Source organism: Parasteatoda tepidariorum, chromosome 2 (genome assembly GCF_982258835.1).
Source record: "Parasteatoda tepidariorum strain Cologne lab strain chromosome 2, Ptep-v5.0, whole genome shotgun sequence".
NCBI classification, from domain to species: Eukaryota; Metazoa; Arthropoda; class Arachnida; order Araneae; family Theridiidae; genus Parasteatoda; species Parasteatoda tepidariorum.
In genome coordinates this window covers 63225136-63284983 of record NC_141756.1, presented here as the reverse complement: position 1 = coordinate 63284983, position 59848 = coordinate 63225136, and the positions used below count along the sequence as shown (strand labels likewise).

The window sequence follows — 59848 nt, the reverse complement described above, 5'->3', positions numbered from 1 at the left end:
TAAAAACCTGCATTATAATTATCTTAATACAATGAAATTGACCTTGAATATATGCTTTTTATATTAGTTAACACTTACACAATATGTAAATTGATTAAAAATTCGACTGTTAACACTTACATAGTGTGTATATTGATAAATTCGACTGTTAACACTTACATAGTGTGTGTGTTGATAACAAATATGACTGTTAACACTCATCCAGTGTGTATATTGATGACAAATTTGACTGTTAAACTTACATAGTATGTATATTGATAATGAATTCGACTGTTAATACTCACAATAATTGCATGATTCTGGAGGAAATATTCATTCCAAGTTACTGGGCCATGAGATAAATCTGTATGTTTGAAATACTTTTTGAAATCATAAAAATTTTAAAAATTGTAACAAAGATTAACTATATGAAATATTTTTTTTGCTATTTCTAAGTTGAAATAAATTAAATGAAACAATTTGAAAAAAATTAACGTAATAATTATGTACAAAAGAAAGCGATGTCTTTAAAGGAAATCTTTACTTTTTTCTTTTTCAATCTTATATTTTTTTTCTCCTTTAAGATAGGATTTTCCCTCTGACTTGTGATAAAATAATTACAATGCAAAAAGTGTTCAGTATTATATTGTTTCTTTTTATATTTTTAATTTCAGGATTCTACTCTTGCAATATTTACTTTAATGACTTTGAAGAAAACTATATATGTTATATTTGATTTTCAGTGAAAAAAAGAGTACATTAGTTTTCACCTTAAGATTATCACCATAAGTAGGCACAGGGCTTCCAAATAACATGGCTAAAATGAATAAAAAATATAGATTGGATGTTATAGGGTTGCAAATACTATCTGCGGCTGCTATAGGGTTTCAAAAATATTGATGCAAAATTAATAATAATATATCTAAGAACATGGTATCACAACCACTGTCCGTAGTTGCTAGAAAGGGTTGCAAAAAAATTACAAAATTAAAAAAATGCAAAATGAATAAATAAATATAAAGGAACAAAGGTTTGCAAAGGTTACTCACTTCTGCAAATTATACATAGTATACAAGGATTTTTCTATTTTTACTTATTTCCATACATGCTAAATATTTATAATCTATGCTACAGGAGATGCCTGGAGAATTGCATTTTTCAAAAACAGTGGTGGTTTGTGAGAAATTTAAGTAAAATTTTGCCCAGGGTCTCAATATTTGAAGGTTTTAAATCGAATAGAGTTTGTTAAAATATAGCATCAACCAATTTTAATGAAGCACTTTTTAAGAGGGTTTCCATGCAATTTCAGAAAAAAATTCTGACTTTTCCAGATATATCAGGAATATTTCAATTATAATCCAGACCATATTTTATCTATACCATGCTTTTTTTCATCAGACTTTGATATTACTTGCAATGTCACATATTAGATTTTGTGAGCAAAACAATATCATTGAATTAGGAGGGAAATCCAGAAGTTGCTAAACGAGAAATTTTACCAACAAATAATAAATATTAGAATTATTTAACTTGAATTTCAATACTGTTACTGACAATTCTTAGACTGGTTATTTTCCAGGTATGGTGTAGGAATTTTCCAGGTTTTTTGGGAAAAATTGCCACTCTCCTTGCTTTTAGAGTAAAAATATAATTCCCTGCTAATTCCAGGTTTTACCTGTTTTAACTTGATCTTACATGCAATACATATTTTTTCAAAACCCTAAAACTATCAACGTATTTTTATGGCATTAAACTATTACAATTTTAATATTTTAAAAAGAAACAGCAAGAATTTGAAGAGTTGGTTGCAAGTTCATAACTGCTATATTTTGGGTTGCTAGGTTACATTTTGTATAATCACTAGCCATCAACCTCTATGATTATAATAAAAATGACACATAATTGCCCTTTAAAGAATATTGAGAATTATTCTGATATAAAAAGTGTTAATTATATTTTGTAATTTTTTTTTCTTCATAGAGGCATCATAAAGCATTTAAATATTTAGAATTATTAAGTTTTTTTTTTTTACCATTTAGATGAAAAAATTACTTCAAATTGTCAATTTCTTAACAAATTATGATTTTTTCCACTATTTAAATTTTTTTTTCTATTACAAAGTTAATTATTTTTACTTATTTGAATACCCTCAAATTCAAATTATTGGCTTTTTAATTTCTGAGGAAAGAAAAAAACCCATCTAAATTTCAAATTACACAATACATTTTCTTTTAAAAAACAACTAAAAAAAATTTTGTGACCGCACCTTATATGCATATTGATTAATTTCATAGAAAGGTAAGAATCACTAAATGTTGCGTTTATATTTGACTAAGTTAATTCAAGTACACATAATCAAAATTTAATTTTTTATTGAGAATTGTTAAATTCTTCAAAATTTTAAATCATTAGTGTGGTTCAAATCACTATTTTATAGAAAAATAAATTGCAGCACATAAATATTGTCATTCCCTTTTTGAAATTGCAATGAATCTTTATATAGGTTTTTTAAGAAAGAGCAAATATCTACATTTTTCGATGTGAACATAGCATAGTTGTCTAGCTAAGTATATTATGTTCTTTTTGAAGAGTATTCTATGAACAAACTAAAAGATTCTTTACAATTTTGACAGTTAAGAGTTGTCAGACTTTTTGAATTTAATTAAACATCATATAAAATTAACAGGAACACTTCATATGCTAATGGATGTTTACCTCTTTAACAGTTAACTATGTTTAGCGCAGTTTTGTCACAATGAACATTATTTTTTCTTTGTTTCTTGGTGGTACAAGAATACTAACATGACAGGTTTTAGCACACTAAGCACCATATCCAAAAGATCACTTTGGTGTTGTACCATATCATATGTAAAAGCACATGAGAGTAGATACTTTTAAAACTGATAAGGATAATAAAGTGTGTAAACAATTATAGTTAATACAGCAATAGTATAAACAATTTTTTTTTAAATAATAAGATTCCATTCCTTAAAGGTTGTAATCAAAAATCCTATTTTTGAATTACTATAACACAAATTTTTTTCCAGTATGTAAATTTAATTAAATATTTCATAGAGTTAAGTATGTGGATTGATAAAATTAAGAGCATACTACTTAATATTTCTTGTGTAGCAATTTGCTTGATGTCATTTGTGTGGTATTAATTATCTGATTTTAATACAAGTTTCTTACAAAGAATCATTTCTATATCATTCTAAACACCTAAGTAAGTGTTTTTGACTGATCTGTTTATACATTTTTGATATTCTGCACACTGTGTGTGTCCTCTCATCAGATTTACAAATCATTATCAATCTGTATATACTTCCAATTTTGATACTCTGTTTTTCTGAAATGTCATCATGTCAAATAAACTTTGCTTTTCAGTAATTTTGTTGAATTTTTTTTACGCTTGCTACCAATCTCTGTTTCCAAGTACAATAATTACTCATCTATTTATGTCACATATATTTTGATCATATAATTAATCTCCATAAATTCTAATAGTTACAATAATATACAGCACAAAGTAAAAAAAGTTTTTCATTAATTTTTTTTATTAATCTTTCGATGTTATGAATGTAATAACAAAGTTTCCAATAAAATCAAGTGTATGCATGTTATAAATCTACTGTAATATTTTAACTATGTATGTTATGGTTTTGTTTATAACCTAGTAAAATAACCTTACATTCAGTCAAATTCAATATTAATTGAAGTTTAATGGTCTATAAGTTTGGTGGTTGGAAGTAGTACTGGAATATCACATAAAAATACATAGTTATATAATATTTAAGGAAACACAATTAAATACTGTTAGAACTTTTGTGTGTCAACAAAGATAAACACTGAGTCAGAAATATTGAATTATAAAATACTAAAAATTTGTGGCATGCAGAGAGAACCAAATAAGGGTATGGCCACAGGCATCAAACTAAAGGGAGCATCCAATTAATGACAAATGACACTAGCAGGGTGCGTACAGACTCCTTAGAAATAAAAAGTCTCCAAGGAGTACTTGGAACTACTTAGATTTCCAAATTAGTCCTTAGAAACTCCTTAGATTGCTGCGTTGCATAGGTGAACTTACTAAGTCCACTGATGAATTTGTTGTACAAGCAGGGAAACTAAATAATATGACTTAGCTCTCAAAATGTAATATTTTAAGAAAAATTTTTAAAGAAGAAAAAATTTAAATTGCAAGAGTTAGAAGAAAAAAAATAACAGCAAATAATTTTAATTTTACATGTTACAAGTAAACTTAATTAATAATTTACTGTGATTTTTTTTTTGTGTGTGTATAAAATGCCTTAGATTTTCTTATGTATTCAAATTTAAAAATATAAGATTGGTAGGTTATTATGTTAATCTTTAACAAGATTTACTAAAATATTTGATACTGGAAAATGTAGTTATGTGTAAAAGTGATTACTTTACTTATTTTTCTTGATGAAGTTTGACAAAGTCAAAATTTATTTCAAAAGGGCTAGAAAAACTTATGCAAAATATACATTTTTGCAAGTTTCTTACAATAACTGCTTTTTAATTTAAAAAAGAAAAAAAAACTGTCTAGTTATCTTTTACTCATAGTCCTTAAAATTTTGAACTCCTTGGATTACTTCTGATCTCTGTATGAACCCTGCACTAGTATTCTAAATTAATTACTAGTTTAATATGAAATGAATTTTAACTAATAAATATTTAGCAGAATATTTCATGAAGGATAACATGGTTTTCAAACATAGTTAATATTGAAGTAATACTTAATTAAATAATTAGTTGGCCTACTTTATATCACTACATTTTACAATCAGAGATTAATGTGATAATCGGGACTATTTTCATTATACATGTTAATCAATATCTATTGTAAGACAATGTTTCAGGCTCGATTCCAATTAAGCACTTCTAATTTGATTTCTCGCTTTTGATTTAATTAGTTTGAGAGCAGAAAAGGCACATAAGCGTTAGGACTTGAAAATTATATTGTCCGACAAGCCTTAGGCTTGTAAAAACTCCCATCGGTCATGCATTTTTTACCCTTACTTGCCCGGACAGGCAAATAATTTTTCAAACTGGAGGGTACTGGGAAATACCAATTGAATAGCCTTCAAATTCTGAAGAAAATGGAAAAAGTCGGGTTGAATAAATGACATTAAAAGGGATAAAGAAAAGGAATTCAATATAATTATCTAATAAGCATGATTATTATTGAATATAATTATATAAATAAAATTTTATTAATTTAAGTTACCTTGCTATTTTTTATTCCCCTAGTCCCTTCATTCCCCCCTACTTTTTTTATATAAAAGTGTATAATATTTTTTTAAATAACACATAGAAGGGCATATATGTATAATATTTAATAATTTTGATAAAATAACTTAGGTAATATTACTGTTTTACATTAACTCCGTCAATGCTTATTTATGGTTAATTAATACAACCTTGTAAATAATATGTAATACTAATTTCTTAATAAAGCTTCTTCTAATTCATACATTAAAATAAAAGTGAAGTAAATATGTTTTTTTTCAATAGATTGATAAAAATTACCCTTTTTTTTAAAACTGATTTATAAATTATTTGCAAAAAATCATTTTATAAATTTGTTTGAAATATCCAAATTCCTATTTATGAATGCTTAATTTATCGCTGAACAGAAAATTAGTTTAAAACATAAGTTATTATGATTTTAAGTTGACATACTAACCTTGTGCTGCTGATGTAAACTTTAAAAAAAAACCTAAAACTTAAAGCAGTAAAAAAGGTAAACTTGTTTTTCAGTTAGAAGGGTGGGTCCATTGGTTAGACCACACTGTTTCAGATCATTAAAATTTATATATTCATTGCATTCAAGAAAAATTTTAACCTATCTAATTTAAAACAATAAATTTATGTAAATAATTAAAAGGATAAATGAAGAATATTAAGTATTTACAATTGGGACTTTCCCCTATCAGCAATTACACATCTCTTTTTAGGAGTATCTAATGGAAAAGTTTACCCCATGCATCAACATACCCGGGGAAGATATAGCAAAAGATTTAAAATGCTAATTCTATGAAAATAATACCAAAATCAAAATCAAGTACTGTGTAAATAAATATGCATAAAAGCATCATTAATATAGTTTAATGGTATAAATATATAAGATTTATTGTAACAATGTAATGTACAGGTTAAAGATGAGAAGAAAAACCTTCTCATTTCACTCCTAAATGCAGAACTACATCTTTTCTAAAAGCTTCCCTCATGGCTTTTCTTGATTTATCTGCACATGCAGCTATGTGCTTCCCATTTGGTCCAATAATGAAACGCTATGAATATGGGAAAAAATAGATTATAAAATGTTATGTATATCAGAATTATTTTATTTTCAGTGAAAAAGTTAAAACTGAGTTAGTTAACGCTTTACCTTGTGTCGAGGTGTTGTACAATGTATTTTAATATCAATTTTTGGGCAACCAGATGGTAGTAATTCCCACTTTGAAATAGTCTGGAAAAGAAAGAAATTTATTAGGTCATTCTTAAAATTAAATTAATTTTAAAATTAGACTATCATTTGCTCAAATTTTGTAAAGTTTAACTTTTCAGTTATAAACTAGAGTAAGATTTAGTTTAGTTTGTGCACTCAGTTCATTACACCCAGTAGTTTGTGAGCATAAAAAGGGCAAACAACGTTCACTAAAAAAAATATTTGGACCAAACTTGAGTATTTAGATTTTTAATCGTTTGCAGTTAATTGGCAGATTTCTGCCAATAATCTTTATTGAGCCATGATGGCTGAGGGGACAGAGCGTTGGCCTTCAAATGAGGTGAGTCCGGTTCGAACCCCAGCTATTGCTTGCACTGACCACAGTACTGACGTAAAATATCCTCACTGGTAGATTGGTCATGGGTTAAAGTCTTTTTGCCGCCAGGGTAACTGTGGGAGGTTTTTCTCTCTATGTAAAGCAAATGGAGGATAGTTTCATCAAAAAAGTTCTCCATAAAGGTAAATTTCTCCCAATGCTTGATCTACGAGTTCCGTTGTCTTTGGAATTTAGTTCAAAATTACGAGGTTACAGAGTTGAATATTAGAAGTCGTAAACCCAAAATTGGGTTGGCTGTTCAACGACGGTAATAAATTAAGGTAAAATAATCCTTATTGAGCGTTATCAAAATATGTCTGCAAAGAAAAAAAAAAAGTATTTTCATGCAATTTGTAAACAAATATGAAGTTTTTTCCCTTTGAAATTTTTTTCAAGATTGCCAAAACATAATAGAATAATATTCTCTAAAGTGCATTTTTTTTTAATGTAAGAAAATAAGTTTAAAATCTATCTATATTGTCAGTTAAGATTTTTCGAAGTATTTGATGATCATTATCTAATTAAATTTTTGTTAAGTTGCCAATTGGAATGATTATTGTACTGTCACTTTAATGATCAGTTATTAAAAATTAATAAAAGAAAAATTATTTTAATTGTTTATAATATTCAGTAGCTAATATGAATTTTAGACGACGAAGCAATAAAAAATGAACACTGAACCAGCAAAACAACTAAAAATTTTATATTCAGCATCTTTTAAAATGCATAAATATGCACATGCATAACTTAATGTGATTATAAAAATGTATTTAAGTATAACTTTTAATAAGAAAAACATAACAAGATGTACAAATTAAATTATAAACTTCATTTATCCTCTTAAGCAGGAATCAGTACATGATTTCTTGTTCAGGTCCCATTTTAGGAATTTTGTGAAAATTAATTGACAAAAACTAAGGTTTTATTTCTGAAAAAATGACTATATAATGAAACTATTACGATATTATTATTAGCCAAATTATTGAATTAAATCACCTTTCATAAGTTATATTGTGTGAAAAAAACAAAAAATTAAGGCTCTATTATTAATAACAATAATAAAAATTATAAATTTAAAAAAGGAAATACCCATGAAATTTTTACAGTTTTTAAGATATTATTATTAGCCATATTATTGAAATCTATTCACCCTTTGTAAATTCTATTAAATGCTTTAACTAATTTTTTCATTGATTTCTCATCTCCTTCAGTGTGTTTTTCTTGTCTTCAAGTGTGTTTTTGTCAACGATTCACACAAAAATGCACAATTTTTAGAGCATATATATATATTTTTTAGATGCAAATATAAATATACAAACATAAAGGAATAATGTTAATCAGTAATTTTCGAAGAAAAAAAAAGATTTTGGGCAAGGATAATTTTTCAAGTTTAAAACTTTGTTAAATCTATTTAATAGTTTAGATTTTTGTGAAGGTTCCTTTTTTGAGATTTTGTGTTTACTAAAGGGCATTTTTTTGAATTAGGCTTTTTCAAGTTTGGATTTTTTTTATTAAGATTCCCTTAAGAAACCTAATTTCTTTCTAGATTGGCGCATTCGTTTAGTTATAAAAATACATAATTGCTTAATAATTTGTAAAAAGTAATTACAGGTGAATTTGCGATGATAGTGATTTCAGTAGGAATTGCTAAAAATGAATTATTTTGTATTTGGCCAATTCTTTTTAAAAAAATATTTACACTAATTTCTAATAAAGCATGGATAAATTTTAAAAAAATTGTGTAAATATCTACTAATTACCATTTGCACTTGATAAGGTATTTCTTGTGGCAAGTACTCTAATAATTTTTCTCTGACAATCATTAGAGCTATATCATGTGGATGTTGGTCTGTCACTAGGCTGTCAGGATACATCCAGTCATGGGGTATTGCTTGACTGAACAAATAGTTCTAAAAATATAGAGATATACAAGAATATTTAAATATTATTTAAACATACAAAATACAAGATACAAATTAAAATGTTAATGTTTTTAAAAGTTTCATATTTAATTATTTTATCTTTAAAAGTTTATTTTTATCCTTAAACGTTTTTATTTTTTATCATTAAATGTTTTATTTTTAATTAAATAAGGAACCTTTATTTATTTAAAAGAAATATTAAGAAGGAGAAACCTAAACATTAAGAAATATACCCTATTAAACTGAAACCTGATTTTAATTTATAAGTAAAACGTTTAAGTGTTTATCTGATGTGATTTTGAGATCACACAGCACAACTAAATTATTTCTAATTTAATGAGAACACAACTAATCAAATATATAACTTAAATGAAGAATTCCAGAAAAAAATTGCTGGTACATTTTTAAAGTAACTAAAACCTCGTCTTTCAGGTCAGTAGTATTAAATCTGTGTTTACATTGTGCTACAGCTGCACAATAGGCTATTGCTGATGGCGAGGGAAACAACTCTCAGGCTGATCCTAAGACATTCCATCACAACTTAGGGAGCCCAACAACCTATCAGCGAAGTCGAGTACTTTTCCGTGGGACAGTTTAACAAGGACCAATAAAGCCCACCCTCGGTCTCTTTGCTAGCTGATGAAAGTGATCACACACATGCTCACTGATATGCGTCTGATATAGATAAATTAAATACAGAGAAAATGAGCTAATTTTTGTATGAAAGATGTGAAGAAGGAAATTGCAAAATCAGATAGAATAGCAATAGTCACAAGACAAACTAATTATTGCTTAAGGTTTTTGGCAAATGATTGATTGCTTTATTATATGGTTGGATTGTGCATAGCAATAACGGCCTTCTTTCAAGACCTCAGTGGAAATAGATGCCTTAGAGTAGGGGACATGTATGTTTAAATAAATAAGTGTTGCATATAAACTAGTGCAAAACATGTAATTATTAAAACCTTACAGTGCATCTAATATTTTGGTCTAATTATTATAATATACTAATATAGTGCCTGATATAATAATTATTCTATATTTATATTATATATTGTCTAATTTATCCAATCGTCAAATTTGCATTATATATAGTCTAATTTAATCAATTGATACACAAACATAAAGAAGTGCAAACCGGTTTCAGTCACAAAAAAATCAACAAAGCAATATTATAGTGCATCTAATAATTTGGCCAGGGACAGTAATTTGTTAACAGAAGGATTGCAGTATTTCAAACATTTAATCCAACCTACCCTCAAGTCCTCAATTCCATCATTCTTCAAGGAAGAAACCATGAATACTCTAGAAAAATGTGGCCAGCCATCTTTCTGTCTTTTTTGAGAAATGAAACTATTTTGATTGTTGTTGAAATCAGTTTCTACAGATTTTTTACCAACATCTGATGGCACATCATCAATTGCAGTTCCTTTTTCCTCAGACGTTTTTTCAAACTCAGAAGTAGGTACTCCTCCAATACACCCACAAGTCAAAGTTTTAGTGAAACTCAGCAGTCTAGTTTTTGATTTCATAGCATCAATCTGAAAAGTTAAAATCGCATAATTAACCACTGCACGAATTTATATTTTTTGACATTGACTTAGGGCCTACCTGTACTGAATTTTGAGGCCGGGGTCTTGGAGCTTTGTCACTCATTTTGGTTATTTGTGCTTTAAAATACTTACTTTTATTCAAAATTAGCATATTCTGTCAGTTTAGTTGATTATGTTTCATATTTATTTTTATAATTTGTCCAAAAAGTACCATTTAAAATTAAATTGATAGACTAAGCATTTTTTTTAAATAAGTGCTTAAATTAAAATGAAGTTCATGAACATGGAATTATAATGGTGTACATAGTTTATTATTCTTTTCAAATTCTGCTTTTCTTTTCAAAAAAGAAAAAGTATAAAAAAACACACTTTACATTTCAATATAACATAAAGCAATGCATGCTGCTGGAAAAGAGTTTTAAAGTTAAGGAAAAAAATATTAAAAGCTTATTTTGTTTCAATCTGTGGCCACAAAAACAGATTGCCAATCTTTTAAAAACCATTTGTTTGAAAAGCAAGGTTCTCAAACTTTCCATTGGTGGAATATTTTTCAATTTTTTTCTTTAATTTTTAGTGTTACAGAATTTTTTTTCTCCAAATGATAAATTTTAACCTATTTCCTATACATTCATTTTGAGTAATGAAAGTTTCTTTTTATTTTATTTTTATTTCGTCATTGGAACTGTCCTTTGTTAGTTAAATATTAAGTAGTTTTAAAATTGTTTAAAATTCTATTTTTTTTATAAATACTTTTATACACTTTTGTTTCTTTTTTTTCAAGTATTTAAATTAGTAATGCCAATACATACTGTTCAGATTTCAGTGAAATTTCTTTTTTTCTTACTTTACAAAAGTCCTTTTAAATGTTCTCATCAGCATTATGAATGCGCACACATGAAATATAAGTCCATCAAAAATCTTTGGAAAGGATCCGCTGATTTTGAGCGAAATTCCAAATCGGATCTCGTCAAGACAACTGATTTGGAATTTCGGTTTTAATTCTTTGTTGAATAATTTTTCTAAATCCTAAATATTTACTTTTTATGTGTATCTCCTAAATAGGAGTTCATACTATTTTTTAATTGTGACCTGTTTTTTTATTTTTAAAAACACTATTTTGAATTTCTTTCACCATTAATATGTAAATGCTATGTTTGAATTTGTAAACATCATTTTTACTGTCCTATCTGTATTAAATCTTTGTTCTGAAATTTTAACGTTAGAAACATAACATACAAGTAGCATACTAAACACTAGAAATAAAAATAATACATAACAATACAAATTCTCAGCTAGGCTAATAAAAATTTTTTGGATACTTTTTTTCCTTTCTAAAAAGAAAATAACCATGTAGTTGCAGTGGAGTCATAAGCGACCAATATTTCTAAACTTAGTTCATAATCACAATCTTTATTTCTTGTAGAAAAGAAAAATTTAATCTTTTTTTTTCATTAGTAGAAAAAGGATTTTACTTCATGGTAATTTAATTACCTTCTAAGATTTCACGAGCCTTAGTTAGAAATGGAGAAACCTTTTTGGATTGGAGTATTTGGTTAAAAAAACTTAAATACATTTTATGCTTTGGAAAAGAGTAAAATCATAGCCAAATTGAAAGGAAAAAAGATAATTCAATCAATTAGTAATAGTCAACAAATAAACACTAATTCAAAGAAGACAGCTGATTTTGCAAAACTTTAGACATTATAAATCTAAATTGATAAAATTTTTGTTGTTTTTTTGAGAAAATCTATCATCAGATTTTAATTTACCCAGGTTATAAAAACCTCATATAAATTTAAACATTTAGAGATTCTTAGAAACATGCCATGTCTAGACATTAGTAAAAAAATAAATGAAAAATAATTTTTTAATTCAAAACTTAATTTTATTGGAAGTGCAAAAGTTAACATTAATAAGGAATGGTTTAATTTTTTTTTGTACATAAAATATTATTTATTGGAAATATATCTTTGAAAATAAAGGGAAATTTTTTTTGCAAGCTATGATTAATAAGAAAATAAAACTTCAACTTCCTTAATGACTAAAACATGAAACACTATTCAAAAAATATAGAAAGCACATAACAAACAAGGAAAAAAAAACAACACAGAAATAACATACACCTTTGCCAGGCTGTTAAGATATAGATGGTTTACACAAAAGTTTTCTAAAATGAAAAACAATTTCCATCCTTCTTTAAAAATTATTGTGTGTGTGTGTAAATACACTAAATATATTGAAAATTCAAATGTTTCATTTAGGAATATCAAATAGCATAAATGATTAAGATATAAAATAATTTTACTTTGCATAGTTAGAAATTGATGCATTAAAATTACATTAATAAAACATATAAAAAATTTATATCTTACCTTATTTAAAATTAAAATAGTTTGCTTCTCTTTAAAATCTTGCAATAATTCTAATATATTCTCATTAATTCTATTGTTGGTGTATTTATTTGCAATATCAACAACTACTGCAACTAAAAGTAAATGAATTTAAAAAAGATTAATAAGGATATGTTTAAAAATATTTGTACATTTTTATAAAATAATGAAGTCAATTTTATAAAACATACTTATATTAGCATCTCTAACAGACAGCCTTGGATCCATAACAAATGAAGATTCCAAAGAATGCCTAATAAAATGGTAAAATTTTTGTTTAATTTTACTATTTTTTATTATTCCATTTACATTATATAGTGGAACTAAATTCAAAGTTTTTTAGAATATACGAAAAATTAAAAACCAGTAAAGGAACTTACTTTTTAATCTGTTCAGGAGTAACAAAACCAGGTGTGTCTAAGAAAACCTTAAATAAAAATCTAAATTTTAAAAATTTAATAACTAATGAATTTAGAAGAAACTACAATCAAATCACAACAATTAAGTATGTCTTTGAGTTTCAGAATTGGCCATAATTTTAATTCTTGAACAATAATAGATAGATCACATTTGCATTTCAAGAAAAACATATTTGCAGTACTATTTATATTAAAAAACATATAAATTATGAAGAATAGAAAAAAAAAGAGAATTAAACTAAATCAGCTTATAAGTCAATATTCTTTTCAATGCATACATTAAAAAATGCAAGTAAAGATTAAAGAACACAAACGATCTATGTCCTTGATAGCTGATTCTGAGGGGAAAAAAATTTAAAGACAGACAGAAACTATTTTTCCCCTACACAATTTATCTTCACTGTGTAACAACTATCAGAGAGAACTAATTTTCCACGTTATTGATTTGTCAAAAACTTAGCAATCTTCAAGCTGCAACTTATGATTATCCAATCATGGTTTTTGTGAAAATTGGATACTAACTGTTCTTCGCCCTTGATCTTCAAGTTTTCGTTAAATAGTTTTTTGGTATAAAATTATATATATACACACACATTTGTAATCAGTAATTTGCAAGCAATTCAATACTATGAGCATGATGAATAACATTTTCATGCAATGAACAGCACTTGAAGTACACCTCAGATGGAAAAAAAAAAAAAATTAAAAACACCGATTTAGGTTATTCTTAATGTAATCATTACAGGAAACTCACTCATTTTGCTTTCTAGAAGCTTAGTATCCTTTTTAGGCTTATAATTTCTCACAATATTTATATTAGGCTAATTTATAAACTTAAAAACTATTCTAACAATGTACACACATAAAATTAAGATGGAAGCAAGGTAAAACAAACCAGAAATGGTACAAATCGGAACACATTTTTTTTGCATACAGTTAAAAACAAATGCTGTGATTGCAGTTAGAATATATTTTATAGTTGTTCCACTTAATAAATATGAACTGTTATTTAAGATAAGACAATTGCTATTTATTAGCTATTTTTTATACTATTTATAAGAGGAAATGACAATGATCAGGAATTACCCCATCTATAGGGGGCAACATTTGATATAGTTTCCTATAATCAATTATAATGTTTACAGTAGATGTGAAACAATTAGACAAAAACTATTCATAGATCAAAGAAAAAGAAAGTAACTCAAAATATTTATTATTAAGAGAAGGAGGGGGATCTTTTCTGAAATGTGCACATTTTGAAACCCATCTTTGAAATGGAAAATACAGAAAGCAGTTTAAAATATACTTGCTTTGCTAGATTAAACAAAAAACTATTATTAAGTAAATGTAGTTATACTTTAGTAAAGTGTACAAGCATTCTCGTCCATGTCTCACATTTAAAAAAAAAATTTTTTTTTTTGAATAAAACTTAGGTGATCATTATTTACCCCAGAAATAGAGTGATCGTGAATTACCCCGGATAACCCCATATGATATTTCAGAATTTGTATGTCATTTTTTTAACTATTCCAAAATGGATTGCTCCCTTCTTACAGTTTATGGAAATTTGCATTGAACGGTTTGACCAACGAGATCATTTTACAATAAATTTGATTAAATGTAAGTATTCATGGTACTGGAGAAAGCTACACTGTACAAAACTTAAATGATACCCAGAAATGAAATTAGGCAATGATATTAATTTGGGTTAAATAAAAATAAAATAAAGGTAGGGAAGATGGTTTGGGCTTGGATAATTTTAGAATGTATACTTACACAAATTCAGGTCATAAATATCACTTTTAAGGGGTTAATGTATTTGAAGAAACTATAAAATCTAAGGGATTTTGAAAAACATACAAATGAACTATTATTCTGCAGTGCAATAAAAGAAAAATCAAGGCAAATGAAAAAAAAAATCAAAATTGAGATCTTCATATATTTGGCACTTTTGTATCATAAACTATCTCATGCAATTCTTTTTTTCTAAATCAAATTTCGTTTTATCAGTATTTTGAAATTTTATTTCAGAGTTTATAGCATTAGCAATAGAAAGAATACAGTTGTCTAGCCACTTTTCTCAAAATCTATAGTAAAGCACTTACATTGTTTTATCAATTGCATGGCGGAATTGTAGTAATATATAAACATCCTGCTTTGTTAATTTTTTAAATTATTATTGATTGCCAATTATAAAAATAGTTTGTTATAAAAGATAAAAAGGGCAAGAGTAATAATGGAATTTTGGAGAATCAATTCAATAAAAAAGAATTTCCAAGCTCATTAATAAAAAATACCCCACTGGATAAGCATAACAATTAGATACGCTGCACGCACTATAATTTAATATTTAAAATCATAAAGCTCATAGCGTATTTCCTCAAAATTACAATACTTTAAAGTTAAGTCATAAAATATGTTAGTTACAAATATTTTTGTAAAAAGAAATTTTTACTAAACATACTATTTGTTTATTTTCTTCTACTAAAACAGCTGCTGCTTTTTTTCTGGTTGTATGAACTTTGCTAGATACTGCACAAACCTTCAAAAGATAATAATAAAAAACAGATATAAATTGAGGATTAGAGAATAAATACTAAAATGATAGATAAATAATAAAATCTAAAAATTTTTTTTCAAAAATGAGAAAAATAATATATAAAATGTATTATCAAAAATATTAACAGTATTTAAAAGAAAGTAAATTAACAAGAAATGAAAATTATTAGCAATATTTTTTTCTAATCTCCACATTCATAATTTTAATACAAAAACAGATACAATACAACAGGTTTTAAAATTTTTATATACATGACATTATTACAATTAGCATTTTTTTAAAAAATATTACAATATAATTATTATAATATACATAATTATTATAAAACACAGCAATTAAAATATATAATTTAAAATTCCGTAATTACTAGAGTATTTTACTTTGAAAATTGTATAAACATTGTACTAAATATTGTCTAATTTCTTTTCAAGCTTAACCAACTCAAAAAGTAAATGATTTAAACAACACTGAATTAAATTATAAATACCTTCCATTTAACAAGACTATTCGTTAATGTTGATTTTCCAGCATTAGGTTCACCTAAAATTGATACTTTCAAAAGATGAGGATTTTGAGGCTGAAAAGGCTTCAATTTCTTCAGTGCTTTATAATCATCTATAAATCAAAACTTTCAAGTTAAGGATTAAGTTCTTATATGCTACATACAATTATTTTTATTATATAAAATTAAATTAAATCACACAGATACTAAGATTATGATATTGATATGGATAGACTAGAATCCGATGTGATCCACTGAGTAGTTTGCTCAGTCGATGTCATTAACAGTCAATGGTATTTTACGGCTCTCTGACAGTTAACGTTTGTTAACTGTCACAGAACTTTTTTTTTTAAATAAGAGGAACTTAATGTAGCAGCTTATAATTGTTAAAACCACAAATATTAAATTTTGCTAAACAATTTTAGAATTTACAATGGAGATGTTTAAGTTGCTGTTAATTAGAGGGACTTTTACTTTCCATGAATTATTTATCAACGGTAATAAGATTAAAAAGGAAAATGCATTGTTGAGTGGGTTAGAAACTTAAAAGTATATATTTGCTCATTTAAAATTATTTTTTATAATTTTAAAAGTTAATATGCTTAAATTATGTTTTCTGAATAAGTTAAGAAATAATAAACATGTTAAAAAATATTTTGATTTACATTTAAGGGGAAACAATTCAGCATTATGCAGGTACTTAAAAGAATCAATATTTTACTTAAAGTTTTATGTGGTGCAAATATCATGATAGTTACCACCCACTGATTCTGCTAGACTCCAGATATTATAGCCCGGTGGCTGAGTGGTAGCGCTTAGCGCTGTCGTGCCACAGGTCCCTGTTTCGATCCTCGGGCCGGGAAAGGTTGACTCAGCCTTTCATCCCTTCAGTGGGTTGATAAATGAGTACCAAGCATGCTTGGGAACTAAACACTGGGGGTTCCGCATTCAGCTGACCACCGGACCGTAACATCTGCTCCTACACCCCAGAGCCCATGGTCAAGAAAACTGAGATGGGCACAGTAGGCCTTGGCCCTCTGTGGGCTGTCGCGTCGCTGAGAGGGGACAAAGAACTACCAAATTTCTGGGTCGTTTTTCTTTTTTTATCAAATTCCTAATTAATATAATATAAATCCCTATTTTAAAGATGTGCATGAAAAATAAATATTTTATCATTCGAAAAAATTTAGATTTATATAATTAATAACAGTATCGGTAATTTCTTTTAAGTTGGGCTTAAATTTGCTTATAAGACTAATAAATTTGTGTTACTTGCCTCTCCAATTTTACATTATTATTATCATTTTTTTTTCTGAATGGAAAATTGCATATTCTGAGGGACACATTACAAATTTTTATATGTGTTATCCTTATGATTTGGGCATACTTGACGTCTGAGTAAGCCAAATCGCTGCATCTGTCCTTTTAGTATCAAAAACAACACATTTTCTTTTAAAAACAGAAACTTGAAATTGTTGATTGTCGATTTTTATTTTACATTGTTTCATTGCACAGATCTGGATATGGAATTGTCCCCCCTTTGTTCATAAGTAGTAGAAAAATTTATAAAATTTCATCATGAGCTGGAGCATGAAAACTTTTTCAGTAAACGAGCTTTAGCCGTCCCCGAACTTTCGGGATGAACTTCTCATCTCTGATACAGATGTTAAATTTAATTTAAAAATAAAATAAATTATTCTAAACTCTTTAAAGGTCATAATACATATTTGGGTTGGATATCAGTTATACAAATCTAAGCACTAAAATGATAAATTGTCACAATAAAGAGCTAAAATAGTGGAATTATTAATTTTACCGATATTGACAGGAATGCTTTTTTGTAAATCATTAGATGATGGTAAGCATGCCAGATTTTCCGTAGATGAAACATTCTGATCACATGGAGCACAGCTACAAGTTGTGCTGATTCTTCGAACTGAAATTTACACGTTATGTTAATGATAATTTAGAACCATAGAAAAGTTCCATTGTTGAGAAAGATAATACTTACATAACGTATTTTCAGAGTTTCGGAAAAAAAGAAATAACTTTAAGTAAAGTTTCGACATTAAATTTAATTACCTAAAAATCCCTAGTTATTTTTATCTCAATTATTTAAAAAATTAAAGTGAAAGAGCTTTCGAAAATTGTACTTTATTTAGAACAAGATTAAAGACTCATTTATTGTTTGTTTACACTTTTATTTTTAATCATTTTGCGTTTTAAATTGCAAAATTTCCCTTGTTCTGGTTCAAAATTTTCCGTTTTCGTTTGTAAAATGTACATCTCTTTTTGAAATTTATTCGCAGCTAAAATTATAGGAAGAAAAAGTTCAACTGATTGAACTGGAAATTTGTGCTAAACTTGGGATTGCCATGTTGTTTTTTAAAATAAAATTGAAGTAAGTAAAAAATATTTACTCTATAATATTTTTCAAATGAAAGTAAAAAATACTCAAAATGAGGATTTTGAAGAGCGGAAAATAACTAGTTAATATTTTGAGTTAACGATAAGTAGAAGTAAACCATTTTTCAGATTGTAGCTATGGATTAATTTTTAATTGGCAACACCAAGGTTGACGACATCTAGTGCCGTAGATAGGAGGAACCCGCAAGAGGAAGTGAAGGTCCTATCTTCCCGATGGCAACGAAAAACCGGTTTTCAGGTTTGCCTTATTTTTGTGGTTTATCTTATTATTGGCGTTTAAAAAAAATTTACTACCATCTTTTTTTTGGTGAGTGTTTAGTTATTCGCGATCGCAACGAACTATAGGGGGCGTTGTTGTATGAGACTAATACCTGCGATTTCTATATGAACAGTCATTCAGTTACTCTAGAGACGTCGTTAATGTAGCACGTAGCATTGCAACGTTCCTTCTTTATTGTGGCTAATTAAATTTAAAAAGGAAAAATGCTTGATATTCTTTCTTATGCAAACGAAAACAAAATGGTATCTCTTTTTATTAGAGAAGGAATATCCAAAACACATCGGAAAAATATTTGCACATTAACAGAAAAAAATATGTATGTTCTTATAAGAGTTAAAACCTAATGTCCGAGAAATAGTTTTACTAAATTTAATGATATAACATGAAAGGCCCATTTAAACTTTACATTCTATAGTTTTAAGAATCATATTAGTTCAAAAATTAAAATGAACAAAACGTATACATAAGCCTCATAATTTTATGAAATTTAATTTTGTAAACAACGTTTTTTGACAACAATTTTTATCGAAAAATTTCAAGTTTCAATAAAAATCATTATTTAGAAACTAAGAAACGTAAAATAAAGAATGCTGACGAAACAAAAAAAAAAAAGCAATTCATTTTTGTCGCCATTTTTAGTGCTAAGAATATTCGTCTTTGGGATTTGCCAAAAACAAAACAAGATGCAATTTTATTTTTTCAGGAGGGAAATATTTTACCGAAAAAACGAAAATGTACCAATTCCCACAACATAAAACTATCTTGGTAAACGTACGTTTTGGAAATGTTATTTCATTTGGAATCTTATTCATCAGAGTTCATATGGCGATATGATTGTTTTGAATCTATGCTAAACTCTATATCGGCTCATTTTCCACCGAAATCCGATTAACTACTTTGATTTTAAATAAAGTGTTTTATTTTATGAATTGTCGCAAAAATTTTAAATGTAGATTGGCGGCACTTAAAAACCGCCAAATCTGTAGCGGCGGTGGCGTTAATACGTAAGTACCAAATTTTTATTCCATACTTTTCTGAATCATATTATTTCAAACATTGGAATATACAAGAAGTATACATAAACACATAATGTTTTTCCATTTAATTTTTCAAAAAAAGTATTTTGAGAACAATTTTTATCAAAAAATTATAAACTAAAAAACGGAAAATAAAGAATTCTTAGGATAAAAAAAACGATTTTAAGAATTCTTAACATTGAAATAAAAACTTTCATATTGTTTCTTTTTTTATTATTCTTATAGTTCTTAATCAGACCATTCTGTAGAGAACCATCATCAAATGAAAAAAAAATATTTACAAGCAAATTTTTTATTGTAAAAATCATTGCACTTACCTGATTTATGATTCCCGGAGAATTCCAAAATGATAAGTTCCTTGTTTGAAAACTTTATTCTCAAATAATAGATACATAGTTTATACCTTCATTACTTTTAGATAACGTACTACACAGCAAAATTTTATAATTGATATGAATTTGAATATGTAGCTAAAAACAGAATAGCTGAATTCTAGTTAAACTTATTCTTTCAAAATTAAAAAAAACTTACCAAGAAAACGATTTAAATTAATTAAGAATCAGCAGAAATGGCACTATTTCAAGTAACTTGGATAATTTTTTATTGTTGTTTTCCGAATTATATGGATACAGAAATATATACTATTCTATAACGAAGAAGAATATGCTATAACTATTACAATTCTGTATGTTCTGAATTCATATTTATTCACTGGAATGACGAAAGCAATGTTGACTTCACTTTAATTCGTAATGAATTGAAGACAGAAGAAATGCATTTTACCTTAATACACACATCTGTAGCAGTATTCGAAATCGGAAGTCATCAGTTGCAAGTTTGTTGATAATAGAAATTAAAAATTATTGAGGAATTTTTCTTCAAATGTTTGGCGTGTTCTGTTCCTGAAAGATTTGCTAATATTCTGGAGATTTTTTTCAAGTTCTTCGGCCTTTTCCTTTGGGAAATTTTGTGTCTTATTTGCTGCTTAAAAATGGCGTCTGATTCAGTCAATGACTTTGATGGAACTAAATGAAAACGTGATAAATTAATGTCCGATATTTACAGGCTCCCGCTAGACGGCGTACTCGAGCGTTGCGATCGCGAATACTAGGTCTGATTTAGAATATAACAATATACTAAAATATAAAAAATGGATAATAAATTATATATTTTTTTAAGGTTAATAAACTTTCAACTCGATTTAGAAATATGTATTAACTTAGTTAATTACTTATTAATAATTAATTTGATAATTTAATTTTACAATTCTAAACTACTGACAGAGCCTTTAGTGGAGTGTATTTTAATGCAGAGCTGCCATCTAGTGTTGGAATTAGTAAATCCCTACAGAAATGAAATGAAAATAGAAAGTTATTATTATTGTTATTGTTAATTTAAGTCGCACTAGAGCTGCACAATGGGCTATTGGCGACGGTCTGGGAAACAACCCGGAGGATGATCCGAAGACATGCCATCACAATTTTGATCCTCTGCGGAGGGGATGGCACCCCCGCTTTGGTAGCCCAACGATCTGCGCGCGAAGTCGAGCACTTTACGGTAGCACAGTTTAACGAGGACCAATACCGCACACCCTCGGTCCCTACGCAGACTGATCTAAGTGGTCACCCACCCGCACACTGACCGCAATCAGTGATGCTTGACTTCGGTGATCTGCTGGGAACCGTGTCTTAACGATCAGTCCACTGCGGGATTTTACTATACTTGAATATTATTTCAAGAGCACAATAAGCTTGAAATCAGTGATTTTCTGCTCACGCTGAAAATGCCTTAAACCTTCTTAGGAGAAGCATTATTGACATGCAATTGCATTTCTGTTAAAATAAAAAAAACAGATATCGCATATACATGAATTGGTTTTTGAATTTAGATATTTAAATTTAAGCAAAAGGAGGGAGCACATTATTCTTAATCTATAGCTTTAAAAATTATCTTGTGTGTGTGTAAAATTATCTAAAGTTAATGTTAGCCTCTTCTGAGAAAGAATGGTTCTTCGAAAATTCGTTGTCTTGACGCTTCAGCTTTTTAACTTCGTCTAAAGAAGGAAAACAAATTATAGTCAATAAAATTCAAGCGAGAAAAAAACAATATCTGTGAAAACCAGCAAATCCCAGTTTTGGGGTAAATAACGAAACATTATAAAGATTTTCGGGTGGAACAGAAAGAAATTGAAAGGAGATCGGTAGAACTATATCTAAGAATCATTAGGCAATCAAATTGGTTTTGCCGTTTTTTCATCTTTTCTTCTTAATTAGGAATTCGATAGTTTCCAACTATCTTTTTGTTACTCCTCGCATATCAGTTTGCGACCTATAATTGAGTATAATATTTAGATTAAATTATTAATATACATTTATATAAACAATTTATATTAAGAATGAGAAAACGGAACACTCTGTTCATATATTTTAAGAATGCTTGTGGCACTTGAAGTCGCAATTTGATTAAAAACTTCATGTTTGGTGACGCAAATAAATGTTTCAGTCAGAATTTTATCAAAATCTAAGGAATCACTGTTGAGCATATAAATGGATTTAAAATTAATTAGAAAAATAGCAATAATCCAATTTATCAAACTAATAAATTATACCAATCCAAATAATCAAACTAATAAATCTAGCAATCCAAACTAACTAATAAATCTAGCAATAATCACTTTACATCCCCATTTAGTCTATGGCATACAAACTGGTCTTCATACATGCTATCTGTGACTGAAATAAATTTTTTTTTTCGCTTAAGCATAGGCGCAGTAAGCATATAATTTTTCAAAGTCCTTTTTTAACACCCTAAAAGATAACTTTAATGAACAATTTAAAAATTTTAGATGGTTTTTAATTTAAATCATTTCACGATTATCACATTCATGTAAGTGTTACTGTAAATATCATTTAAGGATTTTTTTTTAAAAAAATACATAATAATTCAAATAAAATTTTTTAGTGAAACAAAACAAAATCTAAGTATTATTGGTAATTTTTAACTACATTTGAAAATTCGGGGGAACCACGCAAAAACTATGCAACTTTGGCAATTAGATTCGTTCGTGCAGGGTGAAAATGTTTTAACTGTAATAATTTTTTTTTCTCTCCGGTTTTTGTTATTTTATTATTTATTTTTCTTCTCTTTTTTCATCATTGTTCTGTAATTTTCCCCATTGTTTTCTCTACATTTTGAATTTATTTTATGAGTTCTATTTACTTAAGCTCAATAAATAAAACTTATTGTTTTTCTTAATTTTCTTATTATTTATTTAGTATGCTATATATATACATAACTACTTTTTCTTTCTGACAAATATTTTACAGCATAATTGTTACTGTGAATGACTGAAATCAAGAGAATGTCGATTTTCACCGGTGAATGTCAACAATCACATAGTCGCTTTTGGTGAATGTCCGAAATACTTATTGTATCCGATTAGATATTACTTTATTCGTCGATATTATTTTATTTATTCTCTATTTTAATATCTTTAACCTAAGAAAGTACGTGCCATAACCCAAAACTTTTGATATTTTAAAGAAAAATTCTTTCTTTAAATCCATAAAATAATACTTTTTATGAATTAAAAAGTTATATAATTTATATTTAATTTAGCAAAGTAAAAATTTAACAATGCAACAAAATTTAAGCATTATTGTTAATTGTTGTATTTATTTAGGTTATAATTATAGTTATTTGCTATTTACGAAAGAAAAATTTTCTTTTAATTACCTTTATTTTCCATTAATGCAGTGACATAATTTTTAAAGACACCTTTGTTAAAATCAAAAGTTCAATTTTGATTTTTTTTTCTTTTACAATTTGAAATAACTTACAGCATTATCGAATTCAAAATTTAAATTCTGATTTTTCAAGGATTAATTTCTTGATAAAACGTGATAGACTATGATGAATGTTCTTAGAATTTTTAACTAATAAGTTCCATTTTATACGATATATCCTTTTTTTTTACTATGAATTAATGTGAAATATGGCGCAAGATTTTCTTACATTTCAGCAAATGGTGGTGCTTAAAACTATTTTACTTCATTATCAAATAACTTTAAAAAATTTCATTTCGACCTTATAAGACCGGATTGAGTCAAATACATAACAATATTAAGTGGCAGATTATGTAATTTTATTCTTTTAGCTTTTAAGGACATTCCATATCTAATAATTACAAGGTTAAATAATAAATGTATGTTATAAAATGTCTTACTTTCTCAAAACTGTACGGAAATAAGTTACGAATGAAAAAAAAACTGTATTTAGCTTTTTTACATTCTGATTGTTCTGGGCAAAGAGATTATTTCGCTAAATACAAGCCTAGACAAATTTATGTAAATACCCAGTTTTTCTATTGTATTTCATGATAATTCACGCTATTTTTCAATCAAAACTGAATTAAGTTAAAATAAAGTATTATTTGTTATATTTACTCTTACAGGAAATAGAGTATTTAAAAGTGGCATTTTTGTGTATACAACACTTGGATTGGTAATGACGTCAAGCTTTTCTCAAGAATCTTAAGCTTTTACTGAAACTAATTAGTGAGAAACTTTGTGTAGTCTATTTTTTTTATAAAACAAAACATCAAAATTGAGGCTTGCTATGGCTTCTCAACATGCCCTGAATGCCTTAACTTATACTTACATCAACATGTCTTATTATTTATACTCGCATTAACTATTGTCGATGCTGGCAAAATTTCTGTTATTTTTTGGGCTCTAAAAATTTCAAATTTTTAAAATGATTTGTACAAACATATATCAATTCAGAGCATTCTTATTAAGAAAAAATTAAGATTATAAAAATCATTAAGTAAGTAACGGCGAGTGTATGCCTTTTAGTTTAGCATACTTAAAAACGATGTTATAAATTTTCATATCAATTATTTTCTTAGGCTCAACAATTGGAAACTTTTTGTATTCGTATAAAAATAAAACATTATTAAGGAATATAAAAGAAATAGGTGCCTCAGTGAAATTATTTATATATTTAATATCAATTATAATTTATCTATTAAGACTTAAATAGTCCAAATTTTCTTTTTCTTACCCTTTCCCATCCAATCATATAAATTTTCGGGACGCTTAATTAGTATTTTAGGGTTTTTTCAATTTATTATTCTCATTCTCGTAGAGGTAAAATACATGCACCGGTAATTTAGGGTAATACAATTTTCTATAAAATGCATGACTTATTGTTTAATCTAAAATTAACTAGTTTCTAAAATAAATAAATGAAAATAAATCTCTTTGAAAAATTGTTCCCGCTGCTTTTAATATTATATTTTTTAACCATTGTTGAAATAAAGTTAGCATGAAACGAAATATCTATTTTATTTTTATTTACTAATTAATTTTATACGTCGCGTGAAATTTTTTGACATATTTGCATCGAATGGATTCCAAAATACTTTTTTAGACCGTCAAATAATTTGGAAAAACAGCGGATTTAGAGAGGATCAGATTGCAAAATGCTTCAAATACAAAGGATGATAGAAAAATGTAATCCATGACCATAATTAAGTATTTTGTCTTCTTAGTTTTTATTAATATCCTAAATTTAATAAGTACAAATATAAATTATGATGCGAATCTTCTACACGCTTCCTCAATGATGATTCATAAGTTTTCGAAAAGCTTATTTTCTTCCTTGTCATCCTATTTCCGGGTTACTTTAAAAAATTCCACATCCATTATTATACAAGAGAAAAATAATTTTTTTGAAATGTACCATAAAAAGTATAACCTTTATTTTCTGACTATATTATGCTTTTTTTTTATAAGTATTTTGTGTTCTAGGTGTTAATAGCTCAGAAATTGTTCCAAGTAGAGTTATTGCTGAGGAATTGTTCCATCTTAATGGATCTGATAGCATTTCGTATGGAATTTCCCAAATTGTTTCTTTACCTGAAGATCAAACGTTTAAAAAATGTACTTAATATTGATAAGGAAAATAGGACAGAAAATTTTTCTGAAAAATTGCAATAAAAATTAATAGAATTTAAAAGTGTAGAATTTTAAGTTGGTAGATATCGCAAATTGATATTTACACACTGTTTTCATATTTCAAATTGATAACTCAAAACATATTCCAGTAGATTTTTATAATGAAATATTTTAAGCATTATAAAAATAAAAAATATCTTTACTAATTTATTTATTGTACAAAGATACTGTAATCAACTTCTTGTAGCTGCATTGGGTATGAATTTTTACTTAATAAATAATTTCATACTTAAATAAAAAATTTTTTAAGGATGAAGCTATAATGAATGAAAGAAGTCAAAATTACTACTGGTCATATGAACAATTTTAAACTTTATTTAATAAAATAGTTGTCACAGTTTTCCATTTTTCTGAAATTTCAGCAGACAGACGTCACACTTTCGATAAGACTTCAACTTAAATACACTTCACCTAAATTAATAATCTCAAATAAATGTATTAATAAGCATACAAACAATAGTTTTAGATACAAATATAAATAAGAATTTTGCACAAAAGGATTCTTTCCTTCATAGAACGGTTTTAAAAAATTATTAATTAGTGGTAGCTTCTTCAACCATGGGAATTATATTCAAATACATACCAGGAATGGTAAACTCTTTTCAGGCTAGAAAAAACTGATTATGTAAATCTACCCAATACAAGAAACTGTCATTTACAAGAAACATCTAATTTAAAAATGGAAGTTTAATATAATTCACTCAATAATTCTATATGAAAATCTATTTTATTAACTTTTAATGTTATATTTTACATGCTTAAAGAAACTAGTTTAGAAGAAAAAAATATTAAATTTTGTTTGGGTCTTCAAAAGAAAAAAAATTAAAAAAAATTCACAAATGAAGTGCCATTGAAAATAAAACAAAAATTCAGAATAATATTTGCCATTCATTTAAAGCCTACTCATAATTTTAATTAGGTACTCACAACTCTAAAATATTACTTATAGGTTTAATAGTAATTTTTTCAAACTTTATTAAAACAATATATTTAAAAAAAAAAAACTTGAAACATGTGTCTTAGCATTTTATAGTATTTTGTTTCAAACAGAACATTGGACATATCTTTAAACTTACCTACTAAGCATGGCAGTAATATTAGTTTGAGAAAGACAAGCTATAAATGCTTAATATAATTTTTAGATTCAAATATTTAGACACATAAATATATGGTTAAGCATTTACAGAAAAAAAAAAATTTAAATTTTCGAGAGCATAACAACTAATATAACACAATAAATTTATCAACTTTAGTTTGCTTAATCAAGTAGAGTAGACTTAAAAATAGAAAGACATTTACCTAAATATTGTTCTGAACTTAATTGCCTAAATAATTAGACAAATTATGAAAATAGTTCATTGTTCTTGCCAGGGGTGAAAGTTTCAAAAATTGTCAAGACTGAAAATTTCAAAATCAGAAGTGGGCGTGCCCCGTTCAATAATTTTAAGTAAACAAAAAATTATATATGAATTCTTTTCATAAAAATTGTGAACAAACTTTTCAATAAAAATTAAAATACACAAAATGCAAATATTTATTTTAGCAAACCTACTATTGTTCAGGAGTATAAACAAAAATTGCAAAGTAATTAGCTATTTCAAGCAAAAATTACCTCAGCTTTTAAATTTTTTCAATCATTTAATTTTCTAATAAAATAAAGTGCTAGCTACCATTTTAAGGAAAAGAATAATACTTAGCTAAGCTAATACTTTGTTAATAAATAACAAAAACAATTTTCAAGCTAAACATAGTTTAATGGTAAAAATTATATTCAACAAAATGCTGACATTTAATAAATGTTAAGTCTACCATGCTTATTAAAATAAAAATATATTGATTGAAAACATATTGCATGTACACAACTATCTTTACAATATATCTATACTTATCAATTTTAGAAAAAAAATTAGGAAATTTTAATTACTAACTAAAAACATTTACAAACAAACTAAAAACATTTTTATATTTAATTAAAATTTACAATTCTTGAAATAAAAGTACATAAAATAGAGTGATTAAGAAAGAGTAATGATTTAACTTTTTCGAAAATTGTTAGTTACAAAAGAAGATTAGTAATATTCCGTTTTGCTCCGTCTTGTAGTTTTTTTAAAAAGACGGAAATCCGTCAAAATACGGAAAACTTTCACCCCTGGTTCTTGCATTATTGCAGAAATTCTTAACTGCAATTTTTATTGTTTACACCAGTGAAAGTTAATGTGGTTTATAGAATTTCATTGCATAGATTTTCTACTTTAAATAAATTACCAGCATATGAAAAAAAAAGTTTCACAGACATAAGCAAGTATAAACCTTAATAACTATATTTGAAATTGACGAAACTCTCCTCTGAAAAATTGTGAAATCATAGCTGACAACACGGATAGGAAAAAAATCCAGTAGATTTCACGAAATAATATAAATTTCATAACTGTTGCAGAATGTGCTAAATAATTGACACAAAAGGGAATTTTAAAGATTTTTCTAGTTATCAAAATAGAAGAATTGCAATATTTTCCAGTTAAAATTGATGTCATACTTGAAATTTTATGTGTTACGTTTACTCATAATTTTGAATATTAATAGGCATTTAATTAATCAAATATATTTAAAAGATTCTATTACTATAATATATTTAAAAAGAAAATTCTGAATAAATTGAACATTTTAGAAGAAAAAAGTTTTGACCCGATTTCTGACAATGAGGTTTGCTTCATTATGAATTACTTATACTTATGCAAATGTGCTTACTGACATCTGTTCTGATAGATGTCCCAATAACTAGCTTTTACACAATTAAAAACATTCATAAAACACAATTGTTATAACTTTCATCCCATAACACAAAAAGGCTATATAAGAGTTTATACACAGGCTGTGAAATTAATACATAACTTAAACAGCAGACAATAAGATCATGCATATGTTTGATACATTATACCTGCTTTTTTCATTTCATACACAAAATTAATTTTACTTTTAACAAACTGTACTTTTACCCTACAATAAAGAACTTAAATTATCATCAATGACTTGATCATTTAATCATGTGCAATTTCAAAAACAATACTTAAATTTTTATAAATTAGAAACAATAACCTTAACCTTACTCCCAAACTGCCGATTAAATTTTGTATAATTACGAAAAATCAGAACTTTGGACTACATTTCATGATATGATTATATGTACACAACTAACAAAAGGAGAATAATGAAAACTCCAAATGCTTACAAATATATCCACATAAATGTGAAATTATAAATAATTGACAATATAAATATAAAATTACTAGAAGATAAGCTGATTTTATATGCATTACAGAAAACTTTCATTTCTTTAAAGATCAAAATTAAACTAAAAATATTTTGATAAAACTACAATGTTTTACTCGAAAAAGGGAACTTACCAGTTTCGGGAGTCTGTAAAAATGGCACGTAACTTTTATTGTTGTCATCAATGCAAAATTAATTGCAGTAAGAGGTAAAAAATACAGCTAATGTAATAATAAGTTTTTTTAGAACAATCTTAAATCTAGAATTACAATCTAATGAACGACTTACCCTAGAAAGTAATTAACATCTAGTTAAGTTTGCAAATAAGCTTTAGTTGTTATACCGAGCTTGGAAAAACAATAAAAAGATAACCATTTTAAAAACATCTATATAGAAAGTTTAATAAACTATCTAAATAGACAGTTCTCTAGCTACTGTTTCACCAAGTTTATCTTCTCCACAATCAGCTAACTGTATTTGGTACATAGAAATGCTTCCAGTCTTTTCTGTACATGAATCATGAACCACTAGAGATAAAAAGTATCATTAAAAATACTATGCATTAAAGAATTACAATGTCAAAAGGGATAAATTTCTCACACAGACAAAATTTACAGAGTTAACTAATTTATTTTGAATACATAAATCTCATCTATCAATTTTGAAATATATAAAGATAATTTGAAGATCTAAAATACTTGTAACTTTAATCACCACATCTTCTTAATACAGCTATCCTAAAAAATGCAACCTTCACATTTCAACATTCCTTATCATAAACTAGACATTATATAAATTTTAGCATCGTACCTTAATTTTAATGACAAACAGTACAACACACAAGCATTTCTCTCTATATAAGTTCATTTATTATTATACATAAATAACAGACTATATAATTTCCAAAAATTTATGCAAGCTCATTTTTGCTATATTACCGCTGACTTAACTAAAACATTCTTAATGATCAAAACATTTATATTTTAAACAGAATAAATATTCCAATATGAAAACATTTTTAGGTTATCAAAAATTATCCAACAAATGTTTTAAACAATAACCGCTCAATCAATTAATGCATATAAAAATAAATTTCTAGTAAAGTTGTATTATAAAATTCATTCTCAATGGAAAATAACACGTGAAAGATGTTTACGTTTTATAGAACGTAATATATTAACATTCATGCAATGTTTTAAAATTTAATTAGTTAAAAATAAATGTATAAAACTAACATATTAATAATTTTTACTTACCACAACAGATTAGATTTCTACTCCATGCAGTAAAATTTCGACACGTGAAATTAACAACAAAAAACATGCACACGAACACTGGCGATGTGGCGATTTAACAGATAGAAAAAGTCGCCACACTGATTGAAAAAAGTAACCCATTTTTCGTTGCCACCGGGAAGATAGGACTTTCACTTCCTCTTGCGGGTTCCTCTTATCTATGAAACTCTGACGACATCTCGTGCTTTTGTTTTTGTTTTGATTTAGATAGTAAATTGGTTCCGGTGTCAGTTTTAATGTTACAAGTGTAAGTTATTGAAACAATTATCCCTCTTTCATTCATTATATTCATATCAGTGTAAAAAAATTTAAAATATATCTAACTTTGATTTGGAAATTTCATTTAATTTTGAATATTTAATTATATATGGTGATTTTTGTATTAAAAAGCAATACAGTTCTTATTATGTTTATATCGGGATTACTTTTAATATTTATTTTGTTTATTTTTTCAATTATTTCATTATTAGCAGAATTATTAAGATCTGCATTATATTAAGAATTGAAAAAATTTTAATTGGTATGTTTTGTGTTTTCAGAATTATAACAGCATGTTTTTCCAAGGTCGCTGTACTTATGTAACATTTTTTGTTTAAAGAGAAAAAAAACTGGAAATTCCAGGTGTTATCTAACCATTTTAAGATGTATTAGCATTCATTCTTTGTTAATTTTATATTTAAAAGCCCATTTGAGAATGATAAGAGAAACTTTTAGGCATATTATATAATTTTTATTACTTTATAACAACTGAGGTAAAATTTCTCTTTTGTCATGGGCTATTTTTTGTTTCCAGTGTTTCAAAATTATTATTGATAACTATTAGAACTAATTTTTGTTTTATGAAATCAAATAATATTGGTTGCTTTATTATTTTAAAGAATGTAAATCAATTCTTAATAATTTTCTTTCCTGATGAAAACTATGTTAGAGTGGCTTTAAATTTTTTTTTCTTCGATATTGTTTCAAGTTCATTTAAATTGTAAAACTTTAGGTTGATTTAAAATCTGTTTGATTTAGGGCTCTTTGTGAATTTGTTAATTTTTTCTGCACTTATAAATTGATTTTTAATGGATATAAGATGTCTTTATTTGTTCATGTGTGCTGTTTCTATTTATAATAATTTGTTTCATGAATTGCTGAAATAATATGTTAAATATATTTTAAAAGCATTATGCGTTTTTTTAAAGTCAAATTAATTTGCTTAAATGAATTAGTCTGACTTTTGATATACTACATATGATTTTATGTTATAAGAAATGTTATAAGAAATGTTACTAAAATGAAATGTTATAAGAATGTATAAACTATGAAATTTAGTTTTTTATTTTTTATTAACATTAAGTTTTAATTAATATTGATGTTGATGCTGAATTCATTTTGAGATCATAGAATTTTGTTGAAAGGTAATTTTAGAAAAAAAATTATCTATTGAATAAAAGGATTGAATGCTGAAAAATTAGTTGAGACATAAACTTAGTTGGTTTTTTGGTAAAACTTAATTTTAACTATTTTAAAGTTGCTTCTTTTTTAAAACTAACATTGAAAATTATTATCATTAGGAGAAATTGTTTATTTGTTGATTGATAATATTATTTTTGTTCACATTTATGACAAAGAAAATATTTAAAAAAAATAGTTTTAAATATCGTCATATTTGTTTTCGATATTGTCAATTCATGAATTAATGTATGAAAAAACTTATATTAATTGTAAAGTGAACTCATTTCTTCTTTATAATTCTTTTTGTGCGTATTAAAAATACTAATATCATCTAAAAAAATGAATTTAAATGATAAATATTGTGTAAATTCTTATTTTTATTTAGAAAAATAAAATTATTTTTAAAATTTAGTTAAATTTACTGGAATATTTTATCTTTTTGTATCTAATGATGTTTATTTATGTATGTATTTAGTTTCCGAAATGGCCTCTGCTACTTTAGAAACTTTTTGTTGCATGTCAGTACAAGTAGAACCTGAGTTATTACTACGCCTGCCATTTCAATCTACACCTTACAATATTGTTTGTATTATATCTTCCCTTCTTGGAATGATTGGTGCTGTCTATCAGGTTTTACCCTCTGCTGTATCTTCTCTTCCTCATCGACACCGGAGCATTGGAGTGACACAGAAAGCTATTATCAATTGGTTAGCAATGGCAGATTTCTTTGCTGCTTCTGGTAATATTACTGAAAATTAAGTTATCAGTTTATTATTTAAATTGTTTTTTTCATTTATTATATGAATATTCATATAATATTAATAGTAATGTAAAATTCTCCATTATATTCTCGAGAATATTCATATCAACTAGAACATTATATAGGAAATAAAACTATGACTCACATTAGCAACAGAAAAAAAACATCACACAGCAGACCAAATGTATAGTATGATAAATTTCTTAAAGATATATGTCCTGAAAAGTTTCATGCTATCATCACTGATGTTGCCAATGTTATGTAGGGTTCGCCAAGTGGGCCCACTTTGAAAAAAGTCTGCCCAGGCCTTGGTTTTTTTTAAAAAAATGTTTTGATTAAAACTTATTGATAGATATTTAGTTCTATATAATTTATTGTGTAGCATGAATGTGTCAATAGGTGCATGCTTTATATGATTAAGTTTTTAATCTTTGTAAAGTAAAAGAAACTCAAATCTATAATTTTATATTACTATTGAAACTTTAAGCGGGTTTTTTCAAAAAGTAATATTTTAATGAAATGAAATGAAGTCACATAGAAATTTAAATAATATAGTCTGTAAGGATCAATTTTTCAAATGCAGCTGCATGCTTTATATCATAGATTCTCAACCTTCTTAACGTTGCCGCCCCCTTAAGGAGCAAAAAACATTTCAACGCCCCCTTTCGTGAAAATTCAGCTGTTTAGAGCATGGGGACGGAGGGAGGTGTGCTGAATTATAAGCGAAATCTTAATTTCTTTACGCTTTAAATTTGTTTGATCTCTTTAAAAAATATAATGTGCTCATTAATTCGATAATTTTCTCGCGGCAGGTAATCGCAGTCTATTTTTTATAATAAAAATAAATACGTTTAATGAAAAAAATACAACAAGGAAACCTATTCTTAAAAAAATAATTTATTCTAAACTAGATAATTAAAATAAAAATCAAAAGGTTTTTTAACACTAAAAAGTAGTATCAGCGAAACATTCAAGTAACTATGTTAGTGGGATGATTGCACTTAATGACTCAGAACCAATTTCTTAACGGTCGGCTCAATACTTTTAGTGAGATGAAGACGCTAATCCCCTCGTTGCACAATTTTGAGTCGATTTCTCCTTTTTGTGATAAGATCTGTAACAACATTGATTCCACGTTCGACAAGCTAGGGGGAAGGGGAGGCAATTAAAAAATGTTTAATGTTAGTCTACAGTCCAGGATAGAGACGACTGTTGTTACCTTTAAGCAAAAATTCTGTGAGACGATCATCATTTCAAAGTTTACTTAGTTAAAAGTTCCACCAATTCCTCGTAAATCTGAACCTCTGCTGTTTCAATATTCGCAAAAGGGTTCAGAAGCCATAAACCCATTGAGGCACTTCTAGGGAACAAAACATCTTTAAAAGGGCCAGAAAAGTTCAGGTGCAAAGAGTCAAGGTGTTGACAATATTCTTGTGCGTCATCAGAGTGAATTTCACCTGCTTGGCTGAACATATTCCAACCAAAATTCTGCTTCCACGAAATGATTTTTTTAGAAAGGCAGTAACTGAAAGAAATAACTTATTTTGTAGGGATCAAGTTGAGCTCGTTGCCTTGAAGATGTAAATTATCACCCTTAAATTTTACAGATAAATCTGTCAAAGTCTTTCTTAAATTCTAGCAATCTGTCTCTCAGAGCTACATCTCTGTTTTCGAGGAACTCAAGCATAGAGTGGAAAAGATTCCAATACATATTGAGACAGAAGCTTTTGGAAAGAAAGCGAATCTCGGTGTATAGTAGCAAGTGATTGAATTTTCATCGTTTTTCTTTCACAGCTGTCTGAATAATCAGTCGTAGAGAGTATTACAATGAATTTTGTTCACAGCAGATATGGCATATTGCAATGATTGATGTAAACGGTTGCTGAGATTTTCACCTACTAAATGCTGTCTGTGAATCACGCAGTGAACAGCTAAGACATCTGGTACCTTCCTTTCCAAAAGGGCAATGTCGACCCACCATTGCAAGAGCCTATCAGTGGTAATAGACATAATATTCGCAAGAGGAATGTTTTTCTCTTTAAAATAATCTTTGAAAGTATTAAAAATAGATTTACCTTTGATATCTACAATCAAGCTTCTTGAAAAAAGCATCACTTGAATAATTTTTCCTACCTTTACAAACCGGACCTATGCCTACAGTAAAGCCTACATTACCTGGCAAGGTTGATTTATCAACTTGAAGGGAAAATTCGTTGGATATCCATGGGTGAAAACCCTTATATAGCAAGACGGAAAAGAGAAAAACCTGGTACGTAAAACATTTCATTCCAGCATTTTTTTTCGAAGAAAATGAATTATCTGTAACTATCAAGATTTCTTTTATAATTCTGGCATATATATAAAACTGCTTCTTGTCCAAGATAAAGTAGATATTGTTGAAAAATTTAAAAAAAGAATAAGTAAACTCCTCCCCAAAACTAGCTATAACTGAAATGGTTTTATTACCAGCCTTTCCTCTTTTCCGTCTCGCTTTCACCCCTGTGGATATCAAAAGTTTGCGTAACGAAATTTCAAGCCAATCATCATTTCGTCGCCGCACTGTATCGTTGCTTACGGGATATTTTTTTTATTACAGTGGATGCGACTGGATGGTGTAAAACTGTTTTTAAACTTCCTTGACAAACGGCAGTATCAACTCTGCTCCGATAGTATGAGCTTTCCCAGATTTAGCAATAAATTTTGATATATTATAAGAAGCTATTAAACCATCGTCGCATTTTTGTGATGAGTTTGCTAATAACCCAGAGACCGAAGGTGCCTTCAGAAGCGTGAAAGAAGATGTTCATGAAAAATGTCAAATCTTTATTTTGTTTGTCAGGATAAGTTTTTTGCAAATGCTCCTGATAACAGTAAGATTTCATTACCTCGTTAGATAAAACTTTATTACATAGTAAACACATGGGTAGTTGAGAGTTCAACAGTGATTGAACAAATCCCAACTTCAAGTATGTGGCACTGTATTGATGACACCTCTTTTTATTAACCGACATTGCTGGTGGCAGGGGAAAAAACTGTAATGAAGCTAAGAAAAACCATTATAAGAAACACGGGTCAAATCAAAAATTCATACTGAAAGCGCAATGACTTCAATTTTCACCAAATGGCTTGAATAAGTCAAAGGCAAAAGGTACAGACTCATGCGCTGAGGTGTGTTGGTTCGGATTGGAGAATAGGTGCTACATAAGTTCGTTTTATTGCTGGTACAAATGGTGTATCGGATAATCTATATTTATTATATTAATTTAATTTTTTTTCTCTTTAATATTAATTTCAGATTAATTTTATTTATTAAATAAATCTCAATTTAATAATTTTATTTCTAAGTTTTAAATTTGAATGACAAAACATGCTCATCGCCCCCTAACGCCCAAAACATACCCAACGCCCCCCTACTGCCCAAAAGAAGTTCACCGCCCCTCAGCATACTCCCAACGCCCCCAGGGGGGCGGTATCGCCCCCGTTGAGAACCAATGCTTTATATGATTAGTAAACAGGTTTTTAATAAATAATAAAGGAAGTTGAAGATATATTTTTTTTACTCGTTATAGCACGAAACAGGTTTTTATGAAAGGAAATATTTTTACACATGTTTAACTTTAAATAATTTAATATGTAGGCATAAATTTTAGAAATATATGCAGTTGCATTGTTATACACACATTACAATAAACAAATAAATTTAAACAGTAAACAAATTTTTATGGATATAAAGAGAAGCTGAAATTTTATGACTTCATAGTATAATTGCTCTTTTTTCTTGCTTAAACTAAAAATTGAATCAAACTAAGATTAGAACTTAAAATTAACTTCATTGAATGCATATATTTCTTCCAATTAATACATATAAACATTTTGAATAAAAATGTTTTTTTTTTAAGCATAAAAATATCTATTGTATAAGTAAAAAGACTGTCACAGGCACATCCCGAAAAAAAAGTAAAGTAAGTAAGACAAAACAAAAATAATAGGAAAATATTTTAATAAAAAGGAATTCCCTCTATCTTTACTTAAATCAAGTTTTGTCATGTCTAGGCAGGTTTGTCCAGTTTTGGTTTTGATGCTGATACAGAGCAAATCTACTAACAATCCAAAACAAAATATCTGATATTAGAGAGTCTTCTTTCATAGTGAATTTGAATTCAGTTTAGGATTGGTTTTAACGCTTTTTATTTTTAAAAAATGCAACAGCTTTAGGAAGTGGAAGAAAATTTGCATCAAGCACATGGATGGGCAAATTAAAAAAAGTCCCAGTTACCAAATGATACTAGGTGGAGTTCATATTGTGACTGTGTAAAAATTTTTGTCAATAATTACCATAAATATCGTCAGATTGCTCTTGAACATCAAAATGATTTCAATAAAAATATGTCAAAAATATTAAATAATGTTGGGCTTTATCAAGAAGCTATTAATTTGGGAAAACAGTTATCCATTGTTTCTGAAGCTTTAAAAAAGCTTCTATCAGAAAACATTCACACAATTCAGAGACACAATTTCGTAAACCATTTAAATATGGATTAATTTACTATTGTGTGATGAATTAGAAACCCATAAGCAACATTTTGTAAAAAGATTCCACCAGGCTGTTCGGCCACCTCATTTATTAGCATACATCATGGATCCCAAAACAGGAGGACAAATTTTAAATGATGAACAAGAGCAATTAGCAGAAGACTGACTTTCTAAGCATCATCCAGAATTTCTGATCCTGAATGCTTCTCAAAATCAATGATGCATGACTCTGTTATTCAAAAATTTTCATCACAAAAATGATGGAATATTATGGCAAAAAAAGAGAAAAAAATTCCAAGTTTCCACAAAAGTTTTGCCAATTCTTTTTTTTCTTTATTATACAGTACAGAACCCGTTATCCGGAAATCAGAAAACCGGAAAACCAAAAAACCGGAACGAAATTTGATAAATTTTCCCGCTATTTTTTAAAAAAAAAATTTTTTTTTCCTCATAAGATTTTAAGATTTTTCTTTCTTTTTTGAAAGATGTTTACCATAGCATCATTTTGGAAATAATCATTAGTGTATTAATTCGTTTTTTCCAAATATTTTTTTTTTTAGTTGGGTTTAACAGTAAAAAAACGACTTTCTGTAGCGATTCAGTAAACCGGAAAAATCAGTTATCCGGAATAGCGATGGTCCCGATCGTTCCGGATAATCGGTTTCCTACTGTATATACATATATCCTTAATAAATATAGTAAATAGATGTGTGTGAAAACAAAAGGTGATTAAACTTGTTCCTTTTATATTACTGTTGAATTTATATTTTATAATGCTTGAATTGAAAATTGTGAAACGTTATGTATTTAACAATAAAGAGGATTCAAATATGTATTAGTGATAGTGCGTATTTAAACTTATTTTAATTTTGTTGTTTGTATTTATATGAACTTTTTGGATTTATTTCGATTTTTAAGCTTGTAGTACAACACTATTTAAAAAATAAAAATATTTACAATGTAAAACTTTAAATTTTAAGATCACTAAATGAAAAAACCCAATTTTCCTTAAGATTTTTCAATAAAACCCGGGTGGGTTGGCTGTTTTTTTTTAAAAAAAAAATCCTGGGTTTTTTCAAACCCTGCTGCGATGATAAAATAATTGAAGAAAAATGCTCACATATTAGTAGTCATAAACCCTAAATTGGGTCGACTGTTATGAAACATAAAAACATAAATTGGTCGAAGGTGATGAAATAAAATATTTATAAAGATTCGCTCACTGATTAGATCATACACCTAGATTGTCAGTTTTACTAGCTTTATCAAACTAAGAGTAATTTCATCAAAGTGAACTTTTGTACAATACATACAATGAGCCATTTTTTAACCCCTTAACTGCCGCGGGCGTATATATACGTCTCGGCCAGACGATGCGTTAACTGGAGCAGGCGTATATATACGCTTTCCCAAAGTACGATGCTTTGCATTGCGCTGCTATAAATAGAACTACACCCCCTACTTCAACATGCAGTAAAATGGCCTTGAAAGTGTTTGTTTTGCGAATGTATTACTTATTTTGAAGGAGGGAGAATGGGAAAAGGATGTTATGGAAAAGTGATATCGTATTAATCGCTTGTGTGTATTTATTTGAGTAAGGTCGGGTTTATTCTTTTTTCGCTTTTGTTTCCCGTATGTATTTGGTGCTTTTTATTCTTTCCATCAACGTCTTCAAAGAATATTGCATCACAAAAATATGCTGTTTGTTCAAGAAAAAAAAATCTTTGTGAATCCCGCTATCAGTGCGATGAATGTGATGTTGGTTTATGTGTCCAACCATGTTTCAGGATTTATCATACAACAGCTAAGTTTTAACATCTTTTATATTGTATTTTTATTATTTAATTTAAATTTTGTACTTTCTTTCTTTCCTATTTCTTGTCTTGTAAAATTAAACTGTTTTTAAATTACAAAGCGTGCATCATTTTCTCCACCAAAGCACCGTGTAAGAAAGTGCACTTGAGCGAAAAACTGTGGCACTGGGGAGTGAATCACGTTAATTTTACTCGGCAGTTAAGGGGTTAAAGGAATTCAAGTAGCAAATTACTTACAAAGCATTTAAAGCTATAGTTTTTGTTTTAAAAAGCTATAATATCCAATTGTTAATGTATAAATATAAGGTTATACATAAATGAATTTTTAAAACATGCATTCTTGATCATAGTTGTTAAATATCTCAATTAAAATTGATAATTATTTAAATTCTTGCAGGTATTCTTTTACGATCCATGTTCTGGCTTTGGAGGGGAAGTATGATCCTGGAAAATCATGTAGATATTATACTATGTGCTGTCTTTGCGGTAAAGTTCATTGCATATTTTTTATTTTTCTAAACTTGTAATTATTTGCTAATTTGAGTTACTGTATTATCTGTTATAACTTGTTATACTGTAAGATGTACAAAATTTTACCTTTCTAGTTTTATAAACACTATATCTTTATTAGTAACACTTAAAAAATATTTTGTAAAATTTTTTATGTTAATAATTTATTTCACAAAGATGGCAAAGGATATTTAACATTAAAAAATGGGATAGATAAAAATATGTTTGAACTTGCATATATTCATCAAACTTTACAATAAGCCACTATTCTTATCAGCTCTCATTTTGCCATTGTGTTTTGAATCTTAATAAAAGAAATGATGACTTATTAAAGGTATCTAACTTTTCTTATAAAAATTTTTTAGTTGTGGATTCGTATTTTCTACACTGCAACTTATATGTGGACTTTGTTATATGCCATAGATGTCTTTCTTGTTTGCAAACAAAAGAGTGGGTATGTTAACATTTTTATCTGTTCCTTTAGAATTGGTTTATTGATTTTATGTTACTGATTCAGTAAGAAATTGAATTTTTTAATCAAATATCATAAACTTCTGTTTTAACTTTCTTATTAAATGAGAATATTTTAATTGATTTTCAGGACTATTTTTTAAAATTTAATTTCTAAATATAGAGTGGTATTTACTAATTTTACTTCGTATCTGGTATTTTCATTAGAACTTCCATAACACTGTACAGTAAATTTGAATATATTTTCCTGTCCCGTAGGTAACTGTGATTCTGCATGAACAAAAGTGCTTGATTTACATGTCCAAACCAAAATGGTCTCCCACTTACTCTTTTGGCAGGAGAAATTGTTGTAAATTCACTATTTTCACCCAACAATTTACCAGAATTACATATTTTCATCTAAAGCACATTTTTTGGGTTCTATAGCGCTATCCAGAGTAATTTGGATGGAATTCACTATAAATAATTAAAATATTTGTATTACGAAGGTCACATCGTTTTTTGACCTATTTTCATCAATAAACTTTGGAAAATTGAAGTTTTTTTTTATTAAGTTGGAAACATGTACAGTAGGGAACCGATTATCCGGAGCGATCAGGACCATCGCTATTCCGGATAACTGATTTTTCCGGTTTTCTGAATCGCTACAAAGAGCCGTTCTTTTATTGTTAAGCCCAACTAAAAAAAAATAAATATTTGGAAATAATCTTAAAAAGAAGGAAAAATGATGAAGTAATACACTAATAATTATTTCCAAAATGATGGAAGAAGAAAGAAAAATCCTAAAATCTTAAGAGGAAAAAAAAATTGCGGGAAAATTTATCGAATTTCGTTCCGGTTTTTTGGTTTTCCTGTTTTCTGATTTCCGGATAACTGGTTCTGTACTGTATCTTCCTACATCTACAATCAAATTAGGGTCTTGTCCCGCAGTGGACTGATTGTTAAGACACGGTTCCCAGCAGATCATTGAAGTCAATCATCACTGGCTGTGGTCAGTGTGCGGGTGGGGGACCACTTCGATCAGTCTGCGTAGAGACCGAGGATGTGCGGTATGGGTCCTCGTTAAACTGTTCTACCGTACCGTGCTCGACTCCGCGTGCAGGTCGTTGGGCTAACGAAGTGGGGGTGTTATCCCCTATGCAGAGGATCAAAATTGTGTTGGCTTGTCTTCCGATCATCCTCAAGGATGCTACCCAGACTGTCGCCAATAGCCCATTGTGCAGCTCTAGCGCGGCGTTAATGAACTACAACTGCAAATCTGGGTCATATTTCTTTTTGTTCACACTTTTTACCATGGAATATCATCATAATCATGACTATTGAAGCATTCACTTTATTTTGTATGTGTAAGTCTATGTATCTTTTTTATTAAAATATATTTTTGCAACTATTGAAAATTAGATAGTAAAGTTTTTAAATTATTTAGCCTTCCCATTATTAGGCTGTCAATATTTGTAGTAAACATAATTTCAAGCAGGAATGAGTTGGTGGTTTGTTTAAAAGTTTTTGTAAAAATATAATTAAGCCTGGAAATTGGAAGTCTGAAGTTCTATTTTGCATTATCCGAAGTGCTTAAAACTATTTTTTTAAAGTGCTTAAAACTATTTTTTTAAAGTGCTTAAAACTATTTTTTTAAAGTGCTTAAAAATATTTTTTAAAGTGCTTGAAGATATTTTTTGAGTACTTGAAAAGTGCTTATTTTTTGTTGAATAATTTGACTATGGACCCTGCAATATCATAGAGTTAGATTTTGAAATTTTTTTAAATTTTTTTTTTATGGTATTCAATATTTTTCACGCAAAGTGTAATGCAGGGTTCTGAATTGAATTTAAGAATTTAGCAAAATTTCAACTTGTGAAAATTTTTTATCATTATTTTCCCTTACCAATAAGTAAAAAAAGTTGGAGGGTATTCTCTCTCCTAAAATCTTTCAATACAAAATTTAAATACTTCAATATAACCGCCAATTGTGTCTAAACTGCACCATATATGTATATAATACTTGAGATCATCAATCAATGATTGCTTACTTTATTGAATACTTTATTATTACCTTACTTTATTGAATATGTTGTGATTAAATATATTTTCTTTGTTTTAATAAATTTCTGAGTTATTCTGATTTAAATAGTTATTATTTTGTTGCACTGACATCTTTTCTATTCATGTAGGAATCCAATTTTGTATCATGTTATTACTTGGACTACATCTGTTTTTATGTCTTTCATTGGTTTGGGGACATTATACTTGCCTAATTTTATGTACGTATATACATTTTGTATTACTATATTAAAAACACATATATTTGTTCTGAGAAATACCCTGTATGTTTTGATTTATAGATTTAGTGGTTAATAAAAGTATTAAATTTTGTAATTTTACAGCATTTAATTTGAAACTTTTACTATGCCAAAAATTTGTTATGATTTAGTTACATAAATATCTCTTGCATAAAAATTATGATTTAGAGATCAGAAGCTAACTAGTACTTGTATTTTCTTCCATTTGAAACGAAGAATTTAGTGCTACTTTAGCCCCCATTTTTATCCCATTTACCTATTTTTATCTATCTAAAATAATTTTTAATAACTTTAATGTTATTAAGCAAAGCAATGACAAAGCAACTAGCTACTTATTTGTTTTGCCTACCCATGGGCATTGTGGAGAAAAGTAGCACAATTTTTCTTGTAGAGGACTGGATATCTTACTTATGATAAGTAATTACTGTGTTGTAAATTTTTAATTATTTTTACAAGATTTATAGTTCTAAATATATTAATTTTCATTTAAGAAAGTACATGGTTGAGACATAGCAATTTTAGTTATTATACTACTCAGTTTAAAAAATTAATATTGTTTATTGGTTAAAGAGGAAAAGTAATTTGCTTCTGGAAAATGTTTTTCAACCAAATAAGTTGTCAAGGATTTAGACGAAAAGATTGTTTTTATGTGCATGTGTGGTGTGTGTTGCTTGTTGATGCATATATTTGTTTCACAAAGAAAAATTAATTTAGTTTACATTTTAAATTTTTTTTTTAAACTTTTAATGTTTATAAGAGGTTAAGATTTTTTTTGTGCTTGTATCTTCTTCCTGTTGTAAAACTTTGATAAAATTAAGGTTTAAAGATTTTTATTATTATTATTGAGGTTGAATTTTGATCTAGGATGCAGTTCCTCAAATCAAGCAGTATTAAAGTATTTACTTAGCAAAAATCGCAATCTGATTTGGTTTTGTTGAAATACGTACTTCTGGTTTTTCTGGCATTAAAAAAAGCGTCCCATGTCTGTTGGGAGAAAAAAGAAAAATAGAAAAAACAGAAACTTTATGCCAGTCAACAAAATATAAAAATTCATCCATATATTTAGACCAATATACAAAAATAAACCAAATATTTTATGTTGCATCTGATTCTATCTTTCTTTTTTATTTCTTTATTATGTATAAGTTTTAAGTTATAAATTAAATGCAAAATTTTTTTAAAAAGAAGATGTGAAACTTTTCTTAGTTTAAAAATTTCATTTTTAATGTTTAGAAAATTTTAAGGACTTATTGAAATGGTTTTATTAAAAGATTTGTGATTTTTCACTTAATGAAATTTAAAATTTTATCTTTTTTCTTTGCAATTTTAGCTGCCATAATGGAGTTTACAGAGTGTTACCTAACTACATGTTGTCTTATGTTCCTATTCTGTGTGTCATGATTGTTAATCCTATATTGTATTATATATCTTCTAAAAATGGTGAGTTGAATATTGTTGTTTGCAATTTGTAACTACTTCTAGTGAAGTATGTGTCGGGGGAGGTTAAGTACTATTTCACAAAAATACTAGTAAATCAAGTTAAACTTATGTTTTGTTGCAGATTGCAAACTTTTCTTTTATGAAACAAATAAAGAAGAATATATTTATAATGCAAATCTTGAAATGTCAGGCTTTATATTATAAAGAATTTTATGTTACATAAATAATTTAATTTACCTTTATAAACATAGCAATCTAGTGTCTATGGAACATGTCAACATCACTGCTTTAAGGCAATTTTTTTAATACAAATGCTTTAAAATATAAAAACAAGTGCTTAAGTTACTTATTATTTACAGGGAAAAATTTAATTATCAAGTGCATTATAATTAACAACCAACAAATTTTTTAGCTTTGGTTTGCCTTAAAGATTGCTAACTTAATGCAGTTTATGGAGAATTACAGTTTACAGAATTTATATAGATATTCCTCTGTACGTAATTTTCTTTTTTCTGCAAGTTATTTATATTCACAGTTAAGTTATTTATTATTTGCAGGAAGAAAAATTTAAATGCAAATTAAATTAGTTATGAAATGCTTTAGAACTAACAACCAACAGTTTAGTTTGAATTTGCTTTATAGTTCGTGAAGTTTATGGAGAATCATGGTCTACAGAATTGCATTATATAGATCTTCTACTGCATATGGTTTTATTTTTTTTTGCAATTATTTAATTAGTATGCGTTCCTGTAGTGTAAATGTATTTTGATTTTATGTATGTTATGCAACTGTATAGTTTTTATTTTTAAAACCTCTAGCTAGCGTATGGCTTATTGTATACCATATGAAATTTCTATTTATAGAAATGAATTATTTTATATTTTGTATCTATAATTTTTTTAGTAAGAGTCTTGCTTACCGGAGGTCTTGGTCAATTAACTTATTTAGAACACAATCTACTTGCTGCCTTGAAAGAAAAGTTTTTCTGCATTGTCTTAGTATTTTATGTTTGGTAAGTTTTACTATATTTAAGCCAAATAATATTCAATTCACTTTTTAGAATTAACTTTTAGCTGCAACTTTATATATTTTACATTTTAGTTTAATGTAAGGGTTTCCTATATGTTTAAATTATTTTTATGTTTATACCTTTCATTAAAATTCATAATTACAATCTGCAAAGTATTTTGTCTATTCTATACAAATTAGTTTTTTTCTCCAAACGCTTGCAAACAGAAAATTTATAATATCAACATGTGGTAAATGCAAATTGATTGTTTATCTAATCCCGATTTAGTAAAAGTAACTGAAACCTATTGCTTCTGAGCTTTTTTTTAAAAATTAAAACAGAAGTTAGGTTTGAATTTTAAAACTTACAAGGTTCCTGCATGTTTTTTAGTCTAAAATAAAGTGAGATTTTTGAAGCAGTGTGTCTAACTTTTATTAACTCTATACTTAAAAAAATCTCTTAATTGCTTAAATACAGAAAAAGTAGTAAATTTTATTTCCTCTTTTTATTGTTTTAGTTGGATTCCTAATATAATCAATGGTATTTTACTATGGGGCTTTTGGTCTAACTTGCCTAAAAATGTAATTCTAGGTGTATGGTTTGTAATGGTAAGTTATTTAAATTATTTCAGACTTTTATATTCTAAATGCAGTATGTAACAATCTTTTAATAAAATTTATTACTAAATCTGATATTTGACAGCCGTTTTTTTATTGTTGGTGTATTCTATCCCTTGCTCATTATATTTTGCCAACACAGATTTCTTTGTTCACTTTCATAGTAATTTCATAACTCAGGCTTTATTCTTTGATTTTTATACTAAGTTTCAAAACATATTGGGCGATTTTTTCCCTTTTGAGCTTGCCATGAAATTGATATTTTGCCAAACTTAAAAGGGGAGACAACTTTACTTGAAACGAAGGAGCAGTGGTGATAATTTTAAACTCTCTAGGTATCAGCTTATATAATATTAACATTAAGCTTTATAATAAAAATAATTTAATTTTTTTTCAAATGAGAGCAGACTGTTTGTAAAAATTATGGAAAAATTTAGAAATATTTTTTAAATTTTAAGGATGGATTATACTAATGAGTTTCATCAGAACACAAAGTTAAGACTTAATAGCTCCAAAACTTCTTCAAAATTTAAAAAAAAAAGATAAAAGTTTGCTAGTTCTTAATTATAAGAGCATGTGACTGCAAAAAAAATTTAATTTCACTTAAATTATTTTGTTTGCATCGAAAAAAAAGAAAAACTTTTAAAATGAACTATTTGATTGATCTAATACTCAGTTTAAAATTTAAATAAAGTGATACTTCTTGCTCATCTTCCATCCTCAGATATATATTCCATGCATCAGAGCACCAAATATTACTTAATGATGATTTAATGACTTCATTATAAATCATTCATTTAAAATCATTATAGAAAACCAGCTCTCTAGTGGAATATGAAATTTCTTACATTTCAAGAATTTAACAACTGATATTTATTAATTTAGAATTTAACTTTTTCTCAGAAAATATAGAGCTCTAAATTAAATTTATGGAGTGATTTTTCTTACATGCTATGTTGCATCAAATGCACCAAAAAACCATTAAGGGATATGAAAAGTATTTCCAACACATACTCGGGATTCTACATCAAGAAAAATTGAAAAATAGCGCACCAGCAGATATATGTAGGCGAAATTGAACATAACTTTTAAAGGAAATCAAATCTTTCTTTTTCTACATGAAAAGTGGAAGGGAAATGAAAATGAATGAATACCAGAATACAAGGCTAATTTTCCTTGATGCAAGTATTTGATCTGCCTAAATTAAAAACTTTGATTTCAAATCTAACTCATAATCTTTTTTTTAAAATTCTTTGTTTTTTTCAGTAATCGATGGAATCATTATAAACGTGCATATTAGAGCCGCGATGGCTCAGGGGATAGAGCGTTTGCCTTCCAATGAGGCGGACCGGGTTCGAATACCAGTCGATACGAATTCCGCATCCAGCTTGCACCGACCACAGTGCTGACATGAAATATCGTCAGTGGTAGATGAATCATGGGTTAGAGTCCCCTTGCCGCCAGGCTAACCGTGGTCTTCCTGTCCATGTAACGCAAATGCAGGTTAGTTCCATCAAAAAGTACTCCACGAAGGCAAATTTCTCCCAATACGCGATCCAGGAGTTCCCTTGTTTTCTGGATTGGGTTCAAAATTACAAGGCTACTTAGTTGAACATGAGTAGTTGTAAACCCATAAGATTGGGTCGGCTGTTCAATGACGGACATATCATAAAATAAAATGTGCATATTAAGAGATGGATATAAAGCTAGGTCACTCAATATCACAGATCATTATATATTTTCTTTCTGGAGACTCCAGTGGCAGAATCATGGTGACACAGCGACATTGTCGCAGAACGTTACAGAGATCTTGCAGTAAGATTTTTTATTTTGGAAGCAAAAAAGTTTTCTTTTCTTTTCTGCAGAATTTTTTGAAAAATTTATTATTTCAGCAGAATTTTTAGAACAATATTTTTCTTCTTCTTTACTGTAGTATTATTTTTAAATATACCTTTCCAGAGGAGGCAGAAATGCTCTTAATTTTTTAAATTTTCTTTGAGAATAAAAAAAATTCTGTAATGCCCTGTTTTAACTAGAATTTTAAGTTAATATTAGAAAAGTATTTTGAAATCACCAAAATTTAAAAAATAGTTCTGTCTAGAAATTTTTTTTAAAAACATTTTATTCTATATTTTAGCAAAATGTGACTGTGAGTTGGGATTTTGTTACAAATTCAGATTTTTATTGAATAAATTATTATATAATAAGCAAAAAATTAATAAATCATTGTAGTTCTTTTTTTTACTTGGTTGAAATAAAATTTGTTCATTATTTTTAATATGACAATAGTCACTAAAATTTTAAATTGCATTTGACTCTTCATTTTCTTGTTCACAGTTCATGCAAATTCCATTGTAAATATATGTTGTGTTTTGTTATTTTTTTCCGGAAATTATTGTGATGAGTTTTCATTTGTTTTTTAATATCCCGATGTCTTTAATTGCACAGTTATTACTATTGATATTTTAATGATTATTTTTTTAAATACTGATATTCTTGCAACATATGCATTTGATTATTTTACCTCAGATGCTGTATTTCCACCGTTTTTTGACTTTTTAGCAGATATTGCTATGAATTTCCATGTAGCTTTTCTCATTTAATATTATTTTGACATGCGGAATTCGTATCACACATTTAAATATCTAATTACTTTTTAACTCGCTCAATTTAAGACGATGTCATGGTAAATCCATATGGTATTACTATTTTTTTGATAATGATTGATCTTAATTTATCTATGGTTTTTAAAAATCCTGATATATTTTACACATATTTTAGACTTATTATATATATTCTATGTATATTCTTGATATATTTTATATAATATGAGAAATTTGAATGGTGCATTGGAGTATTTACTTTTTGATGCAATTATCCTATTTGTTGATGATCGATTTTTTGGCAGTTATTGCACAGAGTTCTTAAAAAAATATATTTTCACTACGATAATGTTTATTACAACAAGTGAATCTCTAAACGAAACACACATTTGAGTAACACCTTTTTGAAGAGTCTGATTTATGTGATTTCGTCAAGTTTCAATTTTTTTAAAAATGTGATGACGATTTACAAAATGCAAATTATAATTATAATATGAATAATCCTAAATTTGTGAATTATAGTTTTATTCTTTAAAAACTATTGCACAACCTTTATTTTATGACTCATGAATAAGAAATGAAATCTCTCTCTCTTTTTTTTTGAGTTCAAATACTTGTGATTATAAATTTTAATATTGTTTTTTTTTTAAATATTAAAATAAGTTCAAGCATAATTCTACAAAATATATTATATATGATATTTGATATAATATGAAAAGTTCTTAAGAAAGTAAAAGTTATTTTCTTAAAAGTTATTTTCTTTATTTTCTTACTATTAAGGATTCAAAAAGAAACTGATATCTTTTTTTAAACTTTTCGTTTAAAAGAAAAATCATTAAATATGTATAACTTGCTTATGGACTTATTTCTGTATCTATTTAGTTTATATTCTGATGGTTTATTTTAAAAAATATGTGTGTTTATGAGAAAAAAGCTCATTTGTTCTTAAGCTATGAAATGATGTTATATATTTTTCTTTCCCTATATTGTTCATCTCTAAACTTCAGCCAATGCTCAAGCTGAAATGTTAGATCCTAGCATACCTTTTTTCTCGATGTTGACGTAGGATAGTATCAAAACATTTAAGCTGAGCGGAGGAGTTCGTCCTAAGAAACCAATCCTTGATATGAATCTTTAAAAACTGCTTAGTTTAGTCTAGTCTAGTGTAGGATACTTGTAGATATGTAGGATTCTAAAAATCTAGCATTCACATTAGCAGTTCTGTTTTAGATTGACAACAGAGACAATGTTCATTGGAAAGCGACTATTATAATGAAATAAATACATTAGTGATGCTATTATGTGCATCAACTGATAATTTACCAACTAATAAAATATGAGTTGATGCACAAATTAGTATCATTTCGTAATTATCAAATTTTATTATAAAGCTTTCGGAAGAACTAATCTTTAAACGAGAAATTATAAATCTTCACATGTTCTAATTTATTAAAAATACAATAGTTTTTTTTATTTTTAAAAGATTTACACATTATATTTTGGTGAATTAAATGACTTTTTTAACTTCAAGAAACTTTTCATTTGTATCTGTTTTTGTAGACAAAAACTGACTTGTAAGGCAGGGCTTGTGACCTTATGTAACAAAACTAGTACACATCTTTTGGCTAAAGAGTATTGTAGTTACAATCATTGAAACTATTTAGCTTCATTTTTGGACTGTTAAAAAAATTCTGAAATTTACTTTGATTTATATCAATAAAGTATTTATTGCATTTTAAAAATAAGTAATTCAATAACTTTACATTGGTAAAGTTTGAAAAATTTTGTCTAAAATCTAAATATTACTCAGTATAAGAATTTGTAGCTCAAGTTAGATATAAGTAATATGTGTTATGTAATTTATTCACCTTAACTATTTTAGGCTAGTTTAAATCCACTGCAAGCTATTTTAAACTCACTGGTTTATAAAGGATGGGAAGGTTGTGATGGTTTGTGGAAAAGTCTGAAAACTTGCATGTGTTGCTGTTGTCAGGAGCCTCCACATCCTGGATTGTTAATTGATGTTACGTCATCTGATCATCATCCATCTTTTGAAAGACGTACTCTATCTACAAATAACAACACAAACAATCATTTTGATTGATTCTCCATATTAAGAGTGTAGCTGATCTTAATGGTACAGCCTACTCTATCTACAAATAACAACAGAAAAAATAATTTTGATTGATTCTTACTATTCTGATTGTAGCTGATTTTAATAGCACAGCCTATTTTATCTGCAAATAACAACACAAACAATCATCTTGATTGATTCTTACCATTAAGATTGTAGCTGATCTCAATAGTACAGCCTATTTTATCTGCAAATAACAACACAATCAATCATTTTGATTGAGTCTTACCATTAAGATAACACTGTATAAGCAAATTTTTTAAATTTTTATTTTATTTGGTTTCATGCTGAATAAGAATAGTTAATATTGTTGTACAGTATGTCTTTTACTATACTAGAGCAAATAATTTGACTTTTAGATTAAATTAGATAATTATTTATTTAGAAAATTATAAGGAACGATCTATTAATATATATAATATATATGTATTATTGATTTTGAAGAAAAATTTGGAGGAGTAAATTTTTAATGGTTATGTATTTAAAGTATGTAACTGTGGCAATGTTTTTTGGTATGTAGTTATTTATTTCCTGTAACAGGGTGGCCAAAGAGCTGGGTAAAGTCTGGAAATTTAACTGAAATACTTAAATAGTCAGGGAAAATGAAATGATTTGAGTTTTCGGTACCTGAAATAATTTTTTTTCAACTTTAGCAAGTAAAAGGTTTTTATATTCTATATTAAATTTATGAAAATAAGGCGTAACTAAAAAATATAATTTTAGCGATCAGTTATAACAATCAAGGAAATCCAATAAACTCTGTCTGTAATAATTAGGGTATTTTTTTTCCAAGTGTTTGTGGTTACTTGGAATAAAGATAATATATATATTTTTTACACCATAGTGTTTTATATACGCTTACCCCAAATGAGTAATTTGGTAGTATTAAATTTTATTGCAGGTTATGGTGCTATTATTATCATACTAAACTTATAAGTTACTAAGATTTTATTTGTACTTTCATATTTCATACATTTCATGAGTACGTTTTTATAATTTGCAAACATGTTGGCGTTTACATTTGCTTTTTATTGTTATCTTAGAAAAAGTTTTGTTATGAAAAATAAAAGTGTTAAATAGCATAACAAGCCAAAACATAAAATTTTTCATAGTTACATTTTCTCTGAACTTTTTATGGGATATATATATATATATATATATATATATTACACTTTATGCATGTATTGTGAAACTGAGTGAAAATTATGACTACATTTCTTGATATGAGTAAAAAGTAAAGTAGTTTTTTGGTCTTCACATTTCAACTTAGTAACAAAGCACTCAACTTAGTGTTGTTATTTAACATTTTTATTTTAATTATTTTCTTTTTTTTTGTAAGTAATGAAAACCATTTTGAATTCCCCCCCCATTACTTATTCAATTGTCTTGTTAGCCTCTTTTGAATAATAGCATAACTTTTTTTTTTAATGTAAAGAATTTGCATTTATATTTATCAGGGCTCAAAATCAACAGTGGTTTGTTGGTCTGAGACCACTAAAGTTTAATTTGGACCACCATGAAATAGTTTTCAATAGTCCACTAGATGAGCAATAAATGTGAAAGGATGGGTTTCTTGTTTTTTGGTTTCATGTCTTTGTCATAAAATAACATATTTCACTGTAATTGTGACATTAGGCATTCTCTGTATTATCTCATATTATTTGTATTTACTTCATTATTATTTTAATTCTAGTAGCAATATGTAAACAGACCAGTAAATTGTGTATGGACTAATAATACCTGTCAATTAATAGTCCTTCCACTCAGTGGCAAAATTTTATTAATTTCTACCCCTGTTGGTTGTAGTATCTATTGCTACATGCAGTTCTATATTTTTTACTATACTTACCTCTTTGCTGTACATTTTATTCTTCTATGTTCTTTTTATTGTTATTCTCTTTTTCTTTGTTATGATTCTCTTTACAAAAAAAGGCAATTTTTTTTATTAGACACATTAAGATCTTGCATTTACTTTTGTTTATTTGTTTTAGACTTGTTTTTATTTTGCTGTTATACTTTTTTTTGCTGCTGTTCATTTTAAATGATTTTACCTGCAAGTCTTGCTTATTTAGTGAAACAGGTTAATAAAGATAAATAAAGTTACTTAGTTAAAATGTGTAGGAATAATTTTGTGATATTTTCTAATCTTCCGATGTCTCTCTAATCTAATGTTTGCACTCTTAGAAAATTTAAAATTTCACTCGTACTAAAAACTCACTCATACTATTGAAAATTTCACTAAATTTTCATTTATATGGTTATGATTTTTTGACATACTACCAAACATGAGGTTTTTAGATTATTGGAATTTTCCTGTATTATTATTTAAATTTAATGTTTTGTTAAATATTTTTTTTTAAAATTTGCATTTTTTGGTATTTTTGCCATAAAGGAAAAGATAAAATTAACATTAAGGGATCCAAACTTTAGAATGCTCTCCTGACCAAACTATTGGGACTATATTTCCAGATAGCGGCTACCCCCTATATTTTGGGGGTCCTAAATCTGAATCCATCGAAAAAGGGGTATGTTTATAAAGGGAAAGTGCGTTTTTGTGTCTGATTTCGTGACTTAAAATAACGTATGCTCTAAATAATTAGCATATTTAAAGTCACCCCCTTGAACCATTAAGTCATAGAATGTGTAGATTCAATCAAACAAGTGTTATTCAGAGTGGCCCCTTTTTTTGGTACATATTTTTGGTGGTCCCTGTACATATTTTATTTTTCAATGAAATTCATATTACTTAAAAAAAAAAAAAAAAAAAAAAAAAAAAAAAAAAAAAAAAAAACAATGCAATCTATAAGATATGAAAGGGCCAATTTAATTGCATGCAATTTATAATTTATTTGAAAAGCTGTAAATGATTTCAAAACCTGCCTTCTTCTCAATATATATTTTTCAAAAATGTAATTAGCTTTTTTTTCTACATAATTTTATTTTATTTCTTAATTTGTTTGTTTTGATGTTGTATATTTTCTTTTCTGTTGTATTACATGTTTAGTATTAATACTTTATGAGGTTACAGAATTATGTTATCTGTGTCTTTTAGTTGAAAATTAGTTAATTTTAAGTAATTTGTTACTTTGAAATAAAATTTGTCTTATAAAAATTATTGTCATATTATGAACCGTCCATTTGAATTGTATTTTGTGATAATAATGTGTATTTGTAAAATCACATTGCATTTTTATAAGATCTGTGAAAATTATGTGATTCTTTTACTTGTTTATTCCGTTAAATTTTCTCTATTAAGTGAGAAAATGTATCTATATTGTATGTGATAAAATATCTCTATATTTATGTTTATGTATTTAAACAATGTTACTTAAATGAAAATTAATTTTTTGTGTAAATTCTTTTTAAAAATAATTATGGTTTTCTTGCATTAACTTTTTTTTAAAGAAAATTATTATGTTTCAAGAAGGAAATTTTTGAATTTGATAATTAAAAAGATGATTATTTTATCAGGTAACCTGAAATTTGCCGTCTGATTAAGATATATTGATCAGGTGTATAGAGAAAACTTGTGAAATTCTGAATCTGTGACGTTGTCACAATAACTTATATTCTCTCTTAATAAAGAAACCATTGCTTATAACTCAACAATGTAGCTCTAATGTGACGTTAGCAAAAAAAAAAAAAGAAAAAAAGATTGAATGAAAAACAAATTAGAAAAGAAAGTGCTCAAGTAGTACTCTTTGTTCAACTTGAAATACCATTAATATCTAGTTTTCAGTTATCAAATGATTTTGAAGTACGATAAAATGACATTACAAAACAAAATTTTAAAAAGTTTCTTTTAAGTTACTTTTTAAAACAGTGCTAACCAGAAATCAAAGTTTTCGTATCTTAGCATTTTCAAATGATTGTGTTGGAGAAAAATTAAAAGCTGTTGCTATGAGGAGTTTCATTATATTTTAATAATTGTGATAAGATAAGGAAAAAATTGAATACCATTCCACAAGAACTCTTGCGATATTTAGAAAAAAAGAAAAAAAGAAAGAGAATCAAATTTTGAATGAAAAACAAATGCTTAAGTTTAAATCTTTTACTCTCTTTGTTCAACTGAAATGCCATTAACATCTTGTAACATTTTAGCATCAAATAATTTTGAACTGCTAAAAAATAATGTTACAAAACTTTCAAAACGTTTCTTTTGAGTTTGTTTTTTTAAAAAAAGTACTCAGCCAGAAATCAATGTTTTTGTATCTCGGCATTTTTAAATGATTGTGCCTGAGAAAAATGAGAGCTGTTGTTATGAGGAAGTTCATCATGCAGCAATGTGATATGATGTGTAAAAATTGAAAGTCATTAATTTCAAAGTCATTTCTCAAAAACTCTTGCCATATTTTCATATAATTGCTCTAAAATTTTCAATAAAATTTTAAAGTTCCTAACATTTAAAAATTTATTAAAAATTTGGAAATCAATTTCCTCTTGTTTAAGGTGTTGTTTAAACTTATATTTTGTTACCTAAATGTATGTTTCTTTTAATTTTATCTTGCCATATTATTTTAAAGTTTTATAAAAGGTGCATTCATATACACATTGTGTTCACTGATTCATTTCATTTTTGTGTTTAGATGTTTTGTGTTGCAAATTTATTTTTTTATGTATGTTAAATACTTTATACAAATGCATTTTTATATTTTTCTATGTATGTCATTTATTGTGATAAAATGATCGTGATTTTATATTGAATCTTTTATTAAATGAATTTTGACGCTTCATTGTTCTATTTTATTTATTTCGTTGTTCTATTTGTCCTGTAATAAATTATTCAAGAAAATCTTGCATAATTTTTTGCAGGGCAGATGTGGATTTACATATAAAACCTACAGCCCAGATTTGTCACACGTAAACCTTAACTGCGTATAGCCCAAAATAAAAAGGGGTTGGACGAAACAGTGGAAACTCTTCGATACTAATATATTTTTTCATATTTCTAAAGAAATACTTAAAGAATTATTTTATAACTTCAGAAGTACTTAGATCATGCGATTTCTCGTACTTATCAATGCAGTTTAAATTTTTTAGAGGTTTAAGGGACCGACACTAAATTACAAAAAAAAAAAAAAAAATGAAAAAATTGTACTTTTGAACGCCCTATGCCGAAAAATGTAGCAATAAATTTGTAACTTGTAGCAATTATTTTGATTATCATATGTAATAATTTCACAAAATTTCTTAAACTTATGTGAATTAATTATAGAGATATGGACATTTTATTTATAAAAAACTCATTTTTTGGCTTACATATTTTTGCTATAATTTTGAAAATATTCGATAAAATTAAACAGATTTTTTTGGATCAATTTAAAAAGTACAAAAACTACTTCGAAACTTTTTAATTTTTTAAGATATTTTCATTAGTTGCCAAATACCATTCACTACAAAATTATGAGAATTTATTTTTAAAAACATTTTACACGTATGAGCTGTATAAAAGAACAACTTTAATTACTTATATGTTGCACAGTTTTTAGTGAATGTTTTTTAATTTTAATTTAAAGCAAAAATTTTAAATAACAAAATGCTTTGCTTTAAAAAAATTTAAGGCAATATATTTTGTTATTTATTGGTAAGTATAATTATATTGGAAATAATAATTATACTTACCAATATAATTATTATTTCCAATATAATTATTACTACCAATATAATTATTAATTCTAAATATTTCTGAAGTTAGAAAATGATTCGTTATGTATTTTTTGAGGAATATGAAAAAAATGTGTTATAGAAGTGTTTCCATTATTTTGTCCATCCCCTGCAGATATTTTAAATTTTGGTAACTATTTACTGTGATGTCATTTTTCTATTCTTGTACAATTGTATTTCATAGCTATTATTATTGTAAATCGGGAAGAAAAATACCAAACTATTAGGAGTAATTTTGGATCTGTTTTCTGATTTTTCTAGCAACTAAAAGAATAGTTTTATTTTGGTAAATTATGATTAAGCCTTTTTTGTTATTTCGATTATATTTATTTGGAGCTAAAGAAAAAAATAGCACGAAAATATTTTATTTATTACCCATTGGTAAAATGGATCTTGTTTTGGGTTTGATGTCGTGAGCAACTTATTTAGACATTATCACACGCTTCAACTGTATTCAAGAGTAATAGTAAACAGTGCGCACGCGTCGTCATTGCTTGCTTTCCTAAGGCGACCGCTGTTGTTTCTTTTTGTTTTCACTAGCAAGCATTTTTAAGGGGGGGGGGATCCACGAATATTTCAAAAATTCGAAAATTTTTTATTGCATTTTTCGAATCTTTGCACCCTTCCTAAAGTCTGTCTAAAACGATATCTCGGTACCTAACTTAGTTTGGAAGTTATACCGGAAAATAGAGAGTCGTCGCTAAGCAGGTAGGTAGAAAGGCCCGTTCGGCCGGATTAGGAGGGAGACATTCCTGGAATTGCAGAATAAAGGTTAGTCATTACTAATTTAATAATTTACTAGATTGAACATAAGTCAAAACTTTAAACGCGTTTTTCTCAAAACGCTGTTTTTTGACCTGGCCTAACGTTTTTTCATGATCTATACAACGAAATAAGTTGTTCTTTTCTTTATTTTAAATTACGTAAAAATATATTCTTTAGATAGTAGCATAGGATTTTTTTGATATTTTTATATTTCGATTTTATATTAGTACTTTAATGAATATTTTTTTTAATGAAAAACTTAACTTTTTCTTTAAGTTGCTGCCATTTTGGTAATTTTGCGAATATCAAAAAATCGTTATGCTACTTTTTAGACAATGTCTTTATGTTTCAGAAAATCTAAACAAAATCGTTTTCCTATGTTTCAGGACTTCTAAATCCATGAGGCCAGTGAGGTGCTACTTTTTGATGACCAGCCACACACGGAGCTGCCACCAACTTATTTTTTATTATTTTGTAAAAGAAAAGATTTTAAAATGGACTTAAATTGTAGCTAAATAACGTAAAAAACAAGGAGTCACTGCATTGTCTCTATTACTTAAAAAAAATGGAAGAAAAACGTTAATAATTTACCATCTCAGGATGGGGTCCCCCCTTAATGTATTTACATAATAATAATTTAAAGTATTTTTATATTCTCTTTATTATTAACCTATAATTACTGTCTTGACGGTGATTTCTATATAAATATGAATACTGAAGAAGGAAAAGTGCTTTGTCCCGTCTTGAAACTCGTACATAGCCAGGATTTGAAAACCAATCCGACGACAAACATCAATTGAGACAGTTTTCGCAACCCATGAAACCAGTGATCGCAATAGGGCGATCACAACTTTTTTCCTTTTTTTAAAATTTTTTTTTATTTAAAATTAATTTGGGTGTGACTGCACACAATCTCTGAAGCACTTAGATCAACATTAAATAAAAATATTATCGACTTTTATTATTTTTTATAAAAAATTACTCTATTTACAAGTCTTTAACTTTTTCACTGGATAAATTTAAAGTGAGCTGCCTTTACCTGTAAATAGTATGCTCATACACTGATTGCCTTACATCTCGCTTGTGATGTAAAGTTCAAATAGCAATTATTTTAAAATTTATTAAAAAAAAACAAAAAACATTTTTGATGTGTCACTAGTTGACTCATCCTTTGATGCAAAATTTTAATTAAATAATGGATAAAAATCAAGCTATGTATACAGATATTAATATACAATGATATAACTTTTGCTGCGCTACAGCCACTTAAAGGTCAGGTTAGTTTTACCAAGTTTTCTGACTCGATCTGACTCAGTATTTCTTCACCGATTTATCCCCAAAAGTTTTAAGTCCTTCTCAACATTACTAGGACACTTCGTGGGTTATATTTTCGTTCGGTTATAGCAGCGGTTCCCATTTTTTTTCCGGCTTTAGAGCCCTAAATGATCAGCATTCTTTCAACGGAACCTCGTCTTTATAATTAAAAAATGTGGAGACAATTATGAACATATTAACTTTTAAAAGAATGCTTTATTTTGAAAATATGTTATTAAAAAAGGGCTCTTCTTTATCGTTTTATCAATCTTAATTAAGGTTTTATAGCCGACAGTTGAATTCTCAGTCATCGAGCTGAATCTAGTTTTGTTATAAATTTGTTTTTGGTGTATAGACATAAGCTGAAAATGAGCCAAATTATGATTTTTGTTGAAAGGAAAACTGAAAGAACTGCTATAAACGTTGAAAATAGGTTAGAAGGGAAACATTTTTTTTGAACAATTTAGTTATTTTATTTTGGTTTGAAAAGCACGATGGGAAATACTAATGCAATATTTTATAAATGCATGCCCTTTTCATAAATTATTCAAACAATGAAAAATTATGTATTTAAAAAAAAAAAAAAATGCTATCTCTTTTTTATTGGGAATAATGGATTGGTGATCGGATATAATTACATACTAGATATAATTACTAACACTAATTAGATATAATACACATACTAAATATAATTACAGGTTTCAAAAATGTTAAAAATATGCTTAAAAAAGTTTTAACTCGTGGAACCACTTGAACACTTCCTCGAACCCGCACTATTTGAGAGCGGCTAGAGTCTCCTTAACGATAAATGTGACTCAATCACATAATGCGAGATGCGTGAACTATTTTAATGATGTTAGGTTTTTTAAAGCTTTTCTATACTTCATAATTGTACGTACAGGATTTACCATATGCTTGTTTTGTTTAACTGGAATATAAATTCATTTCCCCTTATATTTTTCTTTTAAAAATTAATTCTAAGTTTTCTTCTGCTTTATTAAGTAACCAGTATTCACTTTCATACAAAGCGATAGGTCTAATATGAGTTTTATGAAGACTAATTTTGGTTTGCGTGTGAATTTTGATTTTAGTTGAAGAATTTAACCTTAAAAACACTGCCGTCTTGAAATATGTTTGGAATTTACAAAATAGTAACAAAGTTTTTTTTTTTTGCATTTTTGCATCAAGCTTTATTCGTTCAAAAAAAAAAAAAATTGATGTACCAATTATATGCAATGGTATAGATTTCAAATACTACTCAATGGTATAGATTTCAAATGCCTGGTATTTAAAAGAAATAACTGAAAGTGTTTGGTACAAAAATTTCAAATTCACATGAACATAATTTTGTGTTTACTTTCTCTGTTTTCTTTTTTAATTTATTTATTTGGTTTCAGCATTTTAATCTCTATCTTGAATCTATTTATTAATATTATTTAACCTTTTTTTCATTTAATTTTAATAAATACTAATCTTTAATAACTATAGAGTAATGAACTGAATTAGTTTTAAGGTGTTATAGATGTCAATAAATAATTTTTAATGTGTACCATAACATAAATTGTATAATTGTGAAGTTCGATTTTTTTTCTTCTCAAGTTTGTGTACCATATAAAGCTTTCGAACATCTAAATTAATAATCTAAGTGGTTTTATTGGACCACTAAATTTTCATTGTTGGTGGGAACTCTACCCATAAAGGTGATTCTTTTATGTGATATGTCAGTGTTTAAAATTTGTTAAGAGTCTGTGCTCGGCTTATTTTATTTGTTTTTACATTATTTATTTATGTATTTCTTAACAGCTGCAAATCAGAATATAACGAATCTAATTTATTTATGCATATTGAAATTTTATCAAACCCTTTTCTGTCGGGACAATAACTGATTTTATTTAATTTTTTTCAATCTTTGAAATTCTCAACTTTTTTAAACGAATGATTAATAACATAAAAACAATGATTAAAA

General features: G+C 27.2%; 2 protein-coding genes and 1 long non-coding RNA gene across 3 annotated transcripts; 1 reads left to right on the top strand and 2 right to left on the bottom strand.

Moving 5' to 3' along the window:
• Window positions 1–6097: 6097 nt before the first annotated feature.
• On the bottom strand, window positions 6098–18543 carry LOC107441376 (GTPase Era, mitochondrial). The gene is made up of 11 exons (XM_087157420.1): window positions 18191–18543; window positions 17996–18115; window positions 16165–16292; window positions 15582–15659; window positions 13079–13125; window positions 12890–12951; window positions 12681–12793; window positions 10012–10296; window positions 8594–8743; window positions 6398–6478; window positions 6098–6299 (listed from the first exon to the last, which is right to left on the bottom strand). The coding sequence occupies exons 1-11, from the start codon at window positions 18246–18248 to the stop codon at window positions 6186–6188; spliced, it is 1236 nt and encodes a 411-aa protein (XP_087013546.1). The 5' UTR covers window positions 18249–18543; the 3' UTR covers window positions 6098–6185.
• Window positions 18544–27887: 9344 nt separating this feature from the next.
• On the bottom strand, window positions 27888–30536 carry LOC147815808 (uncharacterized). Its single transcript, XR_015431211.1, has 2 exons — window positions 30470–30536; window positions 27888–29740 (listed from the first exon to the last, which is right to left on the bottom strand). It is a non-coding gene; the product is annotated as an uncharacterized LOC147815808 (long non-coding RNA).
• A 132-nt stretch (window positions 30537–30668) lies between these two features.
• LOC122268426 (G protein-coupled receptor 143) lies at window positions 30669–50377 on the top strand. The gene is made up of 9 exons (XM_087157419.1): window positions 30669–30755; window positions 32424–32687; window positions 39453–39541; window positions 39931–40019; window positions 42208–42297; window positions 43667–43776; window positions 44680–44788; window positions 45303–45393; window positions 49888–50377. The coding sequence occupies exons 2-9, from the start codon at window positions 32432–32434 to the stop codon at window positions 50107–50109; spliced, it is 1056 nt and encodes a 351-aa protein (XP_087013545.1). The 5' UTR covers window positions 30669–30755; window positions 32424–32431; the 3' UTR covers window positions 50110–50377.
• Window positions 50378–59848: the final 9471 nt, after the last annotated feature.

Bases quoted from the DNA above. Each gene is read 5' to 3' on its own strand.
- LOC107441376 (XM_087157420.1), bottom strand. From the start codon at position 18,248: ATGTCGAAACTTTACTTAAAGTTATTTCTTTTTTTCCGAAACTCTGAA. The intron at 13,126-15,581 runs GTATGTTTAGTA...TTTTTATTTAAG, and splicing joins TAGAAGAAAATAAACAAATA to GTTTTCTTAGACACACCTGG. The intron at 6,300-6,397 runs GTAAAGCGTTAA...CCATATTCATAG, and splicing joins GTACAACACCTCGACACAAG to CGTTTCATTATTGGACCAAA.
- LOC122268426 (XM_087157419.1), top strand. From the start codon at position 32,432: ATGGCCTCTGCTACTTTAGAAACTTTTTGTTGCATGTCAGTACAAGTA. The intron at 44,789-45,302 runs GTAAGTTTTACT...TTATTGTTTTAG, and splicing joins GTCTTAGTATTTTATGTTTG to TTGGATTCCTAATATAATCA. The intron at 45,394-49,887 runs GTAAGTTATTTA...TAACTATTTTAG, and splicing joins TAGGTGTATGGTTTGTAATG to GCTAGTTTAAATCCACTGCA.